This window comes from Camarhynchus parvulus, chromosome 1A (assembly GCF_901933205.1).
Source record: "Camarhynchus parvulus chromosome 1A, STF_HiC, whole genome shotgun sequence".
Taxonomy (NCBI): Eukaryota; Metazoa; Chordata; class Aves; order Passeriformes; family Thraupidae; genus Camarhynchus; species Camarhynchus parvulus.
The window spans coordinates 36,462,852-36,534,940 of NC_044586.1; the positions used below are offsets into that span (position 1 = coordinate 36,462,852).

The 72,089-nt window shown below is 40.8% G+C and overlaps 1 protein-coding gene across 1 annotated transcript; it reads left to right on the forward strand.

Moving 5' to 3' along the window:
• The first annotated feature begins 11,366 nt into the window (after positions 1 to 11,366).
• IFNG (interferon gamma) lies at positions 11,367 to 14,886 on the forward strand. Its single transcript, XM_030960296.1, has 4 exons — positions 11,367 to 11,545; positions 13,485 to 13,553; positions 13,883 to 14,062; positions 14,725 to 14,886. Exons 1-4 carry the CDS (start codon positions 11,423 to 11,425, stop codon positions 14,848 to 14,850), a joined length of 498 nt encoding a protein of 165 aa, XP_030816156.1. The 5' UTR covers positions 11,367 to 11,422; the 3' UTR covers positions 14,851 to 14,886.
• Positions 14,887 to 72,089: the final 57,203 nt, after the last annotated feature.

The window sequence follows — 72,089 nt, forward strand, 5'->3', positions numbered from 1 at the left end:
CGTTAACTTTTGAAGCCGATTCGAAATAATTTTGCACTTACAACTTGCAGAAACCCCAGTCTTATCAGAGAATGAGCATCTACTGTAATGGTATCTTTTGCAGTAGTACTAATCCTCTGTCAAAAAGACCTACACACATCCTAAATCTGTGAATATCAGCAAAGCACAACCTTCTGATTTGGGATGACTGAAAAAGCAAAGTGAATTCCATTCCTTCAACTAAGCAACACTCACTTCATTATCACTGACTCCTAGACACATATTTCCCACAAACTTCCTTGGAAGCAGAGGAGGAGCTGATGCATCCCACCACAGGCTCTTTTAAGTGCAATTCAAGCTGCAATGCCATAAATTAGAGGGATTTTTAATGTGTTTCTATGTGTAGAAACACTATATATGAGAAGACCCATGATTTCTTTCAAGTATTTAATTGCTTCTTCCACAAATATTTATTGCTATACACTTCTCTGACTGCTTGTATCTAATTATTCTGGTTCAGGGTCTAGTACAAAGAATATTTTAATTTCATAATTTCATGTTTCCCATTGCTTAGACCGTTTCTCTTCAGTGTTTAACCATTTCAGGTAAGATCAGAAATTGTTGCAAGGTAACTTATGTCTTCAGTAGCAAAAGTAGCAGTACTGTAGGAGCAGATTAGTAGGTTACAAAAATTGGAGTTACGGACCCTAATTCCACACTATGCTTGTTATCAGCTTATTTTGAACTAACTCTAGCCTGGTCCTGTGACCTGAGTTCCTGTTAACAATTGGATAACATCAAGAGAATTTCTGAAAACACTTTCCAGTTTTATTTTATCTGAAAGGAACTAAATTTTGCTAGCTCCCAGAGTTCTCCCAAATGCAAGCCAAAGTGAAGTGAGTGGTGATCCAGAGATTGGTTTTAAGTTCCCATATGTAGAATAACTGGCACACAAACACAGAGGATCTTGCTGGTATGTCATTTTGCCTTATATGAGCAGAAAAAAAAAATGTCGGTCTAAAACGTCTTTGGGCTTTTTTTAGCAACTATTGAACCAGAATTGATGGTTTTTCAAAAGAAAATTCTCTTATGGAAAGGGCAGAGCAGTTCAAGTGTGCTGATGGAAACCAGAGTTGGTGTGCCTGAATTCTGGGCTCTCTGCAATTAATACTCAACTTGCCTGTGTACTTTTGCAAAGCTGTGAAAGGACTGTTGTACTTTGCTTGTGCGCACGGAGGTAGAGGTAGAACACCACAGTTAAAGTCTAGAGTATCACAGCTCCTCTGCTACTGATATCTACACTAGCTAGATTAAAATAAACCTACCCTTGCTGTTGTGGCAATATGCTACAGGTTCCCCTTCAGTGTTGCTGCATAGATATGCACAGAATGGGCTGGTGTGGCAAAACAGAGGTACTGAAAACAATAAAGTGAGAACCCAGAGCCACATACATATTATTACAAAACAGAACGATCAGTTAAGGTGGCAGGAGAAAGTTCCTTTCTCTACTCTTTTTCATAAGTTTTGGAAGTTTTTCATAATTGCTGTATAGACTTTCCTAGATATTAATAGGGATATTAATAAAATTAATACTTTCCTAAATTAATAACTCTTGCATAATTGATGAAATTAATATTCTGTCATAACAACTAAACAGCAGTGCTAGGAGAGGTATTTCCCTCCTTATGGTAGCTAATTCATATAGACACTTTAAAATACCAACACGTGGTCCATCATTAGAAGACCGATCTTCTTGTTGCTTAGCTGTCAAATTCAGTGAAGGTGGCAGGAGTTAAATTAGCTGTGAGGCTTTTGAATCTCTCAAATTCAGAAGAAACTGCTGACTGCTCAAAAGCTACTGACAAGGAAGGAACTGACAGCTAAAAAACTGCATAAGTTTCATTTCCTTAGGAAAAGATTAACAAGTCAACCTGCCACATTTTGACTACTTAAAAGGGTGGTACTTGAAACTGTATTTTGTTCTTCTTGAAAAAAGCATTTTTGTTGCAGTTTGTGGGGAAAGAAAGAGCAATATTTGTTTATTTTATTGTATTTTTAAAACCTTGTTTTATTTCAGTTTGGGGTCAGAAACTTAATAGTTTCTTTAAAAAAAGCAACAGATTTCAGTTTCTTGTGTTTTGGTTTTTGCAAAAAGTATTTATTACTAACTAATTCAATCTTTTCATTTCCTAAAGAGGACTGGAATATGTTCATTCAGAGCACTTCATAGCTGTTAGTTCAGGCCTCTGAAAAAGGAAGATGAGCAACTTTAAAGAGAAGTGCATCTACTCTAGACCCACAGTAGCTCTTCTACAGGCAGCCTTACTTCCTGTGGAGATGAAGAGGAAATGTACTTAGGGTGTGAAGCATCTTCTTCGTCTTTTAACTACCAAAAAGCAAAGGTCTTGAATATTTCTTCTTTCACTTTAAATTCTGAATCTAGTTGAAAAATCATGGCAAGTAAACAACTCTCAAGAAGTCCAGTTCTAAGTAAAATGTTATCTGTGGATAAATTTCTTGTAAGCCTGACTTTGTGGCATTCTCATATGTGTCCTGGAGGCTGGACAGAAACAGGTAGGATCAAATCTGTGTACTGATTTGCTTTTTCTCTGTAAGTAAAGATGACTGGCTTGCTTAGTCACACAATTATGAATGGCACTAAAGAGATTGTCAGGTGAGGGGAATCCCCACCAAACTGTCTCCTGGATTGTTTTAGAGGAAACAATTGCACCACGTAGTAGATTTCTTCTAAGAAACGTCCTGTGGAGGTTTCCAAATGATTATGACCAAAAATGTCCACTCTCTAGGCTGGTTTGAAACATCTAATGGATATTTTCTTACTGATATTTAAAACAGATCATTGACTTAGCCTCCAACATGTGCCCACTCCTACACACTTGTGTTTCCATGTACGTGATAATTAACGGTTAGAAGTTGTGTAAATGATAACAAGAAAATTATCAGATTTTTTTCCCCAAATGCTGACACTTCAACTTAGAATATTCAATAAGAAATCAAAGCAGGTTTACTTTCACTACTGTGTATTTCCAAATTTAAATGTATTAATTACAAACAGTAAATATGTCTGTAAGATAAAAAACTGACACTGTGGAAGCAAATGCAACTGTACAATGAAAACTCAAATGGACTTGAATTCCTCATTAAAAATTAGATCAAAAAGCTCCAAAGCAAATAAAAGTGAGCAGCAGAGAAAATCATTGTAAGGAGAAGGAAAAAAAACCCCAACATGTGGAGAAAATTCTGTAAGTATTATGAGAGGTAGATGAGCAGGACTGGCTCACTGAAAGTTTGATAGTCTGAAAAGTCCCATTTTGATATAGTATTAAGAATGTATGAAAAGTAATGAGTTGTTATCAATCTGCAATGAATTTTCAGTTCAGTCTGTGCTATTTTGTGAGGTTTCAAGCTGGCCTCTGATGAGATTAATGGAGAACCCTGAATGGACTGACCTAGCACATACAGAAACCAACAGCTGGTTCAAGACTAGCATCCTTTGGTCTTCTCTCTTTAAAAATGACATAGTCCTTCTGAAAAAGAGCCTTGGGCTGTTATCACAGACACTTTGATGTACAAGTTCTGGTAGCTTTTTAGCTTCTTTTGAAGATGGATCTAATCCTATGAAAATGAAACTGAATAATGGACAGAAAATAGCGAGGTCTCTATATGGAGAGTTGAAGTATAGAGAAAAACATGAATTCATTTACTGGGAACACTGCGAGCAAAACATGACATTTGTTCTGCCAGTACTGTACAGCAACAGTAGATGTATATATATATAAATATATTTACAGGAAATATCAGAAAGTCAGAACCACCGAACACAGGCCAAATTACAGCGGAATTGTTTTCACCATGAATTAGCTGTCTCAAAGCAAATTAAAATATCACCTTGAAACTAATGGAAGTATTTGTGGAAAATGTTATCATAATATTAGCATGCTGGTCTTATGAAGAGCAGGGCTATTAGAGCATCAGAGAATCATAGATAGAATATCCCGAGCTGGAAGGAGCAGAAGAATTTTAAAAACCTTGGAAAATCACTTTGGGGAGAACTACTTTAATAAAATATATCTTTATTTTGTAGAATGTTTTACACCCACCAAGGCACAAAGTGCCTTATCTGAAGTCAGTATGTTGTACTGTTAGCATGGGATGGATACCATTGCCTGCCTAACAGTAAAAATCAACAATATGAATGTTGTCGGTGCTAGTGTCTAAAAAGCCTGGGCAAAAGTATTTTAAAAATATTAGGAAAAACTTTGAAACAATTGTCTTTAAATAATATGTTTTCCTATTTGCTTTATTTTGCGTTTAGAAGTTCATGTTTTCTGTCCTGTCCCTGAAAACATACTGATTAAAAAGTGATTGGAAAAAAAACCCCAACTCCAAAACTCTAAAATATATCCCAAGATTCATGAAATCATATAAAACAGGGAGCTGGTGCTTTAAAGTGGAAACAAATTCTGTAATATACATGATATAATGTTCATAATGGGAAGTACCTCCAAAGGATATTATGGTGCTGAAAACAGAAAACTTTCAAATGTTTTATTCCTCTTGGAAGAATGAAGAAGAGAGGGTGAAAACAGAAGATTTTATGTAGAAAAACCTGTAGACACTCCATGGTTTAGTACAGGAGGTTTTACACAAGCCATCATTTAGACTGCTGCTGTGCCAATAGTTTTGCTGCTTTTCCATTGATATGGACTGAAACTAAAATTGAATAAGATTTAAAATTTTATTCTATTTTATAGGCAATAGATTTCAATCAGAATTTGGATATGTGGAAAAATTCCAGACAGTAGGAATACAGAGTAAAAATGCGCACCACGTTTGTCCATCACTGCTTTCTACATTGCCACAATTTTTTCCATATTTTAATACAAGAAAAAGAGTACTTTGGAATTTCACCTGACTTTCTCATGGTTAGCTCTCATGGGTACCTTATACTTTCTAAATCATTGATACATGCAGACTGAGTTTTTTTGGAAAGCTGGAATACCAGTTTGTACCAACTTGAAATATGGTGCAAGAAACAATAAGAAAACTTGGATCTCCATTGCATATTGCAGTCCATGCAGAATTAGCAATGACAAAATGTGTGTTTTAGGTCTATCCTTCCAGGCTCAGAATTCCTCATATATGTCAGCTCAACAGTCTTTCAAGGAAAAGAAAACAAAGACAGAATTATGCTGATTTTAGAAACAGGGACATGAACAGCTATCAATAAGGACAGATGTTCTCAGGAAAACCTTTGTTATCATCTCCAGAAAATTATTTTAACACATGTCCTGAATATTTATATTGTGTTATTACTGGAGTGTTTGGACAATACAGATCTGGTAGTGATGCAGTTCAGAATTTAAGTAAGTCCACCACAGTGTGTGAGAAAGGCCAGCCCAGAACAGCTATTCCTGGCTATCCTCTTCTTCTTGGGCAAAGCAAATGCTTGAACTCTTACTTACAGGGTAGATGAGCACTCAGACCATGAGGGGTAATTCTTTCCTGTTGCTAATTCAGAAAGGAATCATTAGTGTTTGGTGGTGAATTCCTGCATGGGTTTACCAAATCAAAAAACTGAAGGAAAGTATGAAATAGGTGTCTTGTCTGAGTCAACATACCAAGATTTTAATGATTTTGAACTTACACTCTAATCTAAATTGCACCCATCAGCTCATTATCTATTTGGATATCTGTCTCTCTAGATGTCTGACACCACTGAGTGTTAGTTTCGTCTTCCTTCCCTTTCTTCAGAATGCTCAACAGCTAATGTGTGTGAGAAATTTTTGAGAGGAAAGAGGGATCAATAATAACATTTTCCTGTCTGCATTTGCATGCAGACAGGAGTATGTAATGGAGGCCAAAGGGCCTTCCTTGTGTCATATTTCAGATTTTACAAACTAGTTTTCCCGCTCTCTCTTCCAGCACTCCAAAGTGTCCCTGGAATGGGCTGAAATTTTGTTTAGGAAAATGTAAAAAGAGTTAATTTTGAGCATTTCAGAACTTCCCTCTCCCTTGAAATTTTGTCTTATTGATGCCTTCTGTTTGAACTTTCATATTTTCCAGATTCTGTACTGCAGTAATGTATAACTCTGAACTTCATATAAAATGTTGGCAAGTTGGCAATCCTTTTCCAGCCTGAGAACCAAGGACATGGTTGCAGTTTCAGGCCCAAAAAGTATAAACAACAGGGAATTGAGGAGAGCAATGTGGAAGGATGTGACTTCAAAACCTGAGGCTGTAATTGGACAATTAACCCCAATATGTAAATGGACCAAAACTTATAAAAGTGTGAAAACTCATGACCCGTTGTCCATCTTGGGTGTAGCCTCAGATGGGCTCTTGTGCTGCCCAAGGTGTATCCTTTGAAGGCCTTTTTAATAAATACTCACTTTAGTCCTTTAACTCTGTCTAGCCTCTGTTCTAGGTAGCCTCTCAAGGTGTCATATAAAACAAAGTAGATTATTTGTGCCAACATTATCCTTATTGACCACTGGAAACATCCTCTAAATCACAGAGATCCAGTAGTCACAAGGAGTAGCCGATTATATCCTCCATGATGTATAGGCATATCCTTATCTGTAGGAGAGTGGTGGGTCAGTTCTTTTTATTTTATTTGTTTTTTGATTTTGATTTTTGCTTGGTTTGGGAATTTTTGTTCTTTTGTTCTTTTTTGCTTGGTTGGTTGGTTGGTTGGTTTTGGTTTTTTTTTAGCAGGGAAAATGACAGTGTTGCAATATGCTTGTAAGGGTCAGTTGCAAATTCATAGGATCATAGAAAGGTTTAGCTTAGAAGAGACTTTAAAGGTCATGTAGTTCCAACTACATGGGCAGGGAACCTTCCACTAGACCAGGTTGCTCAGAGCTCAATCTATCTGGCCTTGAACACTTCCAGGAATAGGGAACTCACAACATCTCTGGGTGATGTTCCATTGTCTCACCACCTTCACAGTAAAGAATTTCTTCCTAATGCCTAATAATTCCCTTCCTTCTGACAGTCTGAAGGCATTCCACCTCTCGTAACACTGCATGCCCTTGTAAAAAGTCCCTCTCCCAATTTCTTGTAAGTTCCCTTAAATCCCCCTTAGTCATGAAGCCTGATTATTCAAGATGCTTAGTAATTACATAGCACTGGTACAATGTGTAGGCAAAGTTTAATCACTTAACACCCTCAAGTGTGACAACCCCCCCTTCACCACCCCTGCACTGTGAAGGAGGAAACAAAGGAATTATTTCTGCTGCTTTGTAAGAAAGGGAAGCTGAGAGGTGAAGTGTGATAGAAGGTCAGAACGACAGCTCAGAGAGGGTTTTCCAACCATGGGCTGCTTTCCTGGGGCAGTGATAATAGAGAAAGCCACTGTGTTTTAGTGAAATGAAAGCCAGGCAGAGATCTGCTGAACTGGCATGGGCAGTTGATCACTAAACCGCTCAGCACTCTGAGGATTATGCATAAAACAAAAAATGAAAGGGAAAAAGCTGTAATCAGGGGTCATAGTAAAATCTGACATGACTTTGCAAGGGCATCTTTGGGTATTTGGTGTAAGGTGTTGTATGAACAGAAGGGTGTGAAACCTCTGCTTTGCATGAAGAGTCAGATGACTTCCAGGCAGCAAAATGAAAAAATGCCTTGGTTTCACTTCCTTCTGCATTTGGACCAGATGATAATCCAGCTGTGACTATGGAGTCTTACAGAAGACCACTTCAATTCTATGCAGCACAAGATTTTTCAATCCTGTTCTGACATGTCTTTCAAATAGATTAGGACAAGTGTTCAGACAAAGAGCTTGTGTTAGTGTTGAGTGTTCAGTCCACAGCCCAGATATCTGCTAAAGAACACAGATAAAAAATTGCATGCTCTTAGGTCTCTTGGAAAGTGCAGTGATTTTCAGGATATCTCCTGCGTTGTTTGCAATGATGTTGGTTCTCAGGGCAGGTAGAGCAGGGGAGCCATCTGAATCTGAGTCTTCCTCACAAACCTGAGTGTTCACAGTTCTTGGGCAACAAGACATACACTGGTGATCTGGTTCTGACTTTTGGGCAGAATGGGAAGCAAAACAGGGCTGGAATAGACACAGGACCTTCATGTTCTAACCATCTGCTGTAGGCAGTTGCCTAATTTCAAAATGATTTGGAGACATGATACTGTGTGTCAAAAGAAGAGAATATTATGAGACTAGTATGTCAATATTAATGTGGCACCATTTATTAAAATGTAAGGGACTTGGAAAAGGAGTGCTATATTTCTGTATTAAAATACTTTTCAATGCTGATGATGATTTACCACAGAACATTCAACACTTTGTGTGATAATTTGAATGTGGAGATTTGTAAAATGTTTGAATCTAGCCTCCCCAGGCAGGAGAGTGTACTTAAAATTCAGACCTGCACTCGGAAGGTAGCATAACAGAGACAGATGTCATGGTTTTTTCTTTGATTTTTGCTTAATTTCTTGCCTCAGTTTATGATGAAATACTTGTAGCACTGCACTGTGGGCAAAGCACTACAATGGGACTAGGAGATGCTGTTTGTTCCTAGATTTGCCTTTCTCAGAGCCTGAATGATCATGAATGATCCCATTGCTCTGTGTTTTTTTTCTCTTACCAGCAAAATTGGATGCTTGGCAAGCAGCCTTCTCTGAAGTGTGAGGAGATTTAGTAATCAAATTAGCCAAGTAACCCACCAAAACTATAACCAGTATCAACAAAATGTGAGTTGGCAAAATCCTTTTTTTTCAATACTTTATCTTCCTGCTATTCTTAGAAGTGTAGTTAAAATATGAGACCAAAGGGAGACCATCTGAGTGGCATAGCTTACTCTGGATGAGATGTGTGTCTGACAAGTTTAACAGGGCAGCCTAACCCAGCACACTCCCTCTGGGTGAATAGTTCTCTGTAGAAGGCAGTATTCCTGACTTACTAGTTCATCTCCTGGAATTACCTCTTCTGCTTGGCTGGAAAATTACCGCGTTAGCTGTGTTCAACTGCGTTGTGATTTGTTCTTAAGGTATTAAGAAGACTGAGCTGGTTGAGTAAAGAATCTTTCCCAAATTCCCTTCTTTGAGGTCTTCTTTTCACTCTCTCTAGGTAATTCAGCACAAAAGCACTGTTCAAATTAGACTCTGTGATGGCAAAATCTGGGCTTCATGACTCAGTCCCTCTTCCAGTTGTATGTTTCTGACTACATAAAGAGTGCCATAAGTAACAGGAATCATTTTCACTCTCCCACTTTACATGTCTTTTCCAACACTTTGGAAAAGAATTGCTCTGTTGATACATGGCCAGTCAATGAATCTCAGTGGGTGTCCCTATTTGTAAAATATCTTGATCTTCCTGTGTGTATAAGATTCCATTTATCTAATCCACACCATATCCTTGTGCTTGCTTGGCATAGCAAATCAGATGTTTCAATCAATGGGCGTGTTCAGTGTGCTGGCATTTGGGAATTCACTTTGAATTCTGAGTCCACTTTGAATTTTGGTGGGACCTTCATTTTGTCATCATCCCTGAAGGTAATTAAAAGGCACGTGAATGTGGTGTTTGGGAACATGGTTTAGTGGTGGACTCAGCAGTGCTAGGTTAGAGGTTGCACTCAATGACTGTAAGGGTCTTTTCCAAACGAAATTATTCTATGATTGTAATTTTTGGCACAGAATCACAGAATAAAAATGGGTTGAGTTGGAAGGGACTTTTGAAGATCAGCTAGTCCAACCTCTCTGCCATGGGTGGGCATGTTAACTTTACATTTGTTTATAGTGCTTTGAAGCACCTTGAATAGCACTATTACCTTGCCTTCACATCAACCCTTCCAGTAATTAAGTTATTACTTTATCAGTTTTAACATCTTAAACTAAAACAAAGATGTGCATTGCATAATGTTATTACTTCAAGCAGATTACAGCATGAATTGTTGTGCAGTACCATGTTTGTTGTGAGATGCATCCCATCTGTCTACACTGCTCTTTCCAGGGAGTTCTTGCATGCAGCTTTTGGACCTGCCATTGTTGGTGAAATTTGACTCTTCTCCCTCAAAAATGACCATTTCCCTGGTAGTAGTAGTCTAGGTTTATTTCACAGATGGACATCTTCTTTCAAACAGCAAATGAAAAAGATTTGATGGCAGTAGCGGTCATTAGCTGAGATGGAAGGAGCTTCTGGGAAAAGGGAGAGTTTCTTCCAAAGAATATCCAAAGAGCCATGTGGGGCTGAGATGGAGAGTTCTAATCTTACCTGTTTGGAACCACTTAAATTTTTATCTGTTTCTGATGAACCACAGATATCTTCCAGTACAGCCTGTGTGAACTGAGTCCCCAAGTGCCCTCTTCCTGATTCTCTCTCTTTTCTTTCCCTATGGGCCCCTTCTTTATTTCTTTCCCCTGTAGGCTCCTACCTACCCTCCATTCATGTACTGCAGTCTAAAATTATCTGATTTCTTCATAAGACTCCTCAGAATTATATCCATTATATCCATCAAAGTAGAATTTAGTTCCTATATAAAAATGTTTTCCCCTGCTATCCTCAACAGAGTGGTTTCAGGGTTCTGTATACACTTGGAGACCACTGTGTCTGTCTTCTTCAATGGGGCTTGTTCTCATCCATGTCCTTCTCTTTCACATTCTACACACATTCGTGCCAGTAAAATGGCAGGTGGGCAATTTTAATCATTGCCAAGCAGAAATGAGTGTCTTAAGTACTAAACACTCTGCTCCCACGGACAGTAGAAAACCATAGAGGAATTAAATATGATACATTGTTGCATTCACGCTGAAAACTTGTTTGTCCTATTCTGAATCTGGAGGTGAAGGATGCAAAAGCAGCGGAAGTGCACTTTAGACCATGGAAAGGAGTGTGTTTCACAAAGGACAGCAGCAGAAGGAATGTGTAAATCTCTAAGTGTCAGTATAGAACACCATCGCAAACTCAGTGGTTACTTTAAAAGAATACCAGAAATGAGTTGACTGCTGCACTGACCCTTTAACCACAAGATAAGATTTTTTTCAGGTGGTGTGTAAGAATAGGTTTGAGCCACAATGCATATTCCTCGACCAGTACTGTAATTTCCCCCTTTTCCCCAACCACGTGTAAATGAAACTTCATAGCCTGCCACGTAAACGTTACCCATTGATGAACCACTGAAGATTTTTCCAGGACCATGCTTTAACAAAGACGCTTTCGAGGGATTCCCTTGATTAGCCAAAAAACGAAGGGCTCTTATCTAACACTATCTTGTCTAAATATACACAGCCTGTGATGATGAAATAAAAAAAAATTCAAGACCAGGTATAAATACCACTGACAGGATGATGAAGTTCAGTCGTCTACTTGCTTCTAATAGAAGATTTAACAACTAGAATTTGAAGCTCTCTGCTCTTAGACCTGCTCCCCCAGAACTGATCTGAGCAGTTTAACTGAACCATCATAAAGAAAATGGCCTTCCAAACTTACAGCTTGTTTGTTCTGTCTGTCATCATGATTTCTTTTGGACATGTTGAAAATAGATTGAATCTTCTTCAACTTCAAAATGATATAGACAAACTGAAAGCTGATTTTGTAAGTATAATCTTCTACTGCATTTCTCTTCTCCTGCTGCTTTGCTTTACATATAGTCCAAACTTGACCACTGCTTGACATACTCAATATGTACCAACAGAGGGTAATCATGGAAATAACTTTTGATCATACCTTTTTAAACAAGAATATGGATAATTTTTACTAGGTTCTTTCATTTACCTGGTTCACTTTTTCAATAGTCATAGTTATTGTAGTAATTTGCGTTTATTTTGGGGATGTTCTTTTTTTCACAATAGCTTCTTCTAGCTCAATTCAGCTTTGATTACATAGAATACTTTTTAACAAGAAATCTTAATGCAATTTATGGTGAATATATTAATCTCTATTCAGTTCTGACTAGATGCAATTCACTGACTTTTTAAATTTTATGTTAGCAATGTCAATGCCAGATTTAGTACTACTTAGCAATATAAAAACATTGGAGATGAACTTTTGCATTAACAAAAGCATTTGCTACTTATTTTAAGTTGTAGTAGTGTGTTACTCAAAGGTGATTTCTGCTTCTTATTCTTTTGCATCCTCCAGTCATTTTACTTCCACATGTGTGACTATGACCTGGCATGGGAACGCAATCTGGCACGATATTCTTTCTTGTCAAGTAGAATTTTGGTAACTTGATAACTGTAATGTTAATTCACCAATCTTCATCTGGGAGGCATCAAAGCAGTACACAGCTGAATTCAGCAGTGATTAGTCACAGAGACAGCAGATCAATAATACAGTCACTTTCAATTAACAGCTTTTATTTTCAATATCTTTATTTTCAATATCTTTGTTGTGTTTTTTCCTCCTCTAAATGCAAGGAAAAAACTGCAACAGTCTGCTCCTATTTTCAGTTCTGAGTTTTCTGTCATTTTGTCACAATTTTGTGCAAATGACAGTTGAAATTCAGTAGTCAGAGAAGCACCCTGAAGTGGTAAAGTGATACTTCAGTGTTTGCAGGAAACTGGCTGTAAAAGTGGCATTATGTCTTAAATTTGTGATTAGCATAGACCAGGGAGAGTCTTACTAGAATATATATAGCTCTGTGGGAGAGATCCTGAGCCATGATGAGCTTTTTGTACTGACATTAAAACTTTGCTCCATAGCAGGTGCTTCCCACCTTTCAGAAGTAGAAAATATCAGTTTGGTAGTGTGCTCAGCATGGGCAGCCAATCAGCCTAGGAGGCTCCTGTCAGACTGCAGGTTTTCTCTTTGCATTCAATTACTGAGCAGACAAAAGAAGGAAATTGTCAGTGTTGCATACAAAAAGGAAAAAAAAGCCACACATAAGAGGAAATGATGCAGTTTGTCTTTCCTTGGTAGGAGAGTTGTATTGCTCTTTTTTTCCTAGAGCCTGTTGCCAACATCTGCTGGTAAAACTCCATCCCTGGGAGCCTCTCAGTAGCCCACTCACTAATCTTGCATATCCCCATAGCTGGCTGTGGGCTACTGGGATATTCCTCAGTTTTGCAGTCATTTCATACTAAAACCAGCTCATTCTTGTTCCATATGAGATTTAACTGAGACTGTATGAATTTAGGGTCACAGATTACAAACTGCTGGACTTTGACTTACCAGAAAACATACCAAGATCAGATCTAATGATCTTCTAGAGTCTTGCTGTGCTTATGAGCTTTTATTTTCATCTGTCAGTAGCAAAACTTCCAGGCAGCATTTGGGAAAATAGATGTGCTAAACATCTCTATTCCGATGAGTTGTAGCAGGAGAAGACATTGAAAAGAGGACTAATTCCATTTCTGATACCAGGCAGCCAAGCAATGGGACTTGGTTGTTAGAGAAGTGAAAGCATTGGGAAAGCATTGGGATTGCCAGATGTGCAAAAATTTGAATTTTGATGCTCATTTGAATAAACAAAACAAATTTGCCTTGTGATAAATATTTTTTATGTAATAGATATGTTTGTTCTTTTTTGCAGAACTCAAGTCATTCTGATGTAGCTGATGGCAGACCTATTTTTACAGAGAGGCTGAAAAGCTGGACAGAGGTGAGTCAAAACCAGACATGATGAAGCATCTCAGACACTTTTTTTGGCACACAGCAGCTCCCAGAACCAGCGTAATTAGCTGCAGTCGAATGAACATGAGCAGAGTTCTCTTTGGTAGCTTGGAAATGAGACAAAAATAGAAAGCTTTATACTGCACTGTGAACTGACTCAGAGGTACAGTCAAGCCCAGGAGCTGAGTTGCAACATCTTCTTTATCATCTTGTTTCAAGCAGCAGAGAAGCCCTGTATGCTGTGTTTTGTCTTCCTTCCTTCCTTTCTCTGCTGATGGGCACTGACAGACCTTTCTTTCTGATCATATTTTTCAACAGAGAAATGAAAAGGAGATCATCCTGAGTCAGATTATTTCCATGTACTTGGAAATGCTTGAAAGCACTGACAGGTCAAAGGAGCATGTCAGGAACATAACTGAGGAGCTCTACACTCTGAAAAAAAGTCTCTCTGATGGCTCAAAGAAGATGGAAGATCTCAAGGACCTGACAAAACTTCAGGTAAGGCTCTTCCTTTGTCTCCAAAGCTTGTGGCATTATACTTGTGATTTGAGTGTGATTTAAGCTAATAACACTTCAGTAACCTATATGGTAATCCATGTGTAGCTCAGTTCATGCTGAAAAACCAAATATTTCCAGCTGCGGGGGCTGCTGCATGTCTACAGTGTGGGATAGTGCTGAGTCTTGCTGTGATCTGGCACAGAACTGCTGGCAGCACTGTCACATGGTCTGTACACCAGAGGTGCCACTGGCACAGCCCTTTGTGGCATAGAAATTGTCTGAGACAGTTGTGCCTGGCTGTGGAATGCTCTGTGGCTCTGGGAGCACTTGGGTCACGGTGCTCGTGCCAGTGGCACCAACCACTGACCCCCTCAGAGGTCTGCAGACAATGCCCCAGAGCAGTCAGCTGCCTTTCACTACAGGCTAGCTCTGTTCCACAGAGTGTGGCTGCTCTGTGGCAGGCTGCAAAGCAGCACAGAAAGTGGAAAACAAAAATATGGGACACAGTCGCTCTTTGCTATGGGAATTAGGTAGTAGGGAATTGAAAATTGCAGATGTGCTTCTGTTTTACACTGGTAGCAGGGTAGCTCATGTGTTGTGGTCAGTAAACAATTCTAGCTCTTGGCATGACTTTTGCTCCATTTGTTTCTTGCTTATTACAGATGAGTGACTTGAAAGTTCAGCGCAAGGCTGTAAATGAGCTGTTCAGCGTCTTACAGAAACTGGGGGATACCTCAAGTTCTCACAAAAGAAAAAGAAGCCAGTTTCAGAGGCTGTGCAAATGCTAATGCCATCTCAGGACCTTCTGTACTGAGCTACTGTGCAAATCTTGTTGGGACAAGATTTTTTTTATTTCAATCTTTTTATTGATTTTTTATACATTTATTTATTAATATTTAAGGGTCTTAAGTAATTATTTATAAAGAAATACTAATAAAAGTATTTATACTCCCTAATATTATATAAGAAATTACTTTGTCTTAAAATCCTGTCTATTTGTTATATGTTGTTGACCTGAAAACAGAGAGTGAGGCGGTGTTTACCCAGTTTCCATATGGAAATCTTGAAATTACATTATAATGGTACCCAGCTTTCCATCTGGTGCTGTCTTGAGAGAGGGATGTTATGAGATTAGTCTCATCTATTTGGCATAGAGATACAAGCACCAGTATGGGGAAGTGACTCTATTCAGGAAAAATATTTATGTCTGCTTACTACTAAACATATCTAAATCCAAATCAAGTGAGTAGACATGCCTAAAGATAAGCAAATGTTGAAGAAAATTTCTGAACTAGAGGACTAATGGTTAATTGCTGGTTACTATTATTATTATTATTACTATTATTATTGTTATTATGCACTGAAGTTACGAGGAGAACAGTCTACTTAATATCTCAGAAGAATGCGACTAACTGTATTGCACTGACTTAACTTAAACTCTCGGATTTTAAAAATTTTTGTATTGAACCAGTCAAATGTGTCTGTTGTAATTTAATTTATTTGGAGGTAATAGTATGGAAGTTTTTATCTCAAGGACTATATTTTTGCACTGGAATATTATTTAAAACTTTGGATTTTTCAACAGAGATTTTTGAAATTTGAATTTTAAATAAATAAATAAATAGATAAATTTTAAAAGTGTGTTTTCATGTTTATTCACCATCATCTATGTGAAAAATAAAACTCTAATTTTATTCTACATTTTAACAAAGATCAGTCCTGCCCAGACATATAAAATATATTTTGTTTCCTCCATATTTTTAAAGAAATATGATAGAAAAGTCTAAAATTCTCAAGTTTTTCTGGTATCTGTTTGAGAAAACATAATTTTGCTTGTGGGAAGGCACTGATAATTTGAAGTTTGTTGTTACTCTGATCTAAGGTAAAAAAACACTCAAATTTCTCTGCATGTGAAAGTTGTGGAGCCCAGAGTGAGCTCAGGCCGTCTGCTGGGCTCTCTGCAGGTGCTGTAAGCTGGAGGCCTGGGGCAGCTTGGGCAGGTCTCACAGGGTTCTGAATTCTCAGGTCCTCAGGGCTCTACCAGGCAAATTTTCTGGGAATAGACTGGCTGAACTGACTGGGAATGGGGCAGATTTTTCTTTGCATTCCTGCCAGTATAAGACTTCTGAATACTCCCTGAGCACTGATTGAATCCATAAAATCCAGAAATAGCACCACATCACGCCTGAAGCTTGGTTGCAGTGAGTCCTACGAGTTCAGCTGTAATTGTTGCAGCCATTCCCACTCCCATGGGCTCAGCTGCCTCCCACTGTTCAAGATACCTTCATTCATATCCACATTTGACAGCCACAACAAGTGGCTGTGATCCTGGAGGCTCCAAGTGATTTTGAAAGAAACAGCTGTTCTTGTTTATATTCATCACAGACGTGCATATGCATGGGAGATGCAAGTGAAATTTCTCCTGTAGGATTTCTTCAGTTCCAGGACTAAGCATGAGAATCCTCAGTAAGCATTCAACATAGACAATGTGTCCTTCCGTGCTCATGCTCTTTCATGAGGTATTAGAGGAGATTAACTCTCCTTTGGGGATACACAGCCAGGTGCAGCAAGTTCTACTGAAAAAAAATCGAAAAAACAAAAAATCCAAAACCAAAGAAGAAGGAAAATGAAAAAGAAACTAAAGAAAAGAGAGAAGAGAAGAGAAGAGAAGAGAAGAGAAGAGAAGAGAAGAGAAGAGAAGAGAAGAGAAGAGAAGAGAAGAGAAGAGAAGAGAAGAGAAGAGAAGAGAAGAGAAGAGAAGAGAAGAGAAGAGAAGAGAAGAGAAGAGAAAAGAAGAGAAGAGAAGAGAAGAGAAGGAAAAATGAAAAACCTAACAGAAGGGTTAAAGTTTCATTAGTCATTGGCAGGAATATAGTGTGTTTCCCCACTACTCCTGAGCAAATTAATAGCCTATTTCTTTAATTTAAAGCCAAGACTGGTTGGAAACTACTTTATTAGACTATAAAGTAAAAAGTCTACAGTCCTTCTACACCCTGCTGTATGGTTCCATGGTAACAAAATTAAGGCAATTGCATCCACAAGAAATAACTTTTCCCAATCCTACCTTCTTTAGCTATGTGTACCCAACCCTGTGCTCTGCTGTCCCCTGCATTCCTGAAGTTATCACATTAAATTTTGCTCAAAACAGCAAGAGTTTTGTGGGGAGATTTTGCTAAGTCACACAATTTCCTGTGTTCTTCTCATCCTAGTGTGGGGTAGCAGAGAAGTAGTGAAGGAATGAGCAAGGCAGAGATGGAGTAGCAGCTGTCACTGCTGACCAAATGTGTTTGCATGTTCTCATTTCAGTAGTTTGATGATTTGGTTTTTTGTTTGTTCGTTTAATTGATTAGTTGCATTTTTTCTTCTTATTTTTTTTCCTCCAAAGTATCCTTATTTCCTGGAATATTCCAGGAAACTGGAATTTTTTTAAGCATCTTGAAACCTCTCATGTTAAACCTGACACTAGACATTGTAGAGATTCAGAGGAGCTACCACAGGTATCTAACCATTTAAAGAAATCTAAACAATGTTTCTCATATTGACCTGACTGTTCCCTGCCCAGTTAAGTCTGTGCAATTTCTACAGGGTGCTTAAGGTAAACTGCTCAACATTCCTCACTTTGTTCTGTTACTGTGATAATAGTTAGAGAAGAATATAATAAAAATCAGCCTCTACAAAGCCATTTTTGCCATACCATGCCATTTTTGCCATGCCATTTTTGCCATGCCATGCCATTTTTGCCATGCCATGCCATTTTTGCCATGCCATGCCATGCCATGCCATGCCATGCCTTTTTTGTATGGTGTATAATTGCATTCACAAATTAGGTGAATCACTTTAAGCATGAAAACTTCTCTGACATTCACAGGAGTCCTGGATCTCCTTTTCTATGTCATTCCTCACAATATCCAAGTGAGGAGGGCACTTCCAGCTAAGCTAAATGTAAGGGTGAAATGAATTTTAATGGCTACCACAGATATTTCTATAGAAATACATAGCAGAAGCTTTGAACATTTTTGACTGAAGGTCAGTGCAATTTCTTCCACCTACAGGATCTGACAGCGTTAATACATGTGCATGCTTGGGTGTGAAAAGATATAATCTACTGCTTAGTAGTTAAAATTAGAATGAGAAAAAGTCAAAAGGAAAGACAATTGCCTGAAGAATCTCACTTTATTTCATGCATCACTTCCGTAGCACATTAATTCTGTCCTTGCTCTCTATTCCTGCGTACTACTAGCCCTGATTTTTATCTGCCATTTTATCACCTTGTCACTGTATTTTTTAGTCCTTCAATAGTTTTCTGGAGCTGGACCTCCTCTATGTCCTGCATAACTTGGTACATCAGCAAACTTAGTTATGAATATTGATAGCTTACTATGTCACCAAACTTAATTGTGAATATGAATGACAAAGTTAACATGAGTAACCTAGTACATCAGCAAGCTTAACTCCCTTTCTCAAACTGCTGATTGCTACATTTTAAATCATGGTATTATTAAGGTTGGAAAAGACCTCTAGGACCATGGAGTCCAACTGTTAATGCCACACCATTGTGTTCACCCCAAACTGTTTCCCCAGGTGTCACATCCACGTGCCTTTGGAACACTTACAGAGGTGGTGATCCCAGCACTTCCTTGTGTAGCCTATTCCAATGCATGGCCAACAGCACAGGCCCCATGTAAGCCCTCTCATGGCTGAACCCACTTAACTGCAAAAACCATTCACTGATTCCTGCTCCTTTTTTCTTATATTCTAACCATTTGTATTTTTATATAAGGAGTTTCTCATCATGTAGTAGCTCAACTTCTTTGATAGCTTTACAGTGAGACTCATGAGGGATTCTTTTGAAGCTCGAAGACATGGTTGTATTTTGTTTCCCCTAGTCTGTATTCCCTGACTCTTCACTAAACTCTCTTATAAACAATGTGTGGTGTATCATGTCACAAATATCACAGTATTTACTCTTTCCTTTTGCACCACATTTATCCATGGGCCCACTCTGTCCTGGTACTGTGCAGTAAGGATGTCAATTTTAGTGGTTTGCAGTTTTCAGCAATTCCCTTGAGGCCTTTTGGAAAATTAATATCCAAGAAGTCCACTTTGTGCATGCCTGGTGTAGGGGCAGACTCAAGAGTGGGTTGGATCCTGAACCCACCAAAATTGTAGTTCAGCTGTTTTACCCTTGAGTCCTGCAGGACTGCCAGGTGAGGGCTATCTGCTCAAATCTGTCCTTGCCATTATCTTCCTCCACTAATCTGGGAGTGACCATGGGATTTTTTTTCTTTTTTCTTTTTTTTTTTTTTTTTTTTTTTTTGTAAGTGGGAGGTAGAAAGAATAAAAAAGTCTAAAAAGGTCTGGAGGTGTAAAAATCCAAACTTGTCAGACAGGTGTGGGATTTTCAGCCCAAAAATAGTTAATCATACAAAACCTCTCACGTCTTTGTGATCTTGAGTGGGGCAGAGTGATAACAACAACTTCAGCAATTCGTGGGATGTATGTAGGCTGCTGAAGTAGGTGAGGATGTCACCTACTTGAGGAGGCACAATGGCCTTGCAACAGCAAAAATGTTACTTCTGGGTGTCTTATCTAGCTGTTGGTCCTCATGAAAGATAGCAAAATAAGGCCATTGTCTTCCAGCTTCCTCTTTCATTCTTTTATTTCCACAGTTCCCTCTCACAGTGAGCAGAGACTTCCTGGCAAGCAATAAAGAAGGTGTACGTATGCAAAAAAATCTACCTGCAGAAAAAAGTAGTTCCTTGATGCACAGCAAAACCAGCTGTGGCTGTATGGTGGTCACATTACCCAGAGGGAAACAAGAATTGAAGAGGGCTCCATTCCCCATCTTATGAAGTGGGGGGAACGTCCTGCACCACTCCGTGCTCACTGCTCTCACAGGCAAATGTCATTGTGACATTCCCCCCTATGACCTTCCCCTTATAAAACAGCAAGCAAACCAGTCAGGTAAATCTGGTCTCTAAATCAACCCTGGGTTGTGAGTTTAACAAATGACACTCAGTATTTCTTCACAGATTGGATCGATGTTATCAAAAAGATGCAATAAAATGTATCTCCGTGCATAAACATTTCTGCAGAAAAGTATTCTTGAAAAATGTGTCATCATATACAATGAGCCCAAAGACAATGACACCAAAGGAAAGTCATTTCACAATTGATGATTTTATTTCATCCTAAGGCTGTTAATGTCACCAGAGGTAAGGAAATTCCCCACCAGAGTCGCCCTTCTGATAGGTTGCTGAAGGACAAACGTGTTGCTAACTGGACATTGTCCCTCTGGGGAACGCACAACTGTCCTCATTCCACTTTCATGTCTTTCTGCATTATCATCTGGTGTCCTCCTCCACAGATTTCTGGCGGTATCCTTAAAAACTGAAGACATCAATGATTTATCATCTTATAAGGACAAATTTAGACATCACACTTTCACTGCATCTTTAGAAGGGCTATTAAACAGAAACACGATGCAAATAATGCTGCTCTAGCAATTAAAATTTATTTTCAGCAGTGGAGTAGGACAGTTATTTACTGTCTCTAGTGAAAAGCCAGTGGTATGCTGCTCACTTGTGGTATATAATTCCTTGTGCAGTTGGTGCTGCTTGAGGTTTCTGATACAGGTTGATTGATATAAAAATTCATAAAAGGCAATGGAAAGATTCCTCTTGGTTTTAAAGTCATTGGAATTGGGAAACTGGATTCTGGACACCAATAGAAGGTGTTTTTTTAAAAAAAACCAAACCCTCATAACTAGAGTGGGATGCCCAAACAAATGACTCTAATAGATGAAAAAGTATAGAAGAGGTTGATAATTTAAAATAGACCCTGACTTTTGATGAATTGTATCAAAGCCAATCAGCAATATTCACATTATTTGCTGAGAATATTCCTATTTTTCCTAAAAGATCTCAAAATTCCTCACATTTGAACTTGGGATATACAGTCTTGAAAATTATGAAGAATGTGAGTGGCTTCACATCATCAGAAACCCACAGCACACTATGGGTTCTATCTAATTTGGATGGTCCAGGCTCACTATCTTTTGGTTCCTGAATCATGCTTCTCTTTCGGCCACTCTAGACAATCAGGCAACACCTTTTACTCAGTGATGGAAAGATTTTATTACTCACTGTCAAGGTAAACTGTTTTGGTTTTGATTACAAATAAATATTCTAAAGTCCTTTACTTAGGACAGTAGAAAAATGTTTGGAATAGTGGCTGTGAATTTATGGAAAGGACATAATTTATTGCTAAATGACAAAATTATCAAGTTACGTAAAATACCATAAAGCTATTGATTTAAAATGCATACAGTACCCTTCAGAGATTCCTAGAAAATACTTTAAATGCTGTCAACTGTCCTATGTCACTCACGTGTTTGTTCTCTTAGTTTGTTCATTAACAGAGCAGTTTAATAACAATTATCTGTGAACAAACAAATTGTTATGATTTTTCACCTGACACAAGCAAGGAGACCAAAAGTCCAGCTGGTGAAATTCATGTTGCCTACCTAGTAACTTGTTTTTTTTTTTTCATAGACTTTGCAAAAATCATTTGCTTCTTAGATGGTGAAAAATTTGATGTGGTTTTCAGATTGTGTTTATCACAAGTGGCTAGTGACATGGATATAAGTGGAAAAACTATTCATTTTAAAACCTTGGGCTGGTCTTAGTAAGCTAGCTCTTCATTTCAGAAAGTTCTTATGAATTCTAAAATTATGTGTAAATCAACCACACAAATGAAACATCAACACACTGTAGAGAAAGAATAGCAATTAAAAAAAGAAATTTTCATGCATTTGTGCCTGAATCGAAAATAAGCTAAACAGACATAGGCAAAATAAGCATCTTTTAATCGGCACAGAGAAAAACAAAGTCTCAGATGAAAAGTAGTAGTACTACTTCAGCTAAGTACTTTCTGTTCAGTGACAGAAGGCTGTTTCTCAACAAGCCTTTCACCTGACAGCCAAAACAAACCCCGAACCTAAATCTGCCCATTTAACAGAAATGGCGTTTGAATGCCTGTGGAATCCACTTACTGAAAGCTCTGTCTCAAACCAAAGGTGGTCTTTGAGGGTATGAGAAGCATTGTCTGGCCTGACTGACTAAAGCTAAGCAAAAGCTGTGCTGCTTCCACAATTTTTGATAGCCCTAGGCACCCTTTTAATCCATAGAGCACACATTTCACATACTTTTTACTTTGTTAAATCATGTACAACCTCAATTTATAGGTTTGCAATTTTGCTAGGCCATTTTCTACTCCAAAGGGGCTTTTCTGATAAACTTTCTGAAATGGTATTGGCCTGATACAGAAGCAGAATTTTCAAGAGGACACGTTTAATACTGGATAGACTTCTTTTTGCTTTATTTGTCAGGATGATCTATCATTTCCAGGACCTGCTTATGTGCATTTCTCTGTGGGGCATTCCTGAAAGCACAAAACAGTGATGTTGCAGGGATCTTGGGAAATACTAAGCTAGGATCTCAGTCTGAATCAGCACTTCCCTCTGGGTCGGACAGAAAAGGAAACACATCTGCCCTGACCCTCTTCCTACATGGATAGTTCTGCTCCTCCTGGTGCCTGTGTTTCCTTGTATCTTCTCAAATCTTAAATTCAGAGTATACAATCTACAGCTGAGCATTTGCTCAGTGATTCAGATAGGTAAATAAACAAGGCTTTGGACTTAACCTTCTTCCTCAGCCCCTGTTTCTGGCTCAAATTTCCATTGCTTTGCTATGTTTTCCTTCTAACCAGTGACTTTTTTCTCTGGTCACCTGTGACTCATTTTCTCCCACTCACAGGAAAATTCCCTGATTTTTTTTACTCTGCTTGGCCCTTCCCAGCCCAGCCTTTCTGAATCTATGAATAGAGTCAAAACTCATCCTTCCTATGGATCTCTTTTCAGGGCTTACCTCTTCCTATGCAATGTGACCCAGATAATGCTGGCTGAACACAAAGGAAATCTCTGTCAGATGAATGTATGTGTGTTTGTATTTATACAAACATGAATACATATTAATACCTGTCTATTTTCAGAGAAGTCCAAACCATCCTTCCTCCACCTTCAGCCCCCCAACATCTTAAGAGCGCACCATTCAGCCACATATTTTAGCCATTTCTAAAAATAATTGTTTGACTTTATTATCACCCTTCTAATCTTCTCTCTTTTCTTTATTCTGTTTTATCAAACCCAATTGCACCCTGGGTATATGAAATTTAGCACCTTGTGAGCTCCTGTCAAATATTGGCAGCTAATTCAGTTGAGCTGATATTGTAATGCTCTGTCCCTATCATCTTTTGTGGTTTATTTGGAGAGACTCTTATGAACATAAGAAATAATGAGTCTATCATTAAGTGTGGGAGTTTTACTTCTTGTCTGGATATTTCTTACCTGTAGCTAATAGGTTCAGAGGAAAGTCTGTGGGTTTTGTTCCTTTTTACTGTTATTGTTTTCTTCCTGGTAGTTATTCTCAGTTTGTCTGTATTTGAGCTAGAAAAATCCTCCTTTACAATGCCTCTTCAGCCACAAGAGTATGCAAAGACATGTAAAACAAATTTAGCATCAAAGCAGATTCTGCTATTCTGACATATCGGAATAGCACTGTTACTGTTTTTCACCTCCAAGAAGGAGTGAAAGGGGATAGATGGTCTTGAGTTTAAAAATATCTGGCTGGGGGTTAGCTCAAGAAGCAAGATGAACTTCCTTTTCACTGTCTTCCTACTTTGCCACCCCACCAAAGTACTGGCACACAAAATTTTATCTTACTGAGAGGTGCATACACTCATGTAACTTGCCCCAAACCTAACTATTCTGCAACAGGATTTATTCATTTATATTTAGCAGCTGGACTACACACATGAGTTAAATTAATAAACAAAGGAAATCCTAGCTTTCATGTGCTTGAGAAGGCTGTGGTGAAGTGAAGGTCTGCAACAAAATTCAGGAGAAAAGGTTCCAGGCAGTACCACCATCTGATAGCCTATATTTGTATCACCACATCTGTCTAGGAGTGCCAGAGGGAAGCCACATTTTCTTTCCTGCAGTTGCACAATTTTAAGAATTACTGAGCTGTGTGAGATGAAATTCTCCTCTGGGCTGAGTGGAAAAGCACTTGCCAGGAGCACCTCATGCAGTTCAGCTCCAACCCCTGGCTGCCTTCAGCTTGCACAGCGGGCCAAACCAACAGAAAACCAAACCATAGGCCTTGTAAAATGGAGGGTAGTTGCTACACAGCTCAAAGCAGCCCTGGATTCCCTGCACGTGTCTAATACATGGCATTACATACCTGCTCTCGCCGGACCCCTTGCAAGCAGAGATGGTCTAGCCTACTGTATAAATTTTGGTGTGAACAAACCTTTATTAAAAAAAGTAATGAATCCTACTGTGATCTTACTCAGCTGTGGTAAAAGCTAAGCAGTGAGCACAGCTTGCAGCAAAGGAGCAAAGACTTCAAATGCAACACATTAAAGTATCACTGGAACAATCTTACTTAGGTGCTCTTTGGTGCAGCCGTTTGTAGAATCAAAGGCACTATATTAGTCACACTGCCATTAATCAAGTTGTCTGGGTGACTCATAACAGCAAAGTGATAATAGAGTAATTCAAAATATGGACAACAAAACACAGTTTGTGGCTACTTTTCCACAATAGTAAAGAAAACATGGAAAGGAGTGGCTATTGTCAAGTCAAGGGTGGTTGTTAGTATTACAATGACATAGAGAGAGGTTATATCACCTAATAATTGATGATGCTTTACAAGAAAAAATCATGGCTCATATCCTTCAAAAATCAGATTTTAAAACAATGCATTAAAATATAACCCCTATCAAATAACAATTGCTCAGACATATCCATGTAGCAGATGCAGGAAGGCAGGGCAATCGAACATCATGGAAACGGTTTTCTCACCTAAAGAATGAGAAGGCAAATGTGGCTGGAGTTAAATGGGTTTAGGTTTACAGTGTCTGTGAAACACAGCAAACAGCTCCTCAAGCCTTCCTCTCCTGGTTCCATCAGTTTTCCAAGGAAGATAACATTTTTCCATATGTGAAAACCTACACGCACTGATTTACCCATGTTTGATATCTTACACTAATAAAGCAATTCAGTGTGTAATTTCATTAATTCTAGTTTTTCTAGGCTTCTTTACTCATTTGCCATTAGGCTGGAACAGTGATGACGTGTGTGACTTAAGGTGGGAATGACTCATATTGTCATTCTTCAGTAATGGTCCCTGCAGTGTTGGGGATACCATCCCATTGAGCCTATTTGTGAGCAAACAGGATTCCCAAGAGACAACACCCTGGACTGCAGTGGCTGAGGGAATAATTAAATTATTTTTTGCAGGATTTTCAAATTTGCTAATTTGCACTGTATAAATTCTAAATTTTGTGCCAGAGTTTACCTGGGAAGACTCATTTACTTTTTTTAAGGTGGAATTTGGAGTTTCCCGGCTGGAGGCCTGTGTCACAATGTTCCATTGTGATAATTTTTGTGAAGGATGAAAATAAGAAGGGAGCTTTTTTCTTACTTTCTTTCATTTCAAGTTGCTTATACGTTAGGGTTAGACATTTATTATCACACTCAAATTCCTCTTGAGACAAACAGTAAGGTAGATACCTTAAAGTGAAGGTAACAAGGCTATGAGACTATATACAAGAGAAGTTCATAGCTACAACAAGAAGGTTGTAGCTTGGGGGGGTTTGTATTTCATCTGTCCACTTTCCTGCTAATGCAAAAGTTGCAGAAAACCAGCCCAGATTCACTAAATTAGTTATTTCTGTTGGCTAAAAAATGTCCACTTCTTTTTGGATTCCTGAGGCAAATGGCCTGGCCTCATGTTCTCCGCTTTTAGACACAGAACTTCCCAGCTAGTATTTGAGTATTTTGCCTCAGCTCTGTGCTCTTCAGAAACTTGAGCAGGGTGTGCCATATGAGGCTAACCAATTATCCCATTGCAGCCTCTACAACTCTGAGAGGGGTGTTTGTGCTGCAAAAAATGTCTAGTGAAACCACAGGCTGCTCCTGAGTCTTGTGTATACAGCTGGCTGTGGGCTCAAAGCCACTCCCAACGGGACAGTGCTGGCTTCATATTATGAGCATGACTGCCTCAAGTAAGCGTGTAACTCTTTACCAAAGGAGTTTCTACCACAAAAGTCACAGGAAAAAAAATAAAAAAAAAATATATACATACTGGGAGGTCCAGTAGGTCTCATCAATTTGTGTACACAGATTTGCTTCATCAGCTTTTGACTGAAATATGGCACCACAGAGTTTAGAAGACCAATTTGAAGCAGGCATGTGGTCCTATAAGACTTTTATCCCAAAAGTAAAGCCAGTATTTACTGATAATTTATACTAAGCCAGCAGATGTGTGGGTGAGTGAGGAAGCTCCTGTCCACTTTGCCATAATGCTGGAGAATGAACACCATCAGGTTCTAAAACAGCCTTGATTTTTCACAAAAATTATGTATGGCTATGATACATACTTACATAGTTCAATGCGTGAAGCAGCAGAAAAATGGCCTTGGGATAGAAGACATCTCTACAGCATTCAGAAGGTGAGAGGGAGGGTAAAGAGCCATGCAGTGCATAGAGGTAGATTTTGACACAAAGGAAAAAGGAGATCTGCTGAGTGATGCAGTGGGAATGGGAACCTGCTTTATGTGGCACACAGAGAATGCTTAGATTGACATATCCTGAGCCAATATAAACAAGAAGACTGCATTGCTGAAAGCCAGAAAAAGGGTGTTGAAACAGAACAAGAATGAAAATGAATAGACAATAAACACCTGACTGTTAATTTTTAAGATAGTAGATTAAAACAGTGTTGTGTTTGGTAGCAGTGTATTTGTATATTCTGTAGCATTTACAAGACTCAGTGACAACTGGGGTGTGACAACTCCTAGAGAGCTGATCAAAAGAGATGCCTGACTTGCAGGCCTGAGGAAAGGTCAGTAGCCTGGATCCAGGAGGAAGCCCGATTCTGTTTGACATACTGAATTGAAGCTGGTGCTGGTCATTCAGAGAAACCACTGGGACAAGTCATGAGGGTGAAGAAGATCCTCAGCCTAAAAAGATACAGGTAGGGCAGGAGAAGTGTCAGAAAAGTCAAGATAGTGACCAAAAATGCCAGTTAACTGTTGAATGAGTTTGGGATACTAACTATGAGTCTGATCAGGGGGAAGTCTGGTAAGACTGAGAACATTTATTTACTCCAGTGGAGTACAAGAAGCAGAAGACATATTTATCATTTGGAAAGGTGGACATTTTCAAGCCTGTGGTTTTATATGTGGATAGGATCATCTCTTTCCACGGTTTTTCATGAGGAGCTGAGGGTAGGCTTATCAACCTTCAATGAATGTAACTGATATGGCATGGAAAAACATTAGAAGTATGACTAAAGACATATCAGATAAAGAGAGTCTAAGAATGGATTAAAAGCATCAGCTGAGGGGAATGAAAATGAAAGCTAAATCAGGAAGGATAAAGGCATTGAATTTCAGAACAATGAAATTAGATTTCACACTTGTTAATTCCAGATAAGGGTCAGTCTAAAACTGCACATTTAGCCCAAGGCACAAGGACCCTGCTAGATCATGGATCAAGTTCTTCTAAATTGTAGCTCTACATGCAAACTGTAGAGCTGTTCTTTCCAATTTAACAACAAATACTAAATTATATTTAGTGGTATAAATATTGGTGTGGTATAAAAGCATTTTGTGTTTCTCTGACCCTTGGTAAAGTGCAATGCAAATCACTCATGCACCAGCCTTCACTAAGTTCTTTTTACATTTCTGTACCAAGTGCTGGAGAAGAGACCACTGAATTCTTCCTGTCAACGGTTCTGTGGCCTCCAGCAGCTTTGGGGACCAATGGATAGCTATCTCCTCTGCTTACAGACCATCCTGCCACTCTCCTTTGGTAGTGAAGCACCTTCTATTTCACCTGCTGAGGCCAGACCTCCCTGCTGTGCTGTCGTGTACAGTATGACCTTCTGAACGTACTCTCACCTAGTTTATGTTCCCCAATGAGTTCATCAGATGCCTCCTCCCTCCTCCCAAATCAAAATAAAAGTCTGCTCTTCAAGTTAGTTATATGCTGAGAAGTAGCACCTTGTGATAAGGGAAGCAAAGAGTCTGCAGCTGAGGTAGACCTTGGAGAGGGATCTATCATTGCCCAAGCAGGTTACAGCTTTGAGCAGTTCTTGTCCATTACTATTACTGGAACAAAGCACAGTCAGGAATTTTGAAAATACATCCAAGAATCATTTGCTTGCAGAGTCTGATATGAGTCTGGGCTATCCATCCATGCCCATATGTGCATGGATATTCAAATGATGACTTTGTGAATCTAGTCCAACAGCTATGCTATATAAGGCTCCTACCATAAAAATCTCTTTTTGTGTACAGTTTCTGTGACACTGCTGTGAAGAAATCCACTTTTTTGGAAAGCTTTGTCCCCTGTGCATGAGGAGGGCAGATGCTGTGGGAACTGCACTGCCAGATCTGTGTGACAAAATTAAAAATACTATGGCACCAATCAACACCATGCCTTTCCATATACCCCTTTATGAATCTGTTCCATGTAACATACAATTATATCAACTTGCAGCCATAAATTCCTGACTTATCAGGAGTCAAGCTACTGCAACTGTTTCTTCTTTGGTTTTCCATACAGTCAGTGTGCAGAAAAAGGCTATGAAAAGGAATATACTCCAGGTCATCTGGAGGGGAAAGGCTTGCAGTGCCACACATCAAGGAAGAAGTCTGCTGGGCTGTCTCACAGCCTCCTCATCCTCCCACAGCTGCTCACCATATGCTGCCCTTGATGGCAAAGAGCCCTCTGATGACTGATCTAACCCAGGCCAGGGGACACTGAGATGTCATACATAACAGCTGGGAACTCGTGGGAGATGATGAAGTCATTTGTCATTGAACAAATCCAAAATGTACTCCCATACTCATTGTGAAGAAAATTAACTCTGCTTCAGCCAGAACCAGCACGTGTGGTCACAGCCTCTACACCAGCCCCAACGAGGCTGTAGAAGCCCCACCACATTCCAGGCCTGAGTTGGCCCCTGGCACACGTGTGGCGAGAGGGTGGCATGGTGTGAGTGCAATGGCTATATACCACTCAGCTCTGCATTTCTAGTCCATCCCTCACTGCCTCAGGCTGCGTGTGGGATGTGTAAACAGATTCAAAAGGTCACATTGGAAAGATATCTGAAACACAAGCAAGTACACCCAAGAAAAAAGCATTTTTTCTTTCTCTTCACTACTGTCAACTGTTCAAAATGTTGCCAGTGCCTTTGCTGCACAACTTTTTGCTATCCTAGCCCAAAACATGAGGCCCTTTGAATAAAACATGCAGTGTTCCCTGGTACCTCTGCACTGCAGGAGCAATTTCCTCCAAACAAAAGCAAATTGTTCAGCAGAGATGTGGGACTATCTAGCACCATGCATCCTGTTTCTATACTGACTTCTGCAATTCCACAGAAAGCTCACACATGTGATTATTGAATCATCACATACCACACAGTTTGGCACGAAGAGCCACTCAGAATTGAATGGCAAGTCCTCAAATCTCTTTACATCAGCCAGCCTGGGCACAAACTGAGTCAAGACAGCCATCTGGATTCAGCCTTTGAGGAGGGCAAAGTGCTCAGCCTGCCTGGTGGCTGCAAGGTTCAGTAGCTTCTGACTCCATCCTGGATCAGCACAATGCCTGATTATGAAAGATCAGCTTGAGGAAAGCTTGTCAGCTGAGGAAAAAAAAATGCACATTTGTTTGTGTCTGCAGTCAATGGAGAACAAAAAGTTGAACAAACTGATTTCTCCTCTCTTCTGGATGGCTAACACACGGACATAGGAAAGAATTTTACATAGGAATAACCAGCAAATACAGATGCTACTACTTCTGATCACCTTCCTTTTTCTCTTTGAAAGGAGGAAACCCATAATTTTCATCACCAACATTATTCATTGAATGTATCTCAGTCAGAAATCTCCAGTCACAGCTGAAACCCTATAAATAAAGTTATAAAAGCCCTATAAAATAAAGTTTCAGTTACATATAGTATTTAATATTTATTGATACCCTATACTACATATTCCTAATGGCACCGATCGTGTCAGTTTAACTCAAATAAAGCAAACCCCATTGGCCTTGGGGACTATGCCTTCACACATTAATGTGAGACTGCAAGTAAGAAATGATGATGTTCTTGTTCTTATGCACAGCTTAGAACACTACAGAGTAAAAGAGACCTTTTGCAAGCTCCTTCAGAATTGACTGTTCACTAGAAACATTCCCACCCATAAGCCTGTGCAGAGCATCAAGCCCAAAAGCCTGTGCAGAGCATCAAGCCCATAAGCCTGTGCAGAGTTTATTGTGACAGAGGACAATGTCTGCAAATATCTTGAAAATAATTTTTTGCTGTATGATTTTTTCACACCTGTCACGAGTTGTGGTAGGACAGCAGTCAGTCCAGATACTGTTATTAAAAAAAAACCAAACAAAAAATAAGATAAAATAAAATAATATTTCTCATTTGTCAGACTGTGTTTGCTTAGTTTCATTTTATATTTTTAGCCCACAGAAGGCTTACAGGAAATTTCAGCTGGTAAAATGTAAATTTACCGTAATTGTGTAGTAGTACCAGATGCAGCTGACCACAAGTTATGTGCTTCAGAAAAAAAGGCGTTTGCACTAACAGGGCAATAAATGACAGGAAACAAAATTGCCTGATGCTAGCACAGGTTTTTGAGCCTATGAGTCTCAGAAAAAAATGTGTACTGTAGCTCCCAAGGACACCATGTATTCTGCTGAAATTCCCACAAGGAGGAAGACATATGGTAGAAAAAGTTAAAACTGCAGAGAAAAATTAGGCTTTTGTTTTGTTACCCTATAGCATGCCTCTTTAGGGCTGGTGGGACTACTGGCACAGAGAGCTAAAAGTTCAACCAGGGGCATTCCTTCTTTCCGGTAGGGCAAAGAGGTGTTTTTCCATGTGAGGCCTCATACAAAAACCACAGGCTGAGCTCTTAGAGCTAAACAAGCTATTTTCTAACTTCAGGCTCAGACACCAACACTGAGTTCAAGCATTACAGAGAGTTCCTCTTAGCTCTTTGGGAGAAGCTTAAGCTTTGAGCATCCCAGGTTTTCCCTGAGGCTGAAGATCTCCTTGCTCTGCTGTGGAAACACTGCCAGTGCCACAGCTGGGTGGTGTCCTCCTCCAAGTGGCAGAGGACAAGCAGCACTGTTGAGTCATCATGATTCTGCTTTCATTAATCCCTCTTTCAGCCTTAATCACACTGTCCTTGGCCTCTCTGATGGCTCTTTGTGCTGTTTTTTCCCCTCCTCACATTATCTTCTGTGTCTAAAGCTATCTGTATTCATACACCAAATCACCTAATTACTCATCCTTAAAACTCACTAGTTTGCTTACATCAGCAGTCTTGTCTTCAGGACCTCAATAAAAAATACTTAGGAATTTCACGATAACAATATTTATGAAGGCAAATACTATTAACTCAGTTTGCAGTGTAAAAAAGACCCCAACAAATCCACACCACAGAAATACCCATCTAAGTTACTCCCAAATGAAATTGATAATAGATGTCACAAGACTGACCCAAGCAACTGCATTTGGGGACCAGCCTGTCCCTGCCTTTCCACACCCGTCTTTGAAGGGACAGGAATTTCTGTGGCTAGGTGCAACAGGAGACAACCAGGGAACTCAGTCACTGTCCTGCAGGATATAAGCCCCTTCAAATGACTTCCAAACTAATCACAGAGGGAAGGAGTATGAAAGGCTTCATCTCAGGTTCTCAGTCAGGCAGAACACCTGATCCAACTGGATGACCCCAGCAAGCATGGAGATGAGGGGTTCGGGGACAAGCTACTATGAAGTTTTCAGCCAAAGGCAACCACAAGGTGCCAGCAGCTGCCTCATGCAGCCCCACTGCAGACTATGAGAATCAAAACTCTGAGAAAAATCCCAGTGGTCTGTTTTGGTTACTTGTAAGGTACCAGCAATTCATCCTATGACCTTCTGGAAAACAGGATTTCATAACAATCATATCTTCACCTTTCCAGGTGGCATCCAGTTCACCTGCTTACCAAATTTTTTGAAGCGTTGCAGCATTTTTCCACTGGCTTTGTGGAAAACATAGCCATGATAAGCTGAGGAACAACAGCAGGTTTGACCATGGCAAAACATGAAGATGAATGACATGATAATTTTAAGGAGTTGACATTGGATCAGCTAAGCCAGCACAAGGTGCCTATGACAGACAAGACATTAGGGCCTGTAGGATCCCAGAGCACATTAGACAAAGTGCAAGGGCAGGTGATATTTTTCTAGCTTGATAAGACTGCTTAATTTTAAGTTCCTCCTCAGGAAAACATACCATAAAATTGTATAAATGTGAAACTAACTACAGCTATCACCTGATCACAGGAACAGGCTTTGCCAGCCAAAGAGGATGAGAAATGCTGAGGGTGACATTTTTTTCTCCTTAGAAAGTGAGCTCAGCATTCCTGTCTCCTAAATACCTGAAAATATCTAAATGTAAATCTACAAAATCCCCATAATGTAAAAGATAAAAAACTCCCCAAACACTTTTGAGACAACTCATATACACATAGAGAATTTGAATGCAATTACTTTGCTTTTGACCATTTTTCAAAGGGTCAAATAGTCATACCAGCAACTGAGCTTATTCCTTGCTGTGTCCTAGTATGTGGTAGTGCATTGTACCATGTAATATAATGTGTATATACACATATTAGTTACACTTCATTGGAACAAAGTAGTTCAGCTACAAATGAGGAATAATTTTTCAAGCACAGGAGGAAACTTCCTGTGTTCTTTGGCTGCTTTGGATGGGCAAGTGAACCGCAGAAGGAAAACCTCATCCAGTATCTTCAAGTAGAGTTTCAAGCTACAATACAGGAACATGTTTGTCAAAAAGAGAAAAAAACCCCAAGGCTTTGTCTCCAGTAACCTCTGTGGCAGCAAGTGTATGTACTAATTAATCACAAAAAGGCATCAGCTATTTAGGTTTGCTGAACATTATATAAAAGTTTAATATCTCTGTTAAACACACCAGGGACCAATCTAATACCTCCAGATTTCAGTGAATAGCATTCCCTTTACTTCTGCAAACATTGAATCATGATCAGAGTGAAGATGCAACAAGGACTTTAGGATAGTAAAATGGAAAAGAAACGGACTCCTTCTGTTTAAATTTAAAAGTTTTGTTATTTGTGTCACAGACATAGGACATCACAAACTCCATGCCTAGACTCAGAAATTGCTTCTCTCCAGTCAAGTAAAGCAATACCTTTCTTGGCTATGTGTTATTTTCATGTTAGAATATCACTTCTATGACAGAAGTATCTATTGTAGTGAACCAAATGTAAATAAAATCTTAACAGCACAAACCCTGCCAGACAAATAAAGATTTCAAGTGTATTTCTCAGATTATTGCCAGTGTTTCATAATACTTTTTCAATAATTTCCCATAATGCCCTGCTTGCAGAGAAATGTGTAAAGTATGCAAACTTTTGTCAGGCACTCAGCTCCTTCAGCCTCCTTTAAACCTGATTTAAAACACCTCTGCTGATTTTGCAGCATGCAAAACCACAACAGACTAATAGGAAATTGTCTATACGTCATTGTGGATGACTATAGCTCAATCAACTCTTGCATAAGTCAGGCAATTTCAACAGGAAAGGTAAGCATTTGAAGCCTACCTTTTTTTAGAGAAAGGTGTGAAGATTCTTGTAGAGAGTATAATAGGTTCATAGTTCATCCCTGAAAGAGGAAGTGTTTGACTGTCTTATTCAAGGAACCTAAAAGTGTGGTTGATTTTACTGCCAATTCTTTCAAGGTGAACCACAATAACGTTCTACAGACTTTTGACCATTCTTTACCAGATGTTAAATCTTGAGTACCACACACATAGGATTTTCTTTAATAGACATGCTCGAGGAAATGAAAACTTCTCATTCAGATGCTGCAGTTTGCTTTGCCACGTTTCACAACATTTTACAGGAGATAGTAGGAGCTTTTATTTCTGTCTTTAGCAGGAGAATTGGAAAGACAAAAGTATAAATTGGCAAAAGGCATAGAGAAAAACACGGAAGAGGTCATGAGGCTTGCTGATGTTACCATCATCAAAACAAATACTGATAATATTTTTATTAACCTTCTTTAGTTTTTTCCCTCATTCACATTTCTATATTAATGAAAACCAGACTCTCTACCAGAATAGCAAAAGAAAATTAATTGCCCAGGATACAGATGTGTAATACCATTAAACAAATTTTCTTCATATAATTTTTAATAAGCTTAATTTCAAATTAAGTGAAGAACCTTCCATGCAGAAAGTCTATTGATTCCAGTCCCCTTGTAGTGGACAGGGACATATTTCACTAGATCAGGTTGCTCAAACCTGAATCCAATCTGGTCTTGGGCACTTTCAGGGATGGAGTACCCATGATTTGGCTGGGCAACCTGTTCCAGTGCCTCCACACATTCATAGCAAAGAATTTTTTCCTAATAACTAATATGAGAAGTCTGCTATTTTTCAGTTTGAAGCCATTATGCCTTGTCCTCTCACTACAGGCCTTTGTAACAAGCCTCTCTCCATCTTTCTTTTGGGCTCCCTTCAGGAACTGGAAGGCCACAATTAGATTACTCCAAAACCTTCCCTTTTTCAGGCTGAACAAACCCAACTCTCTCAGCCTTCCCTCACAGGAGAGGTGCTCCATCCCTTTTATCATCTTGGTGGCCTCCTCTGAACTCTCTCCAACAGGCTGATGTCCTTCCTGTGCTGGGGACCCCAGAGCTGGATGCAGCCCTGCAGGTGGGATCTCACCAGAGCAGAGAGGAATCCCCTCCCTGGCCCTGCTGCCCACCCTGCTTTGGATGCAGCCCAGGACACCATGAGGTTAATTGAAAGAAACCCCTAAACATTAATATAAAAAAAACCTAATAAAACCCCACATCCAGCTTTCTAGCTCCCTCTTTAGGAGAGAGAAAGGAAGCTGGAAAAGTATCCCACCTGCTACTTTCATTTTAAGCTCTCTGGCTCCTCCAGAAGGAAAATGAGTGAAGAGATGTGTTCCTGCTGCCAGGTGTAAGGTATTTCCTTCTGTAAAATTCCACAAAACTTTGGGGGACATTTTTCCCATATGATTTTATACAGGGCATCTTAGGGAAGAACAACATAGATTATAATCTGCATTTGAACTGCTAAAGACAAGAAGAGCAGAGGCAAATTGATTTAGCAATGTGTGAAAAAGCTTTGAAGGAACAGTTTCAAAGCCATTGCGGTGTCTTGCAAGTTCAAAGCTTGGGTGTTCAGAGAGGGCCAAGCACAGGCAGGTTTAAAATGAGCAACCATACTTTCCTTCAGAAGCCCAAAATTTGTGCAAAACTGTGCGATGAAAAATATTTCCTTCTGCAACTTTCCCATGTTGCTAGTTTGTGTTTTGTCAAATGCTTTCACTTCTGTTCTAACAATAGCGGAGGAATAAGCAATAAGCCGAATTAAGCTGAGGACACAAAAGCAGGGGCTTTGCTTGCCATGGCAATTCTGCTAGGTTGGGACTTCTTATTCCTTCTTTACTGTAAAATAAAACCCGCTGAAAAGTGTGAAAACCTTCTGGTTTTCCTTGGGTATGCTTTCTTTGTAGAGCTGCTCAGGAGCAGAAAGAAAATGCTCTTAACATGAAATGGGGTGCTTGCTTCCTGTGGTTATGTATTTCTCTTTGTGGAGAAGCCCAGCAAAGTCATTTATACCTCTGTGGCTGCACCAGGTCATGTTTGACTGAGGTGTTTCCTTGAAAACTGCTTTGTTTCAGCTTACTCATCATCTGTTTCACTGAAAACTACCTCCTGCTTCATCATCATAATAAAATTATTCTCCATAAATTCAAAGGCTTTGGACCAAAGCTGCCCCCAGGTTAGCAGATGCAGAAATCGTCTTTGCAGAAAGACAGTAGTTTACTCCAAAATACAAAACCACCTAGATAGTTCTTGCTGTTGTCTCCATCACCACCTTTATTGTCATTATTTTTAAATTCCTCCCTGAATTCTCCAGTTTTAATAGGGGCAGGATGTGTCCTGTAGACAGTATAGCTTGCTAACATTTTGTACAAATGCCTCTTTTATCTGGAGGCATTTTGTGTGCAAGAGATGCAGTCATTGCCTGAATATTCCCTTCTGGCTGATGGTGTTATTGGACCAGGAATCAAAAACTATGTAAAGTCAGCAGAGATTAATGGCTATTTGTGCTTCCGAGTGGATATGTGAGGTGTGTGAGAATTGGATCTTCTCAGGCAAGGTTGCATTAACAAAAAGGCTCTCAGTACATTCATGATTATGTAGGGAAATACTTTTGGACTCACTCAGTTACACAGATGACTGTTTTAGTGTGGCCCTGCAGCCTTGTATATACAGTATTGCCACTCCTACAAACAGCTCACAGACTTTGCAGTGAGTTTACAAAGCCTCAGGCCTTGCTTTATCTGAATTTATCTTGACATGCCTGAATCTTCATTTTCACTTGCTTATACAAATTTTTTTTTCTGATTGTGGGGTAACATGCACCACAAGTTTTTATTTGCCTCAGTTTTCAATGACAATTGAGGCTCAACACACTTTGAGTCTCTAAATCTCAAGGCATGAACTGGGACAATGAAGACTTGTCCATGGTAAGAGAAGATCATGTTTGAGACCATCTGGGGAGCTTGAAGAAGCTGCTGTGCCAGCAGTAGGCTGAGCTCTGGGAGCAGAAGCCCGAGCTGAGACAAGAGCTGTGAGCTGCCAACCCTTTGCAGAACAAAGGGCATGGGAGCCTGTGGTGCAGCCAGGGGATGGGACACTCAGAGGCACAGCAGGAACTGAGGACCTCAGACTTTGTTTCCCTGAGACTCTGCGGGGTATAAAAGCCCAGTGGTTCCTTTGTTTGGGGCCCCTCCTTGGAGGCACCTATCTCAACCTGTTATTTTGTCATTTAGTTGTTGCACCATGATTAAATTATTTTAAGGAGCTGGATGTCTGAGACTCTTCTATGGGAAACCTGTGGTCACGCTGATGAGGACGCCTGGTGTGGCTCTGTGAAGGCAGGGGGGAGGCGTAGCTGTGGAGGGGCTCTTGTCCCTGCTTGGGTGGTGCCAGAGTGACTGCCAGAGTGGCTTCTGGGTGGTTTGACAGGGAAGTTTCCTTAGCATGGAGAATGACAAATATTTCTTAAATATTTGATCTAGAAGTCCTTAAATCCTTTGAAAATGGTGGACTAATTTGTGGGTGAGGTATAACCTGGACATGGAAAATAAGTTTGGATTAGAGAGAAGATAAATGGTAAACCTTCATGGTGTTTATTGGTAGAACTAGTGGCTGGATAGATGTTAGAAATCATGTCTGTCAGTAAGCAGCATTTGGATAGTGAAGATACCAAACCCATGGCAAACTCAGCTATGAGCTGTTGAAAGCAAGTGGCAGATGTGCTTTCCCATATGACTCAAACTTATTATTACCCATATGACTCAAATCATTATTACTTGATTCTGAATAAGAGGAAAAGGAGATTGTTTGGTTGATATTTCTCTCTTTTTCATCAAAACCCCCTGCTGAGCTGTGAGCTGGTTTGTGCAGCTCTCCCCTCCCATTGATTCTGTGGGGCAGGGTTAGGGCCTTTGGCAGCCACAGGCCCACATCACATGACAGGCAAACACAAGATCTGAGGAAGGAGGGAAGCACCAGGGGACTGACCAGAAGCCTCCCTGGTGGCCCCAAGCAGTGAGATGATGTGCTGGATGAGAAACCATCCCCTTACCCCCTGATCTCAGCATGGCTGGGTCTGGCCTGGCTCCTTCTGGCCCAGTGCAAAGCTGATGCCAGGAGCAGCCATTAGCATCCCCTTCCTTGCCCCTGACACAACGCATCCTGCCAGAGCCCAGCACTGCTTCCAGTTCTTTCATTTGCTGCTGCAGCACTGAGGCCATCTGACACACACATGAAAATAAACTAAAAAGTCCTCAAAACTGCTCTGTAAAGTTAAAAAATAATTAAACAGAACAGAAAGCCATGCACAGGACAATAGTAACCAAATAGAAGGACTAGAAAAACACATCTCAGAGCTGCCTGTGCCACTCTCCCCAAAACAGAATCCAGCCCTGGCTGGCTGAAGCAGAACTGGTGACAAAGGTCTTGCCATGTTGGAGCCTACTCCATTTTCTTAGTAGTGAGAAAACTACAAATAGTTTTATGGGTTATAATCATTACTTATCATGAGATCTAGAGTGTCCAGCACAATATAAATCTGAGGAGCAGTTCATCAGAGACAGGACCAGCCTTGAGCCAAGAGCACTTGCAAATGGAGCTGCTTGTATTGTCTAAGACTGGAGGGCAGAACAACCTACAGGTATCCTCACTCTGTGTCTGTGAATGAGGGGACAGCATAGAAGCAGTGGGTGGCAGGGAAGTTGGCAGATTTCTAGTGGACATCTCACAGATCCTGTTGGAATCTCCTCTGTGTTCTGAATAAGCTGAATAACTTCTTCAAATAAATTTAACTTGAAAATTTGAAACACTTCTGCCAAAACTGCTTATTTCTGTTTGTCTATTTCCAAAAAACTCAGAGTGCCATCTGGGAGAACTTTTATTCTTGAACTATGTCCTATCTTGGAAGATCTGGAAACAAGTATACAGGAAAAATCCTGCTGCTATCTTTGGAGCTGCAACCAGGAGAAATCTGCTTCACTGGTTGTCTTGGTTTGGAAAGACAGGAGTCTGCTAAGGAAGGCAGGAGCCTCCCCTGAAATGGAGAATGTAAACCCTCCCCACCCTTCTGAATTGCTATAATTTTAAATTAAGGGGCTCTCAGGCAAAAAATATGGGAGCAGGAAATAACAGTTCTTTAATAGGGAAGAAAACAAAGAATAAAATAAACAATGCAGTCCACTAGAACAACACTGATAGAGTCAGAACACAACCTGACACCCTGTTGGTCAGGCTGTTGGTGGCAGTCCGATTGAAAATGTGGCTGCAGTCCTCTGAAGTATCAGGTGTGGTTCTGTTGGAGCAAGGGGAATCTGTAGAGAAGGATGTAGTCTTCCTCTGAAGATCCAGTGGAAAAAGAGACAGATGCTGTTCTTCTGGGGAATCCTGTGGAGAAGAGCCTAGTGTTCCAGAATCTCAGATTATATCGGGGTAGCAATGCTTGGCTCCTCCCTCTGGGCGGAGCATCTCACAATGGGATGTTACAGTTCTTATCAGTCATGCACCGATATTCAATAGTCTGTTATCAGCAGAGGTCCCCTCCCGAGGGAGGTGTGAATGTGGTCACTCAGAGAGAGAGATCAGGCAAACTGCTCACTTGACAAAGGTAATCTGCCATACAGATGGTAATGGAAAACATCTTGCATGCAATCTTCAACACTGGTCTGTGAGGATGGTGCATCTGCAGTCCTGCCACCTGCAAGAGCTCTGAGAAGATGCATGTATGGCTGGCTTAGAGCTGGAAGAACCAAGAGGTTGCAGAATGCTTTGTGGGGAGAAAGGCTCATCAGAGCTTTTATCTACTAAAATGGAAGTCTCCTAAAGTGAAGAAACAGCACTTTCTTGACCATTTGTAAACCACACTTTCTTGAAGTGTTTATGCCATGTCTGTAGTTTTTCTAGCTCTCAGAGTAGCAGGAGTGAGGAATCCTGCCACATAATGCACCCAGTACTAGGGTTCATTTGACAGAGAAGCACAAAAGCTGTCAGAAAAGTCAACAGGTTCTGTTAACACCGACAGAGCCAAGGCATTTCCTCTAACATTTCCTTGGAAGTGATTAAATATTTTTTGGTGAACTAAGAAAAAATAATCACCCTAGATTGGACTCCTAGCACAAAATACCTGAGCATCTAACAGGGTTATAAAGCACTAAAAAAAATCTTCCACTGGGGAGAGTCCAGCCATGCAAACATTAGATAGTATGACCTGCTCTGCCTTAAGCATAGCACATTTTTTGCACATGTTATTCCTGCAATTTAAATGTAAAAATGTAAAGAGAGTTTAATCATATTACTTTACTGGGAGTTGGAACTTCATGGCAACCAACCTGTTTGGCATTCAAACTGACTTTTTACTTTAAGTAAAAAGAAAATAAGGATGGAAGAGGTAGGAGGGGAATTCAGGTTTAAACTACTTGCCTGAGTAATTTATAGTTTTAAGATGCTTCAGCTCTGTTGCAATGTGGATAAGAATTAACTTTAATGAATAAAGGACAAATGATAAAATAAATACAAATATTACAATATAAAATATAATACCATAACACAGGCTATAAATACTACATTGGCTTCCCATCTTTGACATGGAGCCTTGTGATAGGCTTTTTCTGGTGAGGCAACTGGGAAAAGACTCCTGTAATTCCCCAAGTAGGATGAAAACAATCGGGAAATTGGTTACTGATATCAGAAAGTGCCTGGAGATAAGTGCAGTGCAAATGATGGTGTCTCTATAGCAAGAACTATGGCTGCATATAACTGGAAATGTTGACTGAACAGAAAGACTTATTCAAGTCAAACCACTCCATACCTTAATAAAACCAGAGATAAATTGGTTTCTTAGAAATCTGCAATATTGTGTAAAACTTCAGTGTAAAAGTTTTCAAAATGTTGGGAATGTTTTCTATATCCCAGCAAGCTGTAAATGAGGCTTTGTTTCTAGTGTGAGCTTCAATCATCTCCCTGACCACTATGAAATAGCTAGAGGATTTGAGCAGAAGCTGGCTTAAAAAGTCCAGACTATTTCCTCTGCCCAGAATTTAATCTTGGTTTATTCAGGATATAAATACTAATTTTTTTGGTCAAAAGTTAAAGTTTGGTGGTTTATAGATTGCTTTAAAATAATTTTTGCATATTCTTCAGTATTTAGTTCTGGTACAGGGTGAGTTTACCATCAAGAACAGTACTGCTAAAAAGTTTGATGAGGCAACATGTGCAGTCAGTTATCTAAAGAAATGTGGTGTTCATGCATAATACTTTCAAAATAGAAGTGCTTTACATAAACCAAAATACTGCCAATCCTGGAGCACTTTTGTCTGATTAAAAATGTGTGGCTAATTCCCCCTGGGCGAAATGCTGTTTAGAGCTGAGATTGCTGCTGAATGAAATACAGAAATTACAGCACAGTATGGAAGCAAAATGTTGGATTTGCTGTTAAGGAAACTTTATGCAGCATTTTTAGCTTTAAGATCTTGCTAACGTTCTTCTCTCTGTGATATAAAACATCTTTCAGAGGTGACCTTTTGCTTCAGCAAATGCTCCCCAGCTGAAATCAACTTTCAGCTAACTAAAACCTAAATATTGATTTTCCATCCAGCCATTGAGAAAAATACATCGGGGAGTTTTTAGACATTCATCTGGACAGATATGATGAGTGGGGTTCATTATACTGTGTTTTAGGAGATTAAAAGGTTGCTAATGTTCAAAACCTTCTTGACATTTCTATCTTGAAAAGCAGGACCAAAGGCCGCCAACTCCATCTTCTAGTGGGAGAAGAATTTCTGTACTGGACTTTGTGTGGCATGACAGACTCAAACCAGTAGACCTTACAACCCCTCTACTCTGCAATGAGGCGTCTGAGGGTTCTGTGCCACCAGATGCATTGAATTTACCCTTGTCACTCCCCCCATCCCACCTAGCATGTGCTAACACCGCATGATAGAGACACAAACAGTCCTGTGTAGCTTGAGCCAGACAGGTAATTAGACTACACAATTGTTGCAGGTCCCTTTCAACTTTTTCACTTGGCAGTTAAGCAGTCTTGCCATAAATCTGTGTGGTGATTGTACATATATATACACACAGCTGCAGTAAGAGCCACATGTACAAACATCACAGCACACTAAGCATATTTCTAAAAGAAATTTAACAAAGCCACAAAATTCCTAGCCCAGCTATTTCTGTGGTTTTTAGCAAGGCTGGGGTGACTCCATCCTACCCTCACTCTGCTCTGCCCCTGTGGCTGCCAGCTCACTTGCTGGGTACTGATTTTAGAGCTGGCTTTCACAGTGGCACTAAACCCTCAACAGGTGTCCTCTGGGTGGCTGTAACCTGGAAGGAACTCAAGGAAAGCAAGCACTGGAGGGAGTACTTTTCTTCCTGCAATTTGGTGTGGTGGGTGAGTGAGCTGGTTTTGGGGAGCACCATGACCCAGAGATGTGGGGAGGAGAATGAGGTGGTTGTAGGGCAGAGAGGATTAATGCACTATTCAGTTTGGGCTCTGTCGTGAGGAGGGAGATGATGCCTTCTGTGTTCCCTTATAACAGGAGAAGCTTGAGGTGTTGCATGTCCTGGAACAGTGTTAAGATCTGTAATAGGAACTCACTGTCTTAAGGTTTGTCCCATCTGAATAACACTAGTCATTGAATGGTCCAGTCCTGTTTGACGCTTTATTAATGACCCAGACATGGAGATTGAGTGTACCTTCAGCAAATTTCTGGATCCCACTAGGTTTGGTGGGAGTGTTGATCTGCTGGAGAGTAGGAAAATTCTGCAGAGAGATCTGGACAGACTCCATCAATGGGCTGAGGACAACTCCATTAATGTCAATAAGGCTGAGTGCCAGATCCTGATCCTGCCCTTGGGTCACAAGAAGCACTACAAGCTGGGGGAAGAGTGGCTTGAGGGCTTGAGAGCTGTTAAGCACAAAGGGACATGGGGATGCTGGCTGACAGCTGGTTCAGTATGAGCCAACAGTGTGCTTGGGTGGCCAAGAAGGCCAAAGGCCTCTTGGCCTGGATCAAGAATAGTGTGGCCAGCAAGACTAGGGCAGTGATTATTCCCCTGTACTCAACACTGGTGAGGCCACACCCCAAGGGCTGTGTTCATTCTGGGCCCCTCACTTTAAAAAGGACAATGAGGTTCTGGAGCATGTCCAGCAAAGGGCAGCAACGCTCGCAAAAGGTCTGGAAAACAGATCTTGTGAGGAATGGCTGATGGAGCTGGATTTGTCTAGTCTCAGGAGCAGGACGCTCAGAGGGACTCATCCCTCTCTACAACTCCCTGAAAGGAGGTGGGGGTTGGTCTCTTCTGCCATGCCTGCAGTGAGAGGACCAGAGGAAACGGCCTTCACCTGTGACAGGGGAGATTCAGACTAGACTTTAGGAAACATTTTTTACTGTTTTAGTGGTCAGGCATTGGTGGGGTCACCACCCCTGAAGGTGTTTCAAGGGGTGTCTGGATCTGGCTCTTGGTGATGGTTTAGTAGTTTAGGGGTTACAGTGGTAGTGCTGGGTAGATTGTTGGACCTGATGATGTTAAAGGTCTCTTCTAGCCTTGATGTTTCCTTGATTCTACACATCCAGAAGCTCTGTACAACAAAGCCACAACTGCAGAGTTACACTTCTGCAAAACATTATTCTCTCGCAACAAACAAAATTTCTATTTGAGCTCCTAAAACCATTTGAAAATTTTAAAATAGCAGCCTAGGTAAATGCCCCTAGGAGAAATTAAAAAGAAAACTAGAACATGCACAGATACAGAAACTCATACAAGTGCAGACATCTTAGTGTTTGGGTTTGTTAATAGACCTTAAGAAATGAGGACAGTAAAACAAGAGTATCACTGGGAAGTTAATTGATTACAAACTAGAGTTTAATATGACCAAAGCTATTCTCATCAGGTTATTCAGACATGTATATGGTTCTACACCTTCCAAAACCTGCTGATTACAAACACACCTCACCCTCCGTTCTTTCAGTAGAGAGACACACAGAAAAGTGTCTTTTGTGTCTGTGATTAGAATTAAACTTCCAGAAATGAGTAAGCAATACTTTTGATCTAATACTGGCTTGTATTTTGTGGCGGTCTTATCTCACTTAAGAGATTCTTATCTTGAAACTGCATTTGGATTTCAGCTTAAAAGAGCTTTATTCTTAAGCTTTACTAGTGTACTGCAGACTTACAGAAAAGTTTCTTATTCCACCCACATATAAAGTGAGGTTTCAAATTGCATTTGCTATGGTAGATAAGAGATTTGACATTCTTGCTTCTAGTGGCAGAATCTCTGTTTAGTAAGTATGGAAAGGGAAAATACAATTAGTGCTAAGAAGACTCACTGGTTTGATGGAGGGTACAGAGTGAGTCACATTATAAAAGAGTAACTCTAGGGAAGGAACTCACAAAGTGTTCTAAATTTAATGATTCAGAATTAAGTGGCATGTGAAGGCCTTTAGAGAAAGTGATGAATATGAGGCAGTAAACAACAACCTTAAATTTCCAGAGAAGGTGTCTGATGTGTTTCAAAGCATCTTGCCATTTCTTCTTGCTCTTATTTGGGTGGGCTTGACCATGAGCAAAAAGAAGTAGATCTTTTATTTTTTTTTTGGAAAATCTCCCTGATCCTTCAGAGATTTCAGGAGGGGGGTGGAAAGGGAGAAGACCTGAAGAGGGTCTTACTCTCTGGGGGAGCAAGTCTTATCACCAGAAAATAAATTCTCTGAGATTCATTATCTCATTGAACATCTTTCAAAGAACTTAGACTCAAACTTTCATAAAGTTGGACCAGAACTTCACAATGGAGCTTAAATGTCAAAGCATGCTTAATTCATAAGAATTACCTCATAAAGTCACATCAGACTAGCATGAGAATGATGAGTTAGGTCTGGATGCTTTATCCATAGCTACATGCTTAGAAATATTATATACCCTTAAGACCCCATTATTTTTTATAAGATATGTTTAGGACTTCCTGGTAAACATTGGCTTTGTTTTCTCAAAAGCACTTGAAATTGCTATGATTTCAAGTTCACTATTATATAAAATCCAAAGAAGTCAATTATTTTGAAATGTGTGCCAAAGAGGGAATTTTCCTTCTCATTGTGTGGCAACAAGTCCCATCAACAGCTCACCTTTTCCAGCACAATTTCCTGTGCCAGTGTTAACTGACATGAGATTCTGGGCATACAATTGCCACTTGCAGCTTACTAACTTTTGAAAAAAAATTACTTTATCAACTCTAACTTCAAAAATCAGTGCTGAGGTGTGGTAGAAAGCTCTATAAGAACTCAGAGAACATGTAGCTTAGCATCCAGCCAATCCATTTAGTTGATCAGAACAGCTGTGTTTTGAGAACATTATTAAATACGAGATTGCTCCAAAAAGAAATAATAGTAAAATCAGGAGGACTCTGCAGACAAGAATTGCCATTCCAACAGTAGCAAGCTGTTGAGTCAATGTCCACAGATAAATGGATCCAGGGAGCAGTAATTTTTAAAAAAAATGCACTGGCCAAATATTCACAAAAGGTTCCAGTGTCTGCCATAGCTGTGCTAACACACACACTTTTCACCCTTTGTACTACTCAGGAATGCAAATCTCTGGAGGAAAACATCTGAGTGATAGTAACAACCCTGTCAGGCTGTGGACCCAGTGTTGTTCATATGCTTACCCAGTTATCCTCACTTATTTTTCCCAAATTGATGCCTTGCCTGCATTATGTGCTCCTGTTGCCTACAAAGTCTGCAATGATCTGTGTTTGAAACAAGGGTCCTATGACTTAGAGAAAGAAATAGTGCAGCTGTTATGAAATCTGGCCTTCCTCTAGTAATCAGTGCAGAGCCAAGGAGAGCTGATCAGCAGTTAACAGTCAATTGGTGCTTCTTTAACAGTTTCAGAAACATCCCAATGTCCTTCCATACTCTTCCTCAGAGCCAAGGCTCATTTTCATATCACTGCTTAGAGGGAAAGAGCTCATGAAGACACTCATTTAGTACTCCTCTTAATAAAGACCACCAAAATACCCTGTTACTGCTTACAACTTCTAATCAACAGCTGTAGAGCCATTGTTAATTAACACCTGACCCACACTGGTAATGGTCAAAAGGTGCTGGGTTTTCATTTTAGGGTTGTGTCTTGTGACCAGTAATAGCTAGATCCCATGGTGGAAGTCACTTGCCTGCATTAGCATGTGTTCCTAAAGGACTTCATTAACTACAAGTGTAAGCTACAGCTGTACATAAGCATAAATTTAAATTTGAGTTTAATAATATAAGGATCTAAACCACCACTTTCTTTCACCAGCTGCAGTAGGTATTAAAGGAGAATTTACCCATGAAGAATGAAACCATGCTCAAATGCTACCTACTTTATAGAGACATTCCCTTTCTTGATATGAGTGACATATAAATAACACATTCTGGTTAAACTGCAGTATTAAACCACCTGCATTTTCAGCGCTGCTACTTTTAAGGAAATACAATGCACATGTTTAAGTGGCTTCATCTATTTTATTGCTTTGAGACTCAAACCACAGAAATTATTGTTTTATAGTGGTTTTTTTAAGCAATGTAATTTCTTAGTAACCAATTTTCAAATGTTGAAGCGCAACCCACGTTTAATTAAACTAGGTCAAGTATTATTTTTTTAGAAACAAATAACCACACTTCACCAAACCATGTCCTGTGTAAATACAGTATCTCTCTCTTCCATCTGTCTCAGGGTTTTATCCTCCACATGACCCTATCTGAGTATTTTCAGATGAAAAATATATAGCAATAGCAAACACTTGGACACCCAACACATGGGATCTCTGCAACTTCAATTTAGGAAATGGATGCCTGTGTGTGCAAAGGAGTATCAACCTTTAAAAAAAATTATTGCAACCCCTTCACCTCTCAGCATTTTTTGGTGTTTTGTTGTTTGTTTCCCTTTTGAAAACTAATCTCTTGATGTAAGTTTTAAAATTATGTCATACGCCTTTATCCAAAGTGGTACAGACATGTTTCATTCAATTTGCTCTATAAGTTTTTTATCCAAAATGCTTCTTTCACAACTTTCAGACACTTCAGACAGAGCTTCTGTGCTCTGCTGTGGAGCAGAGCAACACAGCTGTTGTGGTGGCACCTGCATTGTAATTCAGTCTTTGAGAAAGATGTGGCTTGACCTGCTTATCACCTGGAAATTGGGGCTGTGTCACTCAGTGATGGGTGGGAATCAGTGAAGAGACTTTTCCCAGGGTCTCATGAGGAGCTCTAAATCATGGAAGACACCACAAGCCAAATTTTTTGTTTCAGGATCGTTGGAGCTCTAGCTGAATCCAACAACAACCTGGTCTGGTCCTCAGGCAGGAAGAAAGTCAAGGTTTCATTTTGGAATTCAGATGAAAGGCATCTTTTCACTGCAGTTGTCACCTTGTCATTTGAGACAAAATCCTAGTCTTAACAGTACTTCATAAAAAATGGAGAAACCACTGATGGAAGAAGTCCAAATTTAGCTCATGCTCTTCATCTCTTGTTTCTGTGAACAGCATGGTATCACCACTTGTGAGAGTACTTGTGTAAATTAGGTGACTATTCAAGCAAAAGAAGTAGGTGCTCACCTGGATGATTATTAGTAAATTCAAAAGAAAAGACAAATTTCAAAAGAACAACATAAGGTTACTTAAAGGTAGCTTAAAAGGTAACTCTGTAGTTTAACTTTTAGTCAATCCATAATTCAATCAACTGACAGGCTGCCAAGACTGAATGCTTAATAATTCAATTGGAGAGCTTTCCTTGCCAGAGAAATGTGGTGGCTTGGCCCCGGCTGGATGCCAAGTGCAAAGCCATTCTGTCGTGTCCCTGCTCAACTGGATAGGGGAGAAAAGATATAACAAAAGGTTCATCAGTCAGGAATCATGGAATCATCAAGGTTAGAAGAGACCTTTAAGATCATCAGGGCCAACAATCCACTCTGCACTACCACTGTAACCCCTAAACCACCAAACCATCACCCAGCTCCACATCCAGACACCCCTTGAGACACCTTCAGGGATGGTGATTCCACCACCTCCCTGGGTAGCCTGTTCTAATCCCTGACCACTCAGACAGTGAAAACTTATTTTCTGGTATCTAATCTGAATCTCCCCTGTCACAGCTTAAGGCCATTTCCTCTGGCCCTCTCATTGCAGGCACAGCCACAGCAGAAGAAAGCACCCCCACTCTCTTTCAGGGAGTTGAGGTCCCCCTGAGCCTCCTGTTCTTGAAACTAAACAAACCCAGCCCCATCAGCCATTCCTAATAAGACATGTTTTCTACACCTGCCCAAAGGCTGAGACATCTATAAGCACCAGTTATTTTCAGAGATGTTCTTATGGTTTCTAAACAGGGAAAGGATTGTCAACTCCATGGTATCAGGATGTTCCTGTGGTATAAGATATCATATATCTGGCTGCTCTGCTCGTGAGGGTTGGTCAGTCGTTTTGATTGTGCTGCCTTAGAAGAGTTTTCCAAATCCCATGGCATGGTTTGGAGACAGCCCTGCTCTATGCAGCGTCAAAGCGCGTGAGGCCATACACTTGGATTCACCATACAAGCAGTGTTGGCCTTCCACAGCATGGATGAGTTTATGCTGAATCCACCATGAATCTGCAATGAAATGACAATGTTCTACATTGCAGACCAACCTACTGTAGTGCTCTCTAAGAGGGGAAATTTATACTCTGTTATGGATACTTAGCTACTAATTGTACAGGAATCTGGGGACCTGAGAGTAGATGAGCGACTGGACAAAAAGTAGCTGCAATGAAAAAGAACAGATTCTAACACAGGAGATTGAAACTTATATATTCAAAGGCTGTAAAACAAGATAAATCACTGGTCTATGTCTCTTGACTTTCTTCTGTGTAAGAAAGGCTTTAATGGTCCTGTTTTTCCCCCTGACAAGTTTCTTACTAATCTTTATAGAGTCACTTCTCAATTTCGCTCTGAAAATCTAAGCAGATTTTGTATTCTGATTCTCTCCCTCAAAGATGTTCCCTTGATATTTTGAGAATTTGTCATGATTCTCTTCACCTTACCAATACCAAAATTGCAGTCACCTTATTAATTGTTATCAACCCCTCATCTGGAAGTAAAACCACTTCCTTTCATTTTCTTACTAATTTTACATTTAGAAAATCTGAGAACTGTCATTTGATTTTCTCTCCATATTATCTCACTAGAAATTTATGCTGAACTTTCACTCTGAGGACTTGGTTGGCTTTAGTTATCCCTTTCCAACAATCAGTCATTTTTCTGGTCTGAATTAAGGTCTGAATTCCTTAATTTAGGTGCAAAACTTTACACTGACTGTATTAAAATGTAGCTGCCTTAAATAAGCCTCCATTATTAAAACCAGCTCTATTTATGGCTGCCTGGATTATTTAGTCTAAATACTAGCCTGGGCATAGGACTGCTTTTGCATCTCCTTTACAAGAACATTTCTTGCAGACAATCATATTTTAAGTCAGTTCCCTTTCCACTCAGTGAGATTTACTAGCATATTGAGCTATTTTAAAAATTTTAAATAGAAAGTGATACTAAGTAAAAAACTTTGGTTTGCTTAATAGGATCTGTTCTCCATAAACTGACAAGAATTTATCACATTCTCATTTTTAAGGCTATGTTTGTTGACTCCCTTATGGGCTTTTCAATTATTTTGCTGAGGCAAAGTTACCAGCCAGTTACCTCATATGTCCATCTCTGCTTTTTTTCACTATTAGCACAATATTGACATTTTACTGCTGTCCAATTGTAATTCACTAGGATATTACAATATTTCTCAGAAAATGTTGTCAGTGGCACAGAGGTTTGTTCAGACAACTGCTTTTTGCTCCCATGGGTATTTATGGTTTGGAAAATGCTTCATCATATTCGTATAGTCAAGTGCACCATCTCTTTCCTATCAAAAAATGTCAGAAATATTTGCTGAGATTTCCCTTCTCTTTCTAATTTCTAAACACTCTACTATTCCATCAACTACATTGCCTGATTTCATATTGATAATTATCTGGTTTTTATGCTATAGACGTCTCTCTAGCTTCCCTTATTCTCTAAATTTTATTAGTTTTAGTTTTTATTGACAGCTATCCAGTTTCCTTTCTCTGTTTGACAAATATATATATATATATATATATATATATATATAAATGATCCTTAGAGAAATATTATTCGGTGCTGAGCCTGTAAATACCTGAAAATGTTTTGAGATATGATTTAGACGTGAATGGCATTATCAGGAATGCCACTTTTAAAACAGAGTGCAGTAGAAGCTGCTTTAGCCCAGTGGAAGCCATGAGGAGCTTTTAGCTGGCTACAGTGCAGCGTGCAGCATGCAGCTGACACAGGCTGCTGTTCCCAAAAAGAGGACAATGCCATCCATCAGCCAGAAGCTGGCAGCACTGCATGGTCCTATGGCACATAGAGTTACCTTTTAGGTCTTGTTGCTAAACCTCATATTATTAGAGTATTAGATAAAGTAAGAGAACAGCCTCTGACTGGATGAATATATATGAGTTGGCCTCTGACATTTCACTTACACAACCTTCTCTAGCACAGACACTGTCTTTCTTAGGAAAGCCTTTAGATCTGCTCTTGGGTTTGTATTTCTGTTTTCCTGTGGATAAACATACAGGGAATTGGTGTATTTATTGCAAGTCTATGGATTTTTCACGCTGGACTAAGTACATCACTTGGTATCTATCCAATTTCACAGACAAATACAAAAAAGCTCCAAAATACAAGATCAGAGGGCTCTAACTGAATCCTGCACAGCTGCAGGCTCTCAGGTCCCAGAGGTGCTGGCAGTGGCACTGGGTGCATGCCTTGTGATGGTGCCCTCTGTGTGAGTGCGAGAGAAGTAGTGGCAAATTTTCACAGTAGCTCCCACCTAGAGCATTGAGATCTTGACTATGGAAGTTTGCCGTTCCTAGGTAAATACAGGTAACTGTCTGTATTAGGGTTGTTTGACCTTTAAACAGATGCTGGTGTCTTAGGTTGACAAGGAAGTGAGTTTTTCGGGAAAAACGTCAGACCAAAACAGCTGGCAAAGTTACTCCACAGTTTTCTGTAGTTCCTTGAAAAGCTGCTCTTCTCTCCCCAAAAACACTGTATGTATTTCATTGCACAAGGAGAGATGTGACTTCTGAGCAGACACCACTTAGATGGCTCACAAGTCACCTGAAATATAAAGAGACAGTGTAGCACAAAAGATGATGTCTATCTGTGAGAAAATCTAACTTATGTTGCCCATTTCAAACTTACTGAGTTAAGAAAGTGCTCAAAGGGACAGAAGTGCAAAATTCAATTTTGATGTAACACAATTAATTGTATTATACCATCTCCATTTCTTTCTTTGCTACTATGATAAATATACCTGATGTGAGAGTGGTTGTTCTGTCAGTGATATGATACATGAGCAAAATAAATGATGGTTCACCAAGTAACATCACTGTCTGCCTGGGTGGTGACCAGTGGCTCCTGTGCCACCCAGATTCCTTCAGTTCTAGTGTACAACAGACTTCACAAGGCATGACTTGCTATTGCATTCTAAGACTTCTGACTTTTCCTTTTTCTTTAGCACTGATTGCAGAACTTCAGGAAATTTTTAAAAGAAAGAGATTAGCCTCCTGTGAAACATGGATTATTTCCTCTCTTGTTAATATGCACTGCCCTCTTGTGATAAAATATATTTTTGGTGTTCTCTTAATGTTCTGTTCTCATTTTCACTTTTTGTAGTTTTTTTTTTTTTCTGGTTTGGGTTCCTCCTCCAGTCCCCAGAGCTTTCTTTGAGGCTTTTTTCCTATGGCAGAAATAATTTATCGTAACTTTAGAAGGATGAAAGAATAACAACACAAATCTTGATCAAAATATTCTTAGCCAATATTTCACTCTTTCATTTAAATTAACCACACTCTTTAATGTAATTTAACTACACAATTAATATTTTCTGAGGATATTTTATTGAACATACAAGAATCAGACAGATATGTAGGCTGCAAATACCGTAGTGGAAAATGTAGACTGGAAAGGATGAGGAAAATACGTAGCAGTTAATTGCAAAGGCAGTCTTAGAAGAAAGAGGTCCAGTGTGCTGAGGTGCTCTTAATTGCATGATCGCTGTCCTAAGAACCTGAAGGAATGGTAAGGGAGAGCTACTTACTGCTGCAAACCTGATCTCAAAAACTAAACAGAGGAAAAGGTCGCTTCCCAAAGCTAAGCAGGCAGGCAAAGCAACTCACTTCAATATGATGGATGAAAGGCCATCACTGCCTGGGAAGGGAAGGAGAGGTAAAACCCTTCAGAAGCAGGAGAAAAGGCAGCATGACATGGTACCCCTGGAGCTGAGGGGGTGGCACAGAGGAAAGCCCAAAGAGACACCTTTCAGTTAAGTGCTGGTTGGAAAAACATGCCTCCTCCTGTGTTTTGGACAATGCACATCGAAGATACCCAACCATAATCCTCCTGTCTGCTGTATGGAAACAACGCACAGAGACTGCGAATGATTCCTACCTGCTTACTGTGCTTAGACACACAGGTGTAAATGAATTTGTAGAATTAGCTACCAGATCAGTAGGAAATCTTCCTACACAGCTCCACATATGAATGGCAAAAATAGTATGTGGTACTGTGATTAAAGACACTCCGTGTGATGTGCTGAAGAGAGAACGGACAGGCTTTGAGAGCACAGAGCTGACAGAAAACCTAAACCCTGGCCTTTTCTAATAGCTGATTGATGGACTTCACAACTTTTAAGTATTTCTGGGATTCCTTTAATGCAAAAACTTCTTTTAAATGAGAACTTTCCCTAAGCTGATTCAACCCACAAGCTCAATTTTCATTCTGTACTGCAAATCACAAGACAACAGAACTCGCCAAAGAAAAACTGATTCTTTACTGCACAATGGCAAAGCAGAGAATATTTTTCCTGAACTTATTTTCATATGAACAAGTAACATTAGCCAAAACATCTAAGAACGCAGATCCCAAGGCAAGCATCACACCCAGGAAAATAATACCTAAACTGTAACAGTAATTCTCTGAGGGGAAGTATCCGGTCACCACAAATAGAGATCCAGCTGGCTGCCATCAAGAATAAGCAAAGAATCCTGTGAAAATCTGCATCTCCACGCTTGGAGACAGTGTGCTTGGCTGCTTAGTTTAACCCAGCTTCAAAGCTAGGTGGGTGTATCTGTCCAGTTCATGGCCTTAGGTGCTGAAGAGCTCAAAATACATTGGTGAGTGTCAAGGAGTATGGAAAGGAGCAGCAACCTTATGCATTTCAGTGCTGTCTATTCCTGATGTGTTCTAGCAATCAGCCTGCTGGGCTGCAGGCTGGGAAGGGGAGCATGAGCTTGTGGGAAAATGTGCACAACACTGCACTTTGACTCCAGGAGCATCTGGAGTTAGCTGACCCCACTCAGTCAGTATTTTTCTCATCAGGTTTTCTTTCCACTGAGGCATTTCTCCTGCCTCTTTTCTGCATTTCTTGGACAAGATCCTCTCAAGGTATTTGCAGGATTCACTGTTTGGAAATTCCTTATCATAAGTGCTGAGAAAAATGTGGAAGAGACCTACACAGCAAGGACTTGAGGATATCGTACCCCATAGTCTGCATATTCCCATCCCTCCTACCAGGTGTTACCTTAGGGCTTGTTCAGGACCAGAGCATTCTAGCTGTGCTGGGGAATGTACTTAAAATGAGCCTGGGAGATCTGCTATGTGCTTGGCCTCTTGAATCTCTGACATTTTGGGACTTGATGTCCTTGTAGATACGAACACTAGGATCTAGGTTAATGACATAAGGTGGGAAGAACTAAAGAACATAAGAGAAAGAGGCAGCCAACACCCCTTGAGCTATAAAGACCTAACAGTGAGTAAAAGACAAATGTTGTGGAGTTTCACTCCAATAAAACATTCAAGAAATACTTGAACTGCATGTGAACTTCGTACTTTTGACTCTGTAGAACTGCCCCAGAATGGTCACGAGAAAAATCTCGCTCCAGAAATTCCTGTTACTTCCTGCTGTCATCAGTGTAGATGGTCTTTCTGTGGTATTTTGGCACATCAGCAGTTTACTGTGAAGTGAATGACTCCTGCTTTTGCTCCAAATCCTCAGCAAAGCTGAACTGAAGCAAGATGAAAATAGCTAGTTTTCCTCCCTAATTTTCAAGGCATGTTGTAAAATAAAACACTCAAACTGGTGGAAGCTCAAAATCTCGTTCCTGTGACGTTCTCTAAATGGGAGAAAAACAAGACATAAACAAGAATTTCTCATTCAGGAAGGCATTCTGGGCAGCTGGCCACCAGAAACATCATCAGTGCAAGGAGCACAAGAAGCAGCCACACCTCTCCCAGGTTGCTCAGTTTTTGGACTGCCACTGGCCTGCTCTCACCTGCTCACTGCAGCCTCCCAAACTCACTGCAAGAAGGGCAGATTTGGCTGGCAGACCAATCTCTGTGCTGGGCACCTGAACAGAGGGGCTGGCTTTCCCACAGACCCTTGGGGGTTCCATGTCCCCCTGCCCACAGTCAGTGCCCACACACAGCAAGCTGCTTCCTGTCCCCAAAGCCTGGCCATGACACGCTGCCATGAGGAAGAGAGCTTGGGAGAGGTTGGCCATGACAGCTCAGAAACTGCCCCAGGGTGTGCAGTGGAGCAGGCAGTGCTTCTATTTTAATTTGTCTGACAGCTTATAAAACAAAGCTGCATATTTGGACAGAAATAAATCAAGAGAAAATTCCCAATTAGCCCCATCAGAGGCTGCTTGTGATGTGAATGCAGTCTGGAAACATAAAAGTAGGTCCAGGCATTTCCCTTAACACACCTGTTTGCAAGACTCCTGGTAGCTTTTTTCAGCGCCAATATTAGCACTGCCTTGGTATTCCTACAATCAGCAAAGAGTTTGTGACTGATAAAATGGGAAAATACCATTTCCTTCTCTAGAGTGAGCTAAGAAACACTAATTTCTTCCCCATTAATTCTTGATGGCTTTGTAGGAAAGCATGTCTCTTAGGAGCTCAGCTGAGTTCATTATCCTGAGCAGACCTGCAGTGAGGCAGGGCTGCCTGGTGCCAAGCACAGACCTGCCCCAATTACCCTGGCAGATGCCACCTCACAAGAGGAGCTGGGCAATGATTACGGCCCTGCAAAGGGCACAGGTGCTTTTGTGGGTCAGCTAGAAATTCACAAAGCACAGCTAAATAAGTGAGGCAGCAGGTTTGAGTAAATGAGAATCTCATGACAAAATCACCCAGTCACTTGGCAGCTCAGTGAATAAAAATAATGAAAAGTCCTCGTCCAAAAGTGCAGAAAGAACATCCTGGCTTCAATTCAAGTTTTGGTTCTAGTTTCCAGAAACACTCTAGCTAAAACATTTGGACAGACATCTGGAAGTTGGGGGAGCTGGTGACTCTTTGCTGCTCTTTGCTGGTTTTGCTGGCAGGGCACAAGCCCTGCAACCCTGGGCACCTGCTTGTGTGCATTGGTGCCAGCCTTGGTGCTCAGAAAGGGCAGCTCACATTCATCCCAATATCGGAGCTCAGTCCTCTCTTAAATCCCACCTTCACTGAGCCATGACTGGGGCTGGGTATGGTGGGGTGGGGCGGACTGCTGGCCTCCAGGGGCTGTTCCCACCTGTGTCCCAGTGTGCTGGATCTGCTCCCCCATCAGTGCTGGCTGCTTTTATAGAGCTCTTCCACTTGACATTTACCTGCTGCTTTTCTGGTCTGTCTTCACTCCAGCGCAAGGCAACAGATCTACCACAAATGGGAGCTTCACATCTGTTCAAGTGTCCTCTTTTTCCTCCACAAACCATGTTTTCCTTCCTTGCTTTCTCTACAGCAGATACCCAGAGCACTGGTGCCTGAAGAACAGCAGGGATTGCCATTGGGCAGCTGGTGCCATTGCAGCAGTCCATGTCTGCTCAGCTGCCATGTGCAGCACCTGTGGGCAGCTTCAGCCACACCCGCAGGCGGGGGCTGGCCCTGGAATTTCGCCTGATGCAGGGCAGGCAGATCAGATGCCAGTGCTGTGTCCAGGGGTCAGTTGTGCCTGTTTGGAATGCCAGTGTCCTCCCAGACTACTGTGCCATGCCGTGGGGGAGTGGGTGACAGCTGGCATCCTTGTGCCGTGAAGGGTGACATGGAGGAAGCAGTGTGGCGGTGGTTCCCCTGCCCTGCTTGCTGTCATGTCGCTGGTGACCTCCCACACCACCTCAGCCCACTGCTTTCCTCCAGGATGCACAAAATGTTGTGTTTGACCTGGACACACTCCCTGTGCCACCCGCTGGCACACAGACAAAGTGCACGTCACGGGGTGAGTCACTGCATGGAGTTTCTAGCAAAACTTTTTTTGTGGCTGGGTGTATGATGAGATGAACACAGCCCTGGGGTTTTTCTGATGGAGTCCCCTCCCTGGATTTGTGGGCAGAGGGATACACATATTTCCCACCACGCCCTCCTCTCTGGCCACTGCTGCACTCCCTTGGCACGGACTCCACGGTATTTGCATTGGCCTTTCCACCAGCCCCAAGGTGCAGAGAGTGAAAAATATTTCTTGAGCCAGCCTTTCCTTTGCACACTGCAGTGTGCCCTCTGGAGACATGATCTTCTCTGAAGCCTTTTTCTTCTCCCATGACGAGAAGAGGCACAGTGACGTGTGGGGCCGCTCACACCTCTCCGTCATTTTTCCATTTTTTAACTTTGCATGTGTTTGCTGGGCTTGTCGGCATTTTCCTATGAGTAAGCTGTTACCACACACACCCAACATGTTTTCTGCTTGTGCACAGAGTGGAAAAGGGGCACTGACACATAAAACATGGGTACAGTGACAGGAAGATGTGAGAGATGGTTTCTAAAAGCTGTGGTGAATGAACTTGTGAACTCTGTATGCCCAAAGCAAGAGGATAAAAGTGAGAAACCCCTGCTGGCCCCAGTACTGCAGCACATTGATGCTCTATTCCTATAAATACCTGTGTCAAATTATGAGCTGAGCTTACCCCATCACTACCTGTTATCTTCTACTTGTTAACCACTTCAAATGTCACATGGTTTTTACACAGTAAAGAGCCATGAGCAATCTTTTTTAAAAATAGATGCCCACAGTCAATCTAGGAGCATGTGTTGAGGACACTGTACAGCTTTTAGTGTCCACTTTCACATGGACATAGTTTCCACTGTGATGACCTCTTTCCTGCTTGTTCTGCTAGAAATCTATGGACTTCAATAAGGATAAACTAGCACCATTAATAAAAAGTGAAACAAGCAGAGCTGCTTTGTTGTCAACTGTATTTACATATTTTATTGAAACCTGCAGAATTAAAAAATCTCCCCTAATACACCAGGGGAAAAAAATACATACCTCTCAAATACAAAGAGTAACAGTCTATGAGCACCCATACCATTACTTCAAATAAGAAAAAAAATTCAAACAAAACCCAACAGCAACAACAAGATGGTTAAATAAATAGATAAGTTTATGCACCAACAGGTGCTCTTACCAAGCAGTGATGATGACCAAAAGGTAGCTCAGCTGCTGTCAAGGGTTGCCATCATATGTGCAATCAGCAAGAATTTCCATGAAAAACCCATTCAAGACCGGATTTGGCTGACCCCAGGCACGGTCAGAGGCACACAGATTAAAGGCTAAGCAAAAAACTGTTAGGTTGCAGCAGGAGCTGGTGAGCCTGGCTTTTGCAGCCTTATGCATCAGGGCAGATTCTCTCGAAGTGTTGCAGTGGGGGACTTCCATGCTCCATCAGTGTCAGGGTATCTCATGGTCCTTCAGTTCTGGATAAAGACACCAATAACCATTAATCACGATAGAAATGGGTTTCCATTAAATTTTAATTGAGGCCATGTAACAACAAAAAATATTTTAGGGAAAGTAGTACAGTCTCCTGATGAGACTACATATGAAAGTCATCAAAGACTGCACTGCTGCACCTTCATTCACACACTGCTACAGGCTTGTTGCCCCTCAAGGCTGTGGGAGGAAAAAGGAAAAGATCAGAACAGAAAGTCTTAGAGGCACAATATAATAATTTATATTCTATTTAAACTTTAATTCTGGCCAGAAAGAAGCCTCAAAGTGAGGCTTCTGTAATGGTTTTGCAAACAATGGCTATCAACCACTTCTTAGATCATTAATAAATTGTGGCCAATGAATCAGATAGGTGTGTGATGAATCCTTGAGGAAGCAGGATTGTCTTCAGTGGCTACATTTAGGTTAAGAGAGCACAAGCAAGATTTTTCTTTAGTTTTCTTAAACTTTATTATGTTACCTCTTTATATCTTGACAATTTTCTCTGTCCAGATATACCCAATGCAAGAATGTGTAATGGGTGAAATGACAGCTTAAGGGTCCATCTTGCTTGTGGAAGTGGCCCAGAGCAAAAATACAAAGTAGAATAATAAAACAGGGGTAGGACAGGGGAGTTTTGCACCCTTGATGTCCACAGGCTTCTGTTGTGGCTGTTGCTTTTCCAGACTGAGGAAGCTCTGAGGCTTCAGCTCTCCACCAGTGGAAGCCACTCCTTATCTTTGTAGATGATGCTTACAGTCACCCTTTTTATTTTTCTTTCTGTGTGAGATGACATAACCAGAGTTGCAAAAAGATTTTGAGGTACACACACATCGTGGACTTATTCACAGGTTAAATGATGAGCCTCCTTTTGTGCTCTGCGCTTTCTTAACAACTCCTACCATTTAATTTGCCTTTTAACAGCTCCTGAGTGTTGGCAGATATTTTTAGAGAACTTTCCACAGTGATGACAAAGCTACTTTCCTGAGCAGTAGCAAGGAACGCCTGTCATTTCATACATCTTTTTTTGTCCTAAGCATGTTGTTCAGCGCTTATCAGCCTTTTTTATTGCTTATCAGCTTTTTCATTTATTGCCCTGTTACTCAACAGCATGAAGTAGTTTTGCAGGTCTCCAAAGTCAGCTTCAAGTTTAAGTGTCCGGAATAATTTAGTGTCATCTGCAATTTTTGCCCCCCATTCCCCTCCTCTGTCCAGATCAGTTCACATTTCAGAAAGAATGTAGTAAATATCTGTAGGGTCCCACAAATAGGACCATTTCCCAATGGTCTTTTCATTAGGAAAAATAACCACTCTACCTCCTCCCCCAGTTCCTGAAGTTCTGGGAGGCCAATGTTTTAGCCCTGGGTCTGGGTTTGAGGGCAGTGTCTGGGCTGCCTTTATTGCACGGCATGGCCCAGCTCATGGAGGTTCCTGCTGGCAGGGTGAAATAGCCAACTCTGATTTTTTCAGGCAGCTCCAAAGGCCCAGGTTCTGTTGGAATTGGGCAGGGTGAGTGTGACTGCAGACAGATGCCTTTAAGCAGCCAGGCTTCCTGCTGCACAGCTCCCCCAGGGCTGGAAGCTCACTCGCGCTCCATCACGGAGCCGTATCGCACACGTGCCCGTGTTGGTGCCAGCAGGGTGCACAGTCACTGATTTGATTTCATACAGAGGTCTTGAGCACTGGAAAAATACCTGATCTGAAGTGTCAGGCTGCTTGTTGAGCAGCAGATTTGCCTGAGTCAGCAAAGCAGGCTTGAGTCTTTCACACACAGCTAAGCAGTTTCTCCTGGTTGCAAATCAATTCTGCTCACCTTCAGTAGGAACTGGCGATTTCTATCATTTGTTTTCAGGGCCATGGAGAAGTTGTAGGCTTTTTTGTTCTTTTCTTCTGTTTGATTCAGTGTTAGTCTATTTCTCAGAAGGATGGCTATAAAAATGAGGACTTGCATTTTGAGTTAGTAGCACTTCTGTTTGCCTTTCATTTTTAAAAAACAGACTTTCTTTGCAAAACATGGGGAAAAACTGTATAAAAAAACAGGAAGTGCCTTCAGACTGCTCACCAAAGCATCACCAGGCAGCAAGGTACCAAGGATCAGACCTTTTCTAATCCATTCAAGGCTTTTCCTAACACTATATGTCCAATCTGGTTTTGGTAACTGGGCCAGTTGTGGATTTAGTGCCCCGTTAGCACCCTGGGGCAGAGCCCAGCCCATCCTGTTGGAGTGTGTCCTGCTGGTGGTCCACAGGTGACTGCAAGGTCTCCGTGCAGGCAGGGAGCTGAGGACACAAGTGTGTGCTGCTAATTCAAGGCTGTGAGAGCTTTGTGGACACACTTAGTCTGGGCTGGATGGGAAGCAGCCCTCCCATGGCATCCTGGAAATAAAGCAGGGTGCTCTTGCACGGGGCTGAATGGTAGTGCTGGGTGATAGCTCCTGGGCTCACTGCAGTTTACCCCCTTGCTCAGTGTGTGCACAGATGCCTTCTCTGTAATGATGCCCTTTGGGACTCATTTGCTGAGCTGTTTTCACCTCCTCTGACTTCAGGGCCAAGCACCACTGGAAAAAAAGATCATACATAATATTTTTTATTATTACAGATGATGTAAAATGTGCTTTTACTTCATCATGTGGAAAACTTCACTCCTGTTCTCCATCTTTCCTCGCTGACTTGTCCTGACCACCATAGCCTAAGAGAAGAACTTGTGTGGCCCTGGGAGCTCCACGCAGCTCCACAGGGAGAGCATCTCAGAGAGCACAGGTCTGCTACACTGCTTTTACTTTCTTTAGGAGAAAAAAATACTGTTGCTGGAGACCCCCTTTATCTTTTGTTTAATACTTTTATTTTGGTAAAGGAATTGGGAATTATATATGCAGCCACTGGCAGATAAGTTAAAGCATGAGCTGAAACATTAGCTGAGATGAGGTTCCACTGATAGGCAACTGAAAATAAGCATCCTGACAGATGGTGCCAATTGATTTAACTGCAGCTGTGGTGCTTAACAGGGTAGAAAATGCAAGTAAAAATCTAATGGGAGGCCTGCCCTAGTTAAATCAGCCTCTTCTTTAACTTACCAGTAGTAATCACTGTTAATAAATTCCATTTAAACCAACGGTGGAAAGAATTATCTGTTTTGTTAAACGTTCCAAGCAAAGCTAGTAAAGCTGTGGGCCTTAAAAAAAATTAAGCATGTACATATAAAAATAAGTGCACACACACATATACATACACCTAGAATATACATACTGATATGTAATAGATATCAGTATGTTGTGTATTTAACATACATGTAGCATCTACCATACATATCTTATGCTACCATTATTGTATCAATATGCATTGATGTATAGAGATAGATTTAATTTGTATTGATTTAAATGTACAAAAAAGTCTATCAAAAAATGCAAGAGAAAGCAACATTGCTATTTCAAACCACGTGGATGGAAAGAACAGAAAGGATGGTGAAGGAAAGGAGAAAAGGTGGGAAGAGGCAAGAGAGAGCTGAGGTGAAAGCCTGGCATAGATCCTTGCAGCTTCTCTTCAGCCTCTGGAAATGATAACACAAAGCTGTTTTCCTCTCTGTGCTCCTCTGCTGAAGTCCTCTTTCTGTTGAAGTGTGAGTTCAGGTATTTCTGATCAGATTCAGGGTCCGTGGTGGAGGTTTCCAAGGCTTCATGTGCTGCAGCAGTCCCTCCAATGTCAGACACTGCCCCTCCAAGCTGCTATTCTGTCCTGCTCACAATTGTGCTGTGATAGATCCTTGAAGGTTGTAGATGGATCATGGTTGGGAGATGCTGTGAAATCGAGTTATCCTCAATGTGATGCCACAAAGGGACGGGGTTTTCATCCCCCTGTGCCACAGTGCCAGTGCTGGGTCTCCTTCTGGGCACAAGCCCAGAGAGGACAGAGCCATTGGCTCTTCAGCAGCCACTGTCTCTTCATCATGCAGTCCAAGGCACAGAGACCTCCAACAGCACAGGACTCCATCACTTTGCTTTACACTGGGATGCATCTTGCCTCGATGATCCTCCTACAGACCATCTTATGGCAGTTTCATGTAGGTTAGCAGGTTCACATGTGTAGCCATTTGAAAGCCTGATTCACGTATCCACAATTCATTCAAGAATGCTCTTTGCTGGAAGTTATATGTTAGCAGCTCTCTAAAATTTGCCCAAGTTGGCCAGCCACTAATTCACTCTTAATATCAAGATCCTAGGTTAGAGGAACTAAGAATATTTTTTCTTTAGGCAGCTTTGCCCCTCTACACACTCAGCAATTTTTCTATTTGAGCCTGTGGTCATGCAAGAAAGATTTCTGATTTCCTGTGAAAATCATATGAATAGAGTAAACTGGGGGGAAAACAACCTTCTTGCCATGTCATTGGCTTCAATATTTACACACTACTGTTGCCAACTAGCAAGAGTCATAAAAGAACAAAGCACAGAGAACAAAACCCACACATGATTGCTCTGGCTCATGGCATTTCCATATGCGCTGCAAGAGGTGATCAGAAAAACAAGCAATGAGAGCAGAGCCTGGCTCCCATGTGTTTCTGTATGGAGCACACAGGTTTCCCATGAACAGCAATCCAGTGCCTCTGCTTTGGGTTCTCAGGGGCAAAGCTCCCCAGACACTCATAATGTCAGGAAGCTGCAATGGAAGTCTAGGGCAAAAATGATTGTTGTTATTAATTGACTGATTTCTATGGCACCCAAAGGGAATCTAATCATTGTGTGTCCAGCAGCACTCCCAAGCAGGTGTATTTCAGAGGATGAGCCATCACTGCAGCACACCACAGAGTTTGCTTTAATCTACACCCACCACTGCTATTGCTTTAAAAAGGAACGTATTGAAAAAGAGATAGAAATTTCCATCTGCCTCACTTTGCAGTGTGCTTTTGCCTTTAGAAAAGCATCACCTGCTGGGCAGTCACTTCCCCCTGTGCTGAGACAACATGGGGTCCTGATGAGATGTCATGACCTAAGGGTTAGTCTAGAGAGTGTGACCACAGGGTCATAGGATTTCATAGTACTCAAGAACATGGAGGCCTTTTCCTCTTAATGGCTCTACTTAGTTACAGATTGCCACAAATACCACAAAAATCACCAATGTGCCTATGATTAATAATGCAATTATGAATGAATATATATATATATTTATATATGTCTCAAGCTATTACATATTACTAGCATCAATCAATTACAGTCTCAATCAATACTATGGTTCCAATTAATCATGGCATGAATTAGCAGTGTAGTACAATCAATAACAAGCACAACCAAGTAGTACTGTATTCTTACCTATTACCACAACTTGTCACTAGAAAACAATGTGTATAAACTGATATATACTGATAAATATATATATATATTTATAACATCAGTAGGAAAAAAATTAGATTTCAGAAGGAAATCTCAAAAGGGGAGGGACAAATCAATCAGAGGTGGGGACTACACACCCAGCTATCCCCAAAAGTGGGGATAACAGGCTGAACTGAAAGCATAACAGAGATACTCACTTCCTGGGGTCAGCCAGGGGTCAGCAAGACATCTGTGGTGACAGCCCAATATCCTGTAGAAAGTTTGTGTGGGGTTCTACAGGAAAGCTCAGAGTGACAGGACCTCAGTTTTGGATAAAATAAACCCATTTTTAAAAAAACATACAGACATGAGAAGGCATAGGACATCCTACTTCACACAGTCAATAAATGCTGTTAATGTCTGGTTTCGCCTGTAACAGCCAATACATTATGATGCTTTTTGCTCTTTCAGGGCAATTTTATTTTGCCAGACTGTTTTCCACTGTGTTTTCCCAGACTTTTTCTCAAGTGATAAGTTGGTTTTACCATCATTTTTTTCTGCTTATTTACTATATTTCAGAATGTCTTCCGTTTCTAGGCATCCTGGCTGCACTTTTCAAAGATGCTTCTAGTTTACACGCCCCATCCTTAAAGGGGATTCCATTCTTCAGCAGTGCCAGGCTGGCTCTCCTTTCTCTGTCAGTACTTTTCAGCAGATGATTTCTTCTCTTCAGTAATTTTCCCCTTCTAACCAGGCCGCCTTTATGACTGATCCCATTACAGGATTGTACTGGGAGAAGACTGAAATGCTTACCAGGCTGTGAGGTACCTACTAAGCAAGCTGGATGTGGGATAAGAAATACCCTGAGCCATTTCACACCAGCAGCACTGATGGTGAAGCCTGGTGGCCATCATGGCACTCCCTGATACCCAACTCCTCTGTAGTGGGGTTCTCTTCTCTTCCAAGCCCCTGTGCTTCAAAAAAGTCCTGCCCTCCCTTCAAATCTGGATAAAATTGACTGTGAGTGCTGAAATTACTATGAGAACAAAAATGAGAAACTGACCAATGGGATAGATGTAAGCTTTGTTTCCTTAGGAAAGTGAACCTAGGAACAGAGCAGGAGCTCTGCCTGACATGCTTAATGGTGGAAAACAGTCTTTAATTTTAAAATTACAATGATGTCAAAAATACAGCACTCTGTAATAGAGGCTTCCATAAATTTCAACAAGCCACATCAGCATTTTGTTCTGTGCTTTTTTCTCATGACTGTAATTGCTCCTGGTGGAATGTAGTGAGTTCTGTGTGCTGCAAGAAGCCAAAAGAGAAAAGAACTCGTGGCTTTGGGAAAAGACTTTCACACTCTTCTGGGCCCACTGCAGGCTGTTACTTATCCTCTCTGTGTCCTCTCTGTGCTTCTCTGAGCTCAAAATTGTCACCAGACCTGATGCTCAGTGCAAATAAACCACATTTCTCCATGAGAGATTTGTGTAGGGACCAGGACAGGCTCTATGTACACTGCCTGAATGAGGAGCATGAGAATGTGTTGTTTTCACAGCTCACCAGCAAATGCAGCCAGGCTTTGTGTGAGAAGATCATAATTGACTGTTGGATACAGATTAGGAGGAAAATAGCTCCTTTTAAAAAAGGGGACATCAGGAATGAAGAGTTGGTGAGGGACATCCTAGGCAAAATGCACCCGAGTGACCCTTAGGCAATGCAAGTCATACACATCTCTGATCTGAGGAGCTGAAGATCACCCTACAGAGATGGTCAACTTATGTTTAGTCAATAAATAATGGCAATGATAAATAATTTTGTGTTATTAATTCCATAAAAAAATCTTCTCTGTCTTCAGACTGGTATGCTGGCACAACTTAAGCAGCCATGGTGCTTACTTCAAGCAGCCAGAGGAAATGATCTGGGTTTTCTTGTCCTTGTCTTTAGCCCAAACCATTTCACACCTTCTCAAACACGCCTGCCCAGAGCTGCTGAGGGTGAGCAAGAGGCCATCACTCACACAGGGCAGACTGCTGTAGCACTCATTGGCCCAGCTTTGGGTAAAATCTAACGCGAATGCAAACATCTGAAAATTGCCTGTGGGCTAGGCAGCTCAAATTATGGGGACAAACCCACACTTTGCATGTGAACAGGGTGAACTAGACGTGGGAGTCCCTGAGTCTGAACCCCTAAGGCACTCAGGCTCTTCTCACAGCCACCCCAGTGCTGCAGTAGCACAGGGCAGGGGGCTGTGAAGTCAGAGTTTGCAAAATGCTCAGCATTTTATCCGAGATTTCTCCCCCTGGCTGGCTCTGTTTAGTGTACACAGAGGCAAATCTGCCTGTGTTCAGGCAAATTTTGGGGATTGTATGTACTGGGGAACAGCTGGAAAATCAGTGATTTATAGTAATTGGACATGGTAGCTCTCAAAGGAAAACATATCTCTTCTCTGAGTATGTGCTATGGATTTCTGTAAACTAAAAAGCAACACCTGTCTTGAAGAGCACCAAGTCTCATACAACCAGCACTGAAGAAAAGTGCATCCAACAGAGCCCATCTCCACACTGGTACCTACGCTGGTTTTGAGGTACTGTTTCATGTTTTGGACTGTTCAGGCTTGGGCTGTCATATGTGCCGGCCTTATCAAAATTTTATTGTGCTCTTGGTAGGGCTTTCAAAAGGGTGATACACAGAAGACCTTAGAAATACTTACAGAATGACTTTGAGTGATTTTTATGGGGTTTCCAGTTCCTAAAAATATTTTGTACAGGTTTGTTATAAATGACTTGGGGGGATTTACTCTGACAACTTCCAGTGAGATTTATTCTTTGCAAAGGGCAGACCAAAAAAATTCCCGCAAAAGCATTATTTTTGAAGATAAACTGGAACTTTATTTAAATAAAATCTTCTAAAAAATACATCTTTTCTTTGAACATTGCTGTTTTTCCTTGAAACAGTGATGCTAGAAAGCCCCCAGATTTTCAGCAGCTTTTGGTGACGAAGAGTTGTTACCAGCTGCTAAAAAAACAAATAGCTTTTTAACATTTTGAATGGAGTTTTCATCAAAAAGCAATGTTTCCTATAGAAAATTCTAATTAAAGTGATGTTCATTTTTTGTCAGACCCGTCTGCAGAAACTCTGTTTCCTATATGTCACAATCTCTATATTCCCCAGCTGGGAGAGTGTGTTAGAAAACCCCAGCCAGCACTTTGCAGAGACCCAGCCTTTGCACGGGATTATTCAAGGTGAAGCCTGGCACAGACCTGACAGTTTGTGGTTTTCATGTGAGTTAGCAGCTTCACAAAACAGCACCTGCGACTTCAACAATCTACCTCATCTCCTTGAAGGCTTTTCTGCTAAATGGAGTTTCTATCAGGGTTACCCTACCCATCTGGTCAACTCCAAGCCAAGGACTTCAGCCCTGGTACATTCAATAGTCAGGTATCTCTATTTGTGCCATCTCTGCTTCAATCACTTAATACAATTAGGAATAATCAATTAATGTGTATAAAACAACCACAGAAATGAACCTCTGCAAATATACAGCACACCATTTCCTTTCATTTCTTTATTATAGCTTATTGCAATTTGCATGCATTTTGTCTCCACAAATTAATTTGATATTGCTGTCACATGTTGCTCATATTTAACAGCAATGCATCCATCTCCAGGTAGCTGTGTCCAGCTCAGCAGACTTCCAAACTTCTGCCATAAATAAACTGGATCGTAGAATGTATTTTGAAGCTTACAAGGTGGAGGTATTTCCCCAGGCATTTGTTGGCACGAGTCATGTTTCTCATGGAAAAGTACAGTATACAGGAAGTAATGAAGAAATGAGGATTCAATTAATATTGAATTTTTAAAAATGCCACTGCTAATCTTAATACAAACAGTATCATTAAGGTCTGGTAGGATCAAAAGGAGACCTGCCTCCTGGAAACACTCCCAACCCCAGGACTGTTATGGAGTTAATAGTCAATAATAGAATCTATTCATGCTCCTAGATTAGTCTGTCAAAGACAATTAATCAAAATACAATAAGCTTTTCTTCCCAAAACAGAAACGTATACACAGTTAATGCGACAGTTGCATCACAGAAATTTCACAGGAGTTTTCTTCTTGTATTTTGCTGAAGTTACAGGTCGAGGCCTTGGACAGGCAAATCTATGAGGTATGAAAGGCTACTTGAAGGAAAAAGCCAGAAATCCACTTTTATATGAACTTAAAACCATAGACAACCATTCAGTAAAAATACCAATCCTTACAGAGACTGCATTTATTTATACACTTTTTATCCTTTGGAATGTGTTTGACAAATGCAGTAAACATGCAGGGCTGTCTTCTGCCATCATTCAAACACATGTAATCTCATTGACTTTATTGGCACTCTATCAATATCATTGAGGGCAGAGTTTGTACCATTCAGGAATCTCATTTTTGAAGATAATTGGAAGAATCTCTGAATAGAAGGAAAGGGGTTTTTTCACAAGAATCTATTTTTGATTCAAAAGTACTACTTCACAGTCTGTAGCTGGTTTTGTTATTGCTTCCTTTCTTATGCAAAGCAAATTTATAGGCACTTTTTATGAAAAGGAACCACAATGGAGTCAATTTTATAGCAAGAAATAATAGAGATAAATATTTCTTTCAGTGCTGACTCAGAGACAGTATCACTCCATTGGTAGTTAACTTACACAGATTTGATAAAGAGAGTTTTACCTCACCCTCTCTTAAAAGATCAGGTGAATATAAATCACTTATTTGATTACTCAAAGATTTACTCCTCATCATGCTTGATTCATTTAACTGGAAAAGAGCCCAAAGGCAGGAGTCAGGCTGTGAGATGGTGCAGCATGGCTGTGCCTCTCTCCCTGGCACTGGGTTGGCAGTTCCATCCTCCTCAGGGTCCCTGCGTGGTGGCAGTGCCAGATGAGTGGCTTGGAGCTCGAAGCAAGTGCTGCTTCATGTCCCACAGGCAGCTCCATTTCCTGGCATTGCCTCCTCCATCTTGTGTTGCTCTCAAACCATGATCTTCTACTGGAGACGCCTTGAGAGCCTGAAATTTACTTTTTGATTATGGAGTGAAAATGAATGTTTAAATGTCAGGAACGCCTTTGGACTGAAAATCATAGATTCTGTCTCTCTGTGGCGGAGAAGTTGGACTATGAACATAAATGGGCCATGTGCCAGTTTCTGCACTGATGCACATGCCAATAAATTATATGACTGGAGCATGCTTTTGCAGAGGATTTTACATTTAGTTATAGTCACAGAAGTTCATGTTCATTGTCTGAGGGCTTTGGGACATAAAGAGAGGACTATAATAGAGGGTTTGATACTGCCAAATTTTTAAGTATGCCTTCTCCTTTTCAAAGGTGCTGCCTTTCCACAGGCTTAACATTTTTTTGGTGCTGGTTCTTTGATGCCAGGAAGTCTTACTGCCTCTGAATACCTGTCACCGCCATGCAAAGCCATTGGCCATGCAGTTAAATCTCCCCTCTGTCTTTTCCTACCCAGCAGGGAAACACAATGGGAGAGACTTGGAGACAGTACAAAATTGTAGTTGAGGCATTTGTTTCTTATTATATTTGCCCTTCCCAGGAACACAAGTGGCAGCTTGCCACAAATTAGGTCTGCTCAATAATTCAGCCCTCAAGTAATCAGAAGACAGCAGTCAGAGCTATGATGGTTAAGGGCCGGATGTCACATGTCACTGTTGGGTCTTCCCATTCTATCACCAGCCCTTGTGGCCATCAATCATGATATTCTACTTACCTGCCTACCCCCGCTGACAAGCTTGCATTAAACTGATGGCTAGTCTCCTGTCAGTAGGTCCTCCATGACCTGGGTTCTGCAGAGATGTGCCATTTGGCTCTTCTTAGGCAAGAGCTGACCTAAGGCAAGACAGGAGTGTTGGGTCAAACTTTCTCAGTTGCAGAAAATGCAACTTCCTTGTAAGCTGAGAAACTTGGCCAAAACTTAACAAAGCTCTGTTGTTTTGATAATAGATAAAGCTGTTGTACTCTCTGAAAATATCGCTGTGTTTTGGAAGAGTCACGCTTGGTCTCCAGTGGTCTTCAAAATTAGTATCACCCCAGTCACAGCACTTCCTAAGTCAGGATTCCCACTCTGGGAGAAGAGATTTGTCAGATCATGAAACTACGAGTAACTGGCTTAAGAATTATACAAGTTTTTTGTTATCTTAAACATCCTGCTTTAGTTGTGCATGCTTTCTCATTTTATTTCTTTAGGAAGAGAGAATACAACATACAAAGTTATTGAGGGAAGATGCACAGTCAAGTGTATCCTCAAACTCTTTTAGAATGAGCATGGTGGTGGGGTGACTTTGAGAGCTAAGGGTGCCAAACTCTGGTGCCTGGATGCTCAATACCCAGCTCCCATCAGGGTGCTTTCTTCCTAGGATCAGCAAGACCCCCCTGAGTTTGCTTGCTAACAACCTGTGGATACTTTCTGATTCCCAAGTCTGGTATATCTCATACTTGAATGTCCTGAAGAGATTATTTTGGATTTTCTGCCCAAAACCACCATTGGGAAGCTGCTTGACAAAGGTCAGTTTTATACATTTCCAAAAACAAAGGATGACCATGTTAAGCCATTCTGAGTCACACAGACCTGTTTCAAGAACCTGTATAACCTGTGGTAATTTCTTCAGTGCATGTTTTTATTTTAATCTCTCATAGGCTTTATGGAATGGGAGTTGAACAGGTGTCCTAGGAAGACTCACACATTTGGCTGTTAGTTGGACTGGCTGGAAATAGGAATTCTATCTTGTAAAATATTTTGATATGTTAACAGCTATTTTAGTCACACTGATAATCAAAAGACTGTTGTAATTTTTCAGACAAAAATCAGGGAAAAGAGAGAGAGTGTTTATTAAGGCAGTGATGCATTTACTCACCTGGCAAGGGGAATCAAACTCAAGAGATGCCCAGTCTTGTGCATTAAGATGATCAGTCTCACTATCGGTGTCTTTCTCCATCAAATCAGAACTATAACTCTGAACCTCAAGATGTTACTAACGAAAGTTAATAAAACTACTGTTATATTTCCTTGGATAGTTTTGGTTTCAATGAAACAGCATGTGGCTTTTAATAAGATTGTCAGGAAAAAAGGAGGTGTCTTGGTGAGGCTGGATGTTGGTTGGCAAAAACCTGGAGATTTGATGGTTGTCCATTGATCACTTTTATAAATGTGCTAAAAAGATGGTAACTTGACTCAAACTCACCAATCTCATTCATGTTTACACCCACTCCTGCTGGAGTTTTTACCTAGCATTTAGGCGAAATCTTTCAGGAATGCAATTATTCAACAGCTTCCTTACTCTAGACAAGCCATCCCCTTATATTCCTGATCTTTTGTTTTTCTTCTAAAATATTCTGACTGCAACACCTTTTTCCTAGTATTTTATTGAATAAAACAATGTGACTAAGTAGAATGAGAGGAGAGCCCAATAATTATATCTTTTTCTTCTGACAAGCCCTGAGCAGATCCTCCTACTGTAGTTTCTTCTTTCTCTTGGGAAATTCCCCTTTGGGGGGAGTGCTGGGTGTAGACATTTTCAGAAAATGCTGTCAGCACAACTCCTGCAGAGCTGCAGGAGGAAGGGAGGGGACCGGGGGAGTGTGGTAGGGGCCCAAGCATTTTTGGTAAAACAGTCAAAGCATAGAGTTGCAGTATCAGCGGTGAGATGATTGTCAACTACAGGAGAAATGTTTCCATTTCCTACCACAGGTCACAACACTTAATAGCATCATCGATATGAACACCACTAAAGACCAAATCAGCCCAATATGCAACACTAGTCTGGGGTCATCTACAACAAACCCCACCCACCTGGACCAGTAGGAAGGCCCAGAACTCAACGGGCAGGATTCTTGAACAGAACAAAAGAGAACTTCCCTATTGAGCAGAAAGGATGCAGGGACCAAAATGCTGAGCTGCAGGCTGAGAGCAGTGCTGTGGGGGATGGCTCTCTCACCACACACCAGTATGAGGAGGTGCAGCACAGCCTTCTTGTGAAGACTGGCTGTGTTACCTGCCACACCGCTGCCTTATGTAAGATTCAGCTCAGACTGAAGTACCTACCCTGAAGTGTTTGCACAGAGATGTCAGCACCTGAGCACAAACGGTGATTCAGTTGCCTCCACGGAGACTTCTCATGTTGCTTGAGATGCTACAGGAAATCTGAGACACCTACAAGGAGGTGGCAGATGCAACACAGGACCTCCCAGTACAGCACATTGAGACCTGAAATAACATCCAGAAGCATCTGATTTGGCACTCAGCAACTGGGCCATGTCCAAGGTTATTTAACTCCCAATACAGTCAAGAGATTCTAGGAAGTACTTTGGTTTGCCAAGAACTAGACTCTTAATGTCATGGGCAGGCTGACTGTACTGATAAGATTTCCAGTACGGGACCATAGGTACCCAGCTGACATGAAGATGGCTAAATGTAGATATTCTAGTCTTCCAGTCCTCAATCAAGAAAATAAAAATAATGAATCAGTGCATGTCAAAAGCACACTGCCACCTCAAGCTAAGCTCTTGCTGGTAGCCTGCTCCACAGCAGCGAGGCCAAAAATGTCCTGACATTAACTACAGCTGCTGTTGACTCCATTGTGCCTCAAGAGGCAGGTAGCTACCAGGGTATTTAAAAGTCAAATCAAAGGATAATCAAGGGAAATTAACTCTCTGCAAACAATAGACCTGGGCTGGTCTTCTCAAATTGGCTGAACTGGTCTTTTTTCAGTATGCCCCAAGCACTGCATGAGCAGTTGGATAAAAGAGATTAATTTTGAGTGCCCATAGACCTCCTCCAGCAGGACCAGGTTCTAGTGAGCCATCTGAGTGTGTCACAAAGGGGCTTGGTACTGCTCCTAATCTACTTCTTGGGCTGATTGAAGAAAGCAGCTGGTTGATGGTCTGGGACCCTATCCATGCCTTGTTGGCCGAAGCACGTCTCACTCCAGGCGTGTTTTGTGCACACCAACCCTATCACTAAGGTGTTTCCTGAAGGACTACTCCCTCCTCTTAGCCTAGGGCTTCTCAACATTATGACTTCCTTCCACCTTAGAAACTAGATT

What these genes read in the sequence shown, in the direction of transcription:
- IFNG (XM_030960296.1), top strand. Translation starts at nt 11,423, where the DNA reads ATGGCCTTCCAAACTTACAGCTTGTTTGTTCTGTCTGTCATCATGATT. An exon ending in ACAAACTGAAAGCTGATTTT is followed by an intron (nt 11,546 to 13,484) that starts GTAAGTATAATC and finishes TCTTTTTTGCAG; the next exon opens with AACTCAAGTCATTCTGATGT. An exon ending in GGCTGAAAAGCTGGACAGAG is followed by an intron (nt 13,554 to 13,882) that starts GTGAGTCAAAAC and finishes ATTTTTCAACAG; the next exon opens with AGAAATGAAAAGGAGATCAT.